This window comes from Motacilla alba, chromosome 23 (assembly GCF_015832195.1).
Source record: "Motacilla alba alba isolate MOTALB_02 chromosome 23, Motacilla_alba_V1.0_pri, whole genome shotgun sequence".
Classification (NCBI taxonomy): Eukaryota; Metazoa; Chordata; class Aves; order Passeriformes; family Motacillidae; genus Motacilla; species Motacilla alba.
In genome coordinates, this window is record NC_052038.1 from 1,708,440 (window position 1) to 1,779,475 (window position 71,036).

Here is a 71,036-nt window from a genome sequence, read left to right on the forward strand (position 1 = left end):
GAGTCAAGTCTGGCTGAGCTGCCATCCCATCCCATCCCATCCCATCCCATCCCATCCCATCCCATCCCATCCCATCCCATCCCATCCCATCCCATCCAGAGGCTCAGGGTCATGGAGAGGGGGCAGAGCTGCCCTCTCCCAGTGGGATCTTTGCCATCCTGAAGCCCACCCAGGGGTTTGCAGCAGAGCCTGAGCTCAGCCTTGCTAAGCCTGGCCAGGTGCCAGCAGAGCCAGCCCTGCCAGTCAGGGCTGAGCAGGACCCACACTCACCAGCATCTTCCACGGGCTGGGAAGTGGGAAAGGAAGGATGTGCAGGGGCTTTCCAATTTTTCAGGCTTGGGTGGAATCTGCTTTTCCAGCTCATGAATTCAGATCTGATAACGCCTGGGGGGGGCAGACACTGCAGGTTCCCGGGGTCAGGGCTTTGGGAGGCAGTGGTGCAATGCATCCAGCTGCCCCACACACTGAGGCTGGAGCGTGTCCATCCCTGCCCAGGGATGCAAGCCCTGTGCTCATGCCTGGTACACACAGCCCAGAAGGAGCATTCTCTCTGCCAGCCTATCAACCCTTTGGAAAAAAAGCCAATTCCAACAATAGCCCCGTGTTTTCTTTGGAGCTCCCAGCCCCAGCACAGTCAGCAGCACAGCCCCGGCTGGCAGCGAGCGCTGCCCGCTCAGCTCACCCTGCTGTCCCTCCCCAGCCCCAGCCTGAGTCATGGCTGCGGCCACAGACAGTGACACAAGGCCATTGTCATCCCAGGAATGCAGCGCTTTCCTGCTCTGCACAAATATTTTGTACAGTGCATTTTCCGTGCTCGTTCCTGCTGGAAGTGCCCCCAGGAGCGCTGCTGACTAACGCTGCCCTCCCTCCCCTGCTCCCCACGGTCCAGGCTCATCCTGCTCTCCACAAAGGGCACAAAGTCGAGGCCGGAGGGGTGCATTTCCTCCAGCAGCACATGCACTGGAGGCAGTCGTGGGTTTAACCCCTCCAGGTACGGCTCCCTGGGCTCCCATCACCGGGGCCAGCTCGTGCTTCGGGGCTGGCCTGGAGGAGCAGCTCTGGACGTGGAGAGGCGCTGGCAGAGCAGGGTCACAGCTTGTCCCCAGCTCCAGACATGGCCACGGGTCACTGGAGATGCCTCTCTTGGCACTGCCTCCCAAGGGAAGATGACGCTGTTGAGTCAGGGATGGAATGAAAGACTCCAGTTTTCGTGTGGATCAGAAGGTAAAAGCGTTCAATGAATGTAGCGGGTGTTTTTGTAATCTGACTCGCTAAGGTGAGACTTGATTGGTCTCAAAGTAAAAACCTCTCACACTATTGGTAAACTATGAATAGTACACTCTAGAGAACTATATCTATAAACAACAATTAGAGAAAAAGAGACAATAATTGTTTTAATTCTTTCTTCTAAGATTCCCAGGCTCGGCCTGGGAGAAATTATCTCTGTTCTTTCTTCAACTGAACTGAGAGTATCCACAGGAAGGGGATGGGAGCTCAGACAGGAGCTGAGCTCGCAAAGGCCTCTTTTAATCCTGTCCTCAGGGCACTGCAGCTCCTGCCCTCTGCTGACCTGTCTGCTCCACTCTGCTTGGAGATGAAATCCCAATTACTTCCCTCACTTGAAGCCCTCCTGCCTGCTCACACTGCCCAGCAGAGAGCCAAGGACAGAACTTGTGTCTTCTACCTCTGCCAGGTTGTTGTCGAGGTGATTTAAAATCCAATTTCTGGGAATATATGGGATAAATGAATTTAAAAGCAAATCTGAGGATGTGGCAAAGACCCCATTCCCCCAAAATATCTCCATTTTAGAGAGCTGAAGGACAGATGATGATGCTGCATACAGGGTGAGCTCAGCTGTGGTGAGCTCCTCAGTGAACACCAAGGGCTGGTGTGGTGCTGGTGAGGGTGTCACACATTCCACAGGGGACAAGGATGTCCTCATTGTGACAGCACAGGACTGGCTGGAACAGGGCTGTGCACTGGGATCTTGGAATCACAGAATCTGGAATGGTTTGGGTTGGGAGGGACCCTAAAGCTCATTCCGTTTCACCCCTGCCATGGCAGGGACACCTTCCACTTTTCCAGGTTGCTCCAAGCCCCATCCAGCCTGGCTGTGAGCACTCCCGGGGATCCAGGAGCGCCACAGCTGCTCTGGGATGTAGCACAGCCATGGTGCTTCACAGCATTTTGGGATGCAGCAGTTCTGGAGCGATGGATGTGCCCAGTGGGATGCGTCAGGCACGCTCTGAAACACGGCCACGTGCTCTGAGTTTGTGCCCACACAGGACAGGTGACAGTGGCCATCCCATGGTGGTCACAGCCTTTGCTCCACTTTAAGTAGATGTGAACTGACTCTCTGTGGGAAAAAAATTAATTTGAAAAGTTAAGTTGTTGATTTTATAGAAATGTTTTGGCTAAATTTTGAGTCTCCCCAGCTGTGCTTAACCCAGGAGGAGCCAACACTCTTGGTATTGTGGTAACCTACCCAACAGGGATTTCCTCCCCAAATGGAATGTTTATACTCATCATTGAGAGCATGGTGGGGTCTGCCAGGAGGGACTGGGGCGGACTGGACTGGGGCAGGCTGGATTGGGGCAGGCTGGATTGGGGCAGCCAGGATGGATTGGGGCAGGCTGGATTGGGGCAGGCTGGATTGGGGCAGCCAGGATGGATTGGGGCAGGCTGGATTGGGGCAGCCAGGATGGAGTGGGGCAGCCAGGAGGGATTGGGATAGCCAGGATAGATTGGAGAAGCCAGGCTGGATTGGAGCAGGATGGGACAGGATGGATTGGGACAGGATGGATTGGGGCAGGATGGATTGGGGCAGCCAGGATGGATTGGGACAGGATGGATTGGAGAAGCCAGGATGGATTGGGACAGGATGGATTTGGGCAGGATGGATTGGAGAAGCCAGGCTGGATTGGAGCAGGATGGACTGGGACAGCCAGGATGGATGGGGGCAGTCAGGAGGGGTAGGGGCAGGATGGATTGAGGCAGCCAGGATGGATCAGAGCAGCCAGACTGGATTGGGACAGGATGGATTGGGGCAGGATGGATTGGAGAAGCCAGGATGGATTGGGGCAGGATGGATTGGAGAAGCCAGGATGGATTGGGACAGCCAGGATGGATTGGAGAAGCCAGGACGGATTGGGGCAGCCAGGAGGGATTGGGGCAGCCAGGAGGGATTGGGACAGCCAGGCTGGCCAAAGCGCCTGGTGGCTGCAGCTGAGCTGGAGGCTGCAGTGAAAGCCCTGCCCTTGCCCAGAGCAGTTGTGCAATAGCGGATGTTTGGGAGCAAATAGGTGATGCAGAAGACTTCCTTCCTCAGCTCGCAAGGCAAATAATTTGTATCCTGATTACAAATTATGAGGGTTTGGAGATTGCAAGGTCAGGAGGGACCAGTGTAATTATGTCATCTGACCTTCCCAAGGAGTGCAGCCTCGTAATGGCACTTGGTGATTCCCACGCTGAGGCCACCAGTCCTGGCTGTCCCACAGGGAGCCTTTTCCTACAGCCTGAGGCACAGGGGGTCTGTCCCTGACCCTGTGACCTGTCGGGTTACCTCAGCACACAGAACACACAGCTCACTGCCAGGTTTGACTTCTCCTGCAAGACTTAGGTCTAGGGAGATCGTAGAAGAGAATGGGATAGGGTGGGATGGGATGGGATGGGATGGGATGGGATGGGATGGGATGGGATGGGATGGGATGGGGTGGGATGGGATGGGATGGGATGGGATGGGATGGGATGGGATGGGATGGGATGGGGTGGGATGGATTTTAATGGAATGGAATGGAATGGAATGGAATGGAATGGAATGGAATGGAATGGAATGGAATGGAATGGAATCTTCAGAGCTCCATGAAGGGAAGCACAAAGATCATCCAAGTCCAGCTCCTGGCCCTGCACAGGATAACCCCAAGAATCCCACCCTGATTCGTGTCAGATTTAGGATCACCCACCCTGTCCAGCAAGAACAGCAGGATTGTCCCCCTGTTTCCAGACCTCCTCTTCCCACCTCACAGAACAACCTGGACTGCAGGAAGGAGGGGACAGTTTGGGAAGATTTGTGGTGTCCCATTCCTGCCAGGGCTGTGCAGGTGGCACAGGGAAGGTCAACTAAGAGCCCACACCTGAGGCTTTGACCTCTGTGGGATGTGAACACATTTGAATTTCCAAGTATTCAGATTTCTTCACTGTTTAAACCCTGGAGCTCTCAGGAGGCTCAGAGCACAGAGATCTGTATCAGCACAGAAACACCAGCCCTGGTCCCTCTGGTGCATCCTGCCCTGCCTGCACCCACCCAGCTTTGGCAGCCACAGCTCTGGTTAATGCAGATAGCCCAGAACTGGTTTTACATGAACACAGCCATTCACACCCCCATTATGATCATCATTAATGAGGCTGTTTCTCACCGATATTGTGGTAGGACCCAGAGACCCCTGCACAAGGCTGGGGCCTCACTGCACAGTCATGGCTCAAATGCCATCACTCCCCAAAGTCCCCAAAGTCAAAAATGAGCAGAGACCAAAGAGGTTCAGGGTGACAGCAGAACTAATCCTCACTGGTTTGCTCCTCTGGAAGATGGAGCACACCGTGGCAAGTTTGTGGCCAGATGTTTGTGCTGAATAGAGCCCCAAGACTGTGATCCCAAGGGCAGGGACACTTCAGCCTTGTCCCCGTGTCCCTGCTCACCCCTTCCACCGCTCAGGCTGCACAGGTGTGGGGTTTTGCTGCAAAAGATGCACAGGCTGTGCTGGGAAAAATGCACTGACCCAGCACTTAGGGCACCTGCAGAGTCCTCAAGGCTTTGCCCTGCCTTAGGAGGAGGCTTTTAGCCCATCGTCAGTCCCTTCCCTGCCACTGTGACCCAGGTGGCACTGAGCAGGGACAGGTCCTGGATTCTGGGGATGCTGTCTGTGGGCTGCCACTGACTGACCACCAGAGCTCAGTGCAGCTTCTCAGCCCTGCAGCCTCAGCCCTGCTGCCTCGGGGATATTTTCACACCCGGCCAGTCCTGAGAGGAAGGAAGCAAAGCGAGCTGGCCATTCCCAGGCTGAGCTAGCCAGGAGTGGCAAGGGGAGAGCGACAGGCCAGGGGCAGGTGAGTCAGGCCACACGGGGAGGAGCACAAGGAGCTGCTCCCTGGCTCTGTCCCTCTCCCACTCACCCTGTGCCGGCAGCTCTTTTACACCTTTTATCTCCATGGGCGCTTCCACCCTGGATTTTGGAGCATCCTCCTTGTCCTCCCTCACGGGACCAGCCCAGCAGGTGCCCCCTGGGCTGGGCAGTGGGGGCACAGCCTGGCCAGCAGCAGCCCTGGCACCTGTTCAGCAGGGGACACAATGAGGATTAATCACCATCTGTCCGAGACGCTGCCTTGTTTTTCCTCCATCCTTATTTGCGTGCTAGCGCCTGGAAAACAGGATGGCGATGTTTTCCTGCCGCGCATTCCCCAAGACTAAACAAAGGAGCTTGGATTTCCAGCCCCCGCTGATCTCTGATAAATGTGGGGCTTTCAGGAATTGCTTGGGGAGCGCGGGAGTGGGGGAGTTCATGGATCTGCCTCTCGGGCTGGTCCCACTGCTCAGAGCTGAAAACCTCCGACCTCTGGAATGAGGGGGAAGGTCTTCTGTCTCACTTTTAGGGAAAAAGTTTTTCAGGGAAAGAGTGATAAAGTTCTGGAATGTTTTGCCCGGGGAGGTGGTGCAGTCACCATCCCTGGGTGTGTTTTAAACAAGCCTGGATGTGGCACTGGGTGCCAGGGTTGAGTTGAGGTGTTGGGGCTGGGTTGGACTCGATGAGCTTGAAGGTCTCTTCCAACCGAGGGATTCTGGGAATTCTGGGAATTCTGTGAAAACGCTGCCTAAAGAAAGTTCTTGTGTGCACAGCCTGCACTGGTGGGCTCTTATTAAGGTTTACTACTCATAATTTGTTAAGGTCTCGTTTGTTTGAGGTCTGACTGTGGGAGGTGCTTTACAGTGAAGTACAAAGGAAAAACCAGGCTCCCTAAAGAAGGAGGAATGTTTGTTTTTAAGAGTATGACCACCAACATCACCCTGGCAGGAGTTAGATGAGGGCTCCTTGAGCCAACTTCTGAAACGGAAGCTCAGCTGGGAACGAATCAGAGAACCAGAGAATATTGGAAAGTTATGGGTCGGAAGGGCCCTTAAAGATCATTTCCTTCCCTGGGCAGGGAAGGGACTGGAAACTTTGCTGTCACCTGCTTGGAAAGCCCAGGGCTTTTCCCTGCCTGTTGCACTGCCTTTCCCTCATCCCAGTTCCTGGGATGCTCTGGTGCATCCCCCCCTTACCTGATGTTTTTATGGGTTTAAAGAGCTGCTCTGTCCAAACTCAGATGAACTTTGCAGAGCAAGCAATAATTGGTGCTTCTGCAGCTTCTGGGGAACTTCTGGAGGCTCTAAAGATGCCCCCTGAGTTGAGAAAATGAATAGTGGGAGTCCCAATTCTGAACTGATGTGGGGAATTGGACCCCAGGTGTACAATATTCAGGTTTTGTGACTCTGCTCCCATGACCAGAAGCATCAAAATCAGCCAGAGCCAGGTCTTGGGATAGATGTACCAGGGAAAAAGTAAAGAGCTGAAAAATCTGTGTTAGAAGCCTTGGAGAGAGGCTGTGGAGGTTCTCCATGGAAACACCTCAATTTCCGCTCAGCCTTGATGGGAAACACCTTTCACCTACAGATAATCCTTCCCATCTAATCCTGTATATGGGAACAGTTCTGTAACCAGGAACTTTTGATGATTTGGAGGACAAAGGTTCAACACCTTTCCTGGCATTAAAGGCGGAAAAACCACCCGGATTTGTCCAATTCCAGTGATCCCGGTGTGGGGGGATTCCCATTTTTCAGCTGTACTTTCTGTGGCCCCAGAGCTGAGATGTTTCAATCACAGAATCCCAGGATCACAAAGGTTGGGAAAGACCTCCAAGATCTTCCAGTCTTTGACTGAATCCCACTGTGCCACTGAACCTTATCACAAAGTGCCACATCATGAGTTTTGAACACTTCCAGGGACAGCGGCCCCATCACTGCCCTGGGCAGCTGTGCCAGGGCTGAACCACTCTCTCAATGAAGAAATTTTCCCTAAAATCCAACCTAAACCTCTCTTAACAAAACTTGGGCCCAACCCCCATCTGCCTCCCTTAAAAATCCCAAATTTTCTGTGAAAACTCAGTTTTAGGAAGTAGAATTGTGAGATATATATAGATTTTTTTTTTTAATCACTGTTTGGGGAAACTGCTTTTTCCCTCTGGTGACTCATGAAAAATATTGACCAAATGCACTTCAGCTCTGATTTGTGGTGTCCTCCAGTTGTGTCTCTGGGTTTGGCCCTGGATGTTCTGTCCCCGAGGCACCAAAAACCCCAAGAACCGCCCCTCCCCAAAGTAATCTCGATGGATTAATTCCTGAAACCTCATTACAGTTCTCAAGATAAGAGCTCATTAAACAGCGTGACAGTAACCTTGGAAAAGGGGATTTCAATATCTGCCCTGAGAGGTCTGAACATGAGGAATTGGTTGATATTCCCGGGTGATGTTTATCTCTGTTATCCTCAGGAATTGTCACCTGGGAATCTCGCTGCACCAGGGACCTGCTGCTACCAGGAAAAATGGGAAGGGCTGGCAGGAAGTTGTTTGCATATCTCTTCTTCTGGGTGGGTGACTCAGGCAAGAAATAAAGTGTAATATCTGTTAAAAATATCTGCAAGATCCTGAGGCAGGGGTGGTACCTCGGCAGCACTTTTTGTGTCCAAAAAATACCCCAAAACCACGGATCCTCCTGGACACTGGCACAGTACAAACCACAGGTCTGGGCTGCAACAGAGCAGGAGCATCCAGAAAGTCAGAAGGGAGAGGGAGAAATCTCACCTGGAAACAGCAGCAACAACAGAAATCACAAACTTGCTTCCCCTTCTGCCCTCCCGCCCTATTTCTCAACGAAACTTTTCAAGTTACAGATTTTAAACCTGCTCTGAATGGATAAAAGCCTGCACCAGTGCCTGGGGAATGGCAGGAAGGCACGTGCTGTCATGATTGGAGCAGGGAGAATGTGCTAATTACATAACAGCCCAGGAATTTGGCAGCGCTGATGCAGAAATAGGGCAAATAATCCTCTTTCCCCATCATCTCCTTCCCCAGCCCTGTCTGCTTCACTTTTTCAGGATGGAAATTTAATTTTCAAACCCTTCCACACAGACTTTTAACCTGGCAAAAGTGGGAAAAACAACTTTCCCAGAAGCGTTACCATACCTCAAGTCCAATTTTTTTCCCCTTAAAAAAAATCTACTAAAGAGCCATATTTTGCTTTGGTGCTCAAAAAGTGATTCCAAATCATGCCATAAACTGGCGATAGTTTTGCTTGGCCCCACTTTGCCTGTGGGCAAAGCTTTGGCCTGGAATAATTTCACATTCCTGCCACTGCCATAATTCAGCACTGCAGGGACACGAGGACATCGGTGCTTTGTCACTGAGGCTGAGCAGGGAAGCAATTTTCCTGCTTGATGAAGGAAAAATGGGGACAGAATCACTGGCAGTGATTCTGGAGACACTCAAAGAGTGACTGACTCAGAGCTGCATCTCACCAATGGATGCTGAGACAGGAATTCCCCTCACACTCTGGAATAAACACCTTCAGGAGTATTGAAAGGCTCTGGAGGCTGCAGCAGGTCACCAAAGGACAGTTTTGGAATCCTTCAGGCCTGCTCCAGTCCAAACCCATAAAATCAGCATCAGGTGCTCCCTGCTCTGGCATTCCCAGCTGTGGAAAACGGAAGAAGCAGCCTTCAGACACAGCCAGTGCAGAGCAGTGATCCCAGAGTCACAGAATCACAGAATTCCAGAACCCCTGAGGTGGAAAACCCTCCCCGCCCATGGAGTCCCAGCTGTGCCCAATGCTCACCTTGTCCCCACTCAGTGCCACCTCCAGCCCTTCCCTGGACACCCCCAGGGATGGGGACTCCAAACCCCCTGGGCAGCCCCTGCCAAGGCCTGAGCACCCTTTCAGTGATGGCAGTGGGACCTCCCGAGCTCCTGGAGTGCCCGTGGGCATCTGCACCCACATCCTCCTTCCCTCTGGGTGGGCAGCAAGGCAGCTCCCGTGTCCAGCACCGAGTGCACAGAATCCCACACTGCGTTGGGTTGGGTTGGGTTGGGCTGGAAGGACCTGAAATCCCATCCAGGGCCACCCCTGCCATGGCAGGGACACCTCCCCCTGTCCCAGGTGCTCCCAGCCCCAGTGTCCAGCCTGGCCTTGGGCACTGCCAGGGATGCAGGGGCAGCCCCAGCTGCTCTGGCAATTCCAGCCCAGCCCCTGCCCACCCTGCCAGGGAACAATTCCTCATTGCCAAGATCCCATCCAGCCCTGCCCTCTGGCACTGGGAGCCATTCCCTGTGTGCTGTCCCTGCAGGCCTTGTCCCCAGTCCCTCTGCAGCTCTCCTGGAGCCCCTTCAGGCCCTGCAAGGGCTCTGAGCTCTCCCTGCTCAGATGAAAAGGACTGGGCTTCCCAGAAAGCTGTGGGGATTTGTGCTGGGTTTTGGTGGGAGCTCAGGTGTCACTCTTGTTCTTGGTGGAGCCATCAGAACAATTACTGTGTAAATTCCTGGGCTCAGAAACAAGCTTCCTTCCTTTCTCCACCTGGAAAGGGGATCCAGATTCCCCTGGAAAGCTGCTCCTGGGCTCAGAGGGGTCACTCTGTGTGTGGCACATCAGGCACAGGGAGTCAGGACACTGAGGATGCTGCCCCACAATAAACCCAGCCACAAGGGCTGCTCACCATGTCCCTCTGTGTGACCTCATCTCCTGGTGTCCCCTGAGCCTCAGCCTGTCCCCAGGTGTGACCTTGGTCAAACACAGCCACCTCCAAGGCCATTATGGCAAAGCCACCCCTGATGTTTGGGCAGATTTGGAGCCACATCTTTGAGTGATACAGGATGCTCCAGCACAGAGCAGGAGTGAAGCTCCATCCTGCAGCACAGAGAGATTCAGAGGGTTTTTATCTCCCAGGCAGACAGCACAGGGTGTGTGGAGCTCGTGGAGGACCCTGGAATGCCTGGGAATTCAAGGAATGCCAACCTCTTCTTCAGTGGGCTTTGGTTCAAGCTCCTGCATCATCCCCAAGTGAGAGCCAAGCAAAGCAGACCCGGCCCGTGGTGCTTTTTGCTGCAGTCAGCACCAAAGTGCCAGCTGGTGACAGCACTGAGGATCTCCAGGAGGGGCTGAACCTGCCCTCAGACTACCAAAAACACCTGGGCATGCTTGGCATCCGCGTGTAGAAATATCCAGTGTTCTAAATGCGTGAGCTCAGGGCCCCAGGAATATTTGGGCTCTGCAAGGCAGGAGTTCTGGCATCCAGGCCAGCCATCTGACAGCCAGGCCATGCAGAGCTGAAAATGGATCAGGAGCCAGGTTTTGTCCAAAAGCAGCGCTGAGCCAGGCTCAGCCACCCCAGGAACAGGCACAGATCAGCTGCAGCCCAAGCCCAGGTGCTCAGTGCACACTGTGCTGGATTCCCCAGGGATTTTCATCAGGATCCTGCTCCTGTTCTCTCTGCCCATCACCAGCATCAGCCACTCCTGCAGGGACTGCAATGCCTGCATGGACTGCCACACCTGCATGGTCTGCAACACCTGCAGGGACTGCAACACCTGCATGGACTGCAACACCTGCAGGGACTGCAATGCCTGCATGGACTGCAACACCTGCATGGACTGCAACACCTGCAGGGACTGCCACACCTGCATGGACTGCCACACCTGCATGGACTGCAACACCTGCAGGGACTGCAACACCTGCAAGGACTGCCACACCTGCAGGGACTGCAATGCCTGCAGGGACTGTAACACCTGCATGGACTGCAACACCTGCAAGGACTGCCACACCTGCATGGACTGCAACACCTGCATGGACTGCAACACCTGCAGGGACTGCCACACCTGCAAGGACTGCAATGCCTGCAGGGACTGCCATGCCTGCAGGGACTACAACACCTGCAGGGACTGCAGCACCTACATGGACTGTAACGCCTGCAGGGACTGCAACTCTGCAGGGACTGCCGCACCTGCAGGGATTGCCACTCCTGCCTGCTCAGTGGGGAGCTGCAAGAAGTGAAAATTGCAGCTCATTTTCGGCTCACATGGCTGTCCTGGCAGTCAGACCCATGTTGTCCTGGGGATCTAGAGGATGGATCATCAGGAGAAGAACTGGTTTCCAAAAATCCTCTCTGCCATTTGTAAGTCTGCTGCTGCAGGAGGAGGAGGAGAAGGAGAAGGAGAAGGAGAAGGAGAAGGAGAAGGAGAAGGAGAAGGAGAAGGAGAAGGAGAAGGAGGAGAAAAAGAGAAAGAGAAGAAGAAAAGGAGGAGAAAGAGAAGGAGAAGAGGAGGAGAAAGAGGGAGAGAAAGGCTGAACTCCTTCAAACCCAAAGCCCTTTGCACTAGTTGTGCTCAGGAGCAGGAGAGCAGCCCTGGATCCTGGGAGAGGCTGCAATCGCTCCCTGGGCACGCTCCGCCCGTGGGGGCATCTGGAGACAGATCCCACAGGAGGCTCCCTGGCCAAGTGCAGGATTCTGCAGCTACTTGCAGCCAGCCATTGTCGGAGCAGGGAGCGCTCCGGCTCCTGGCTGGTACCTGAGCTGATAATTGCTCAGAAAAATTAAGGGTTGGGTAATTCCTGCCGAAATTAATTGCCTCGCTGAGCTGCCGCAGGGCACACGCCACGAGAGGGTTTGAAGATGATACAACCACTTCCCTCTTCAGGATTAAACCAGGTGGCAAAAGCCCACCTTTGTCACAAAGAGCTTTTGGCTTTGGGGATTCCTTTTCTCTGAATTGTTTTTTGGCTTTTCTGCTGTTTCTGAAATGGCTTTGAGGGTCCTGAGGAGCTGCAGGAATTTATGGGCAGCGCTTTTGTCAGCCTCACCTGATGCTGGCAGCCCAGTCCTCTGCAGCAGCTTGCTTTGCTCATTTTAACGCTTCTTTTATAAGCAGCCACTGCTCCTCACAGAATGTTTATAAACAGAGGCAGGAAATAAGAAGAGACTCAGGATATTCACAGTTGATCTAAAGTCAGCCTTTCTTCCCCTTCCAATGGGCTGCTCTCAGTTTCCTCCTCTCCTCACACTGTGCAGCTGACTTGGGGTGAAATCTTTATTTCCCCAGCAGGTCTTGATTTTGGGGAAAATTTTGCATTCTCCCTTCTCATCTCTTGGCTCCCTGGAGGAAGATTCCTCTGGGAAATGGATGATCTGCCTGTGCTGCCTCCTTCCTTCACCTCCTCATGGGAAGAATATCCTTTCTCAGGAAAAGAAGCCACAGACACATGGATTCCTAATAAATGGAGCTGGCACTCCCTGCCCAAGGCAGACCAACTTTATTTGTGTCTCTGCCCTTCTTAAACACTCCCAATGAAGAAGCTTTCACCACCCTCCAGAGAAAATATTCCCATACACCACTTTTTCACCCCTGGAAATGTTCCCTTCGCTTTACCTTTGTTACCAGCCCAAATCATAGAGGCTTTTTTACTCAGTTCACATCTTCCAGACATGGGGATGATCTCCAAGTGCTCCAGAGCTCTCCTGGCGTGTCCTGGTCTTTACAAAAGGTACTGCAGGTCCTTGCAGCTCCTCTTCCATTTGTGAGAGCCCAAACAGGACATTTGCCTTTACCAAACCTGCCCTGGGGACCTGCTGCAGCCTCCAGAGCCTTTCAATATTCCTGAAGTGTTTCTTGCAGAGTGTGAGTGCAATTCCTGTCTCCACATCCATTGGTGAGAGGCAGCTCTGGGTCAGTCACTCTTTGGGTGTCTCCAGTCACTTGGGAGATAAAAACATGTCAAGATAACAGTTCATGTGCTCCAGGAGAGGTGTCTAAAAGCAAATCCCCCTCTGGAGACACTTTCCCCTGTAGAAGAGGTTTTGGGTGGGTGGGTTTTGTTGTTGTCCTTAGCTGGTGGGGTTTTTTTCCCCAAACATTTCTTGAGTATTTTGATTTTTGCTTAAATCTTCCAAGGTGTTTTCAGTCCCCTCTCAAATTCTTGTCATCTTTAGGTTTATGTGCTCCCTCCCTTTGCTGAGGACAGGAGAAAACACTGAGCTGAGCCCTGCAAGCATGGTTTGCTAAATCCTGCTATTTGCTGGTCAGCCTTGGGCGTGTAAGGACACAGAGCCAGGAGGAGAGTGCAGAGTCAGCTGGGCTGAGGTTTGGATGTTTCTTACAAGGTTTGCAATTTGGGTCAATTTGGACCTCAGATGGGAACTCTGGGGGGGATCTCAAGGATTTTGTGCTCCAAATGCACAGGTATGGACAGGCACTGGAACAAAAGACAGGCTGGAGAGCTGGGGGTGCTGCCCTGCAGAGGAGAAGGCTCCAGGGAGAGCTCAGAGCCCTTGCAGGGCCTGAAGGGGCTCCAGGAGAGCTGCAGAGGGACTGGGGACAAGGCCTGCAGGGCCAGGAGCCAGGGAATGGCTCCCAGTGCCAGAGGGCAGGGCTGGATGGGATCTTGGCAATGAGGAATTGTTCCCTGGCAGGGTGGGCAGGGGCTGGGCTGGAATTGCCAGAGCAGCTGGGGCTGCCCCTGCATCCCTGGCAGTGCCCAAGGCCAGGCTGGACACTGGGGCTGGGAGCACCTGGGACAGGGGGAGGTGTCCCTGCCATGGCAGGGGTGGCCCTGGATGGGATTTCAGGTCCCTCCCAACCCAAACCCTTTGAATTCCACGTTTCAAAGGAAATACGCAAAGCACACCAGAGGAACCTGCCCCCTGCCTGTCTGATTCTGCTCCTCCTCTTCCTCATCACTTATTTCAGGAAAAGGGAAGCCTTCCTAAGCCAGAGGAGCCCAGGTTGTGCTTCCGTGCTGAGCTCAGGGCAGCCGGCGCCAGCTCAATCGCGGTGATGCCCTGCAGGCACCTGCTCCTTCCCTGCAAACCCCGAGCTCCTCCAGCATCCTGGCCCTGAGCTGAGCTCCAGGGAGGGCTGGAAACCCAGCACCACCAAACCTCCAGCGGGGCACCAGTGCCAGCCCTTGCCAGGGCTGTCCTTGTTTTTGTGGCTCCTGTTTTGCTCCAAGCTGGGGTTAATCACCGACGGTTCCAAATTCCACTCCTGGAGAGGGGAAAGGGAAATGAGCAGGAGGGCTCGGGCTCAGCCTCTGCCTTGAGCCTCTTGCCTCTGCCCTCCCTTTCTGCTTCACTTGCTGCTTTTCCAGGCTGCTCATGGCCAAGGCCAGGAGCAGTGCCCCCACTCGAAGCTCTCAAACTCACTTTGCGTTGTTCTCCTTTCCCCTCCTCTGAATAATAAAAGCTGCTTGACAGCACCAGGGCTGCAACTATTTCAAGCCTCAAAGTTTTTCAGCTCAAGCCCTTAAATCTGTTTAACCCTTCTGTGTCCATCTGGCTGTCAGGAGGATGTAGAGTAATCAAACTGCAGAATCTGTAAGGTTGGAAAGGACCTTCAAGATCATCAACTCCAACAACCAACCAGTGCCAGTGCCACCAGCATAATCACCACTGAAGTGTGTCCTCAAGTGCCACATCACATCCATGGTTTTTGAACACCTCTGGGGTGGTGACTCCAGCCCCTTTGTAAACCTTTCAGTGAAGAAATTTTCCCAATATCCACCCTGAGCCTGCCCTGGCCCAGCCTGAGGCCGTTCCCTCTGCTCCTGTCCCTGTTCCCTGGAGCACAGCCCGACCCCCCCGGCTGTTCCCTCCTGGCAGGAGCTGTGCAGAGCCACAAGGTCCCCCCTGAGCCTCCTTTTCTCCAGGCTGAGCCCCTTTCCAGCTCCCTCAGCCTCTCCCTTCCCCAGCTCTGTTCCCTTTCCTGGCTCCAGCCCCTTTCTTGTCCTGAGATGCCCAAAATGAGCCCCAGCCCTGTGAGCCTTTCCCCAGCATAGCAGAGGGATGCAGTGCCCCAGGAGCCTCTCCAGGATTCCTCCCTGGGGTCTCTCCCAGCTGCACAGGCGCTGTGCCCTGCAGTGACTGTCCCAAAGCTCAAACAGGAGCCTGTCAGAGCCCCTGGATGTTCCCTCAGCTCCTCTCTGCCATCCCATGCTGCCCCAAGCTGGGTGAAGAGGTCGGGTGTGCCCCAGGCACTGCCCAGGCTGTGCCCCATAACAGACCAGCCCAGAGCTGAGCAGTTTCAAATCACTTTGGGGTGGAAAAATTCCACTCTAATTGGGAAACATCCCACAAATCAGACAGGTTCCTGTTGTGGACAGTCAAGCTGTTCCCTTCTTCTACCACCTTCTGGGTTTCAAGTAATTTGATTTTAATCATTGCAGGGTAATTTTGAGCTGAGATTTTGATCCAAGTTGTCTGGGAGATGGGAGTTTTGGGGGCAGGTGAACCAGGGGGGGCTTTGTAGGGCATTCCCTGATAAAATGGGAATTGCTGAGGCACGACAGGTGCAGGTCCATATAAATCCCAGGGTAATGGATTGGGAAATGCAGAGTCCTGGCCAGGGAAGTGCCAGATCTCCCTCTTCAGGCTGCTGCTCTTGCCTCTGGAAGGTCACAGTTTATCTGACAAATGTCATTCACCCCAAACAACAATGCCTTGAGGAAGGAGAGAAACATTATTTGATAAAAACCATTCACTGAGTGAAGCTGCCCTGGGACTTTGGAAGTCTGTCCCGGAGAAGGTTTGCTGGACAAAGTGCAGAAAAGAGAAAAGAGGGAGATAAATGCGTTTTATCACCCAGGAATTATGTAATGAACAGGTGTATTGCCACCTTTGGCTCCTCTGCACCCTGCCCCTGTTTCTTTTCCTAGGATTTACACTTTCCCACTGTTTTGCAACTCCAGAAAGCAGCTGGGTTTGCAAAGCAGCTGGAGCCCCACGTGTTTCCTTGCCTTGCTCTGCACAGGATTTACCCAGAACGCCCAGCCCACAGTCCCACGCAGGCAGGGGTGCTCTAAAACCCATTTCTCACTGCCTGGCTCTGCAAACCCAGGAGCTGTGCAGCTCCCTGGGAGGCTGCGTGGGCACTGTCTCCTCTCCCACCTTTGGGGCTTTCTGAACTGTTTGTTCCAGCAGCGGCTGAGCAGCCCTGGGCTGGGACAGTCCCCAAGAGCTGGGACAGTGCCCAGGAGCTGGGACAGCTCTGTCACCCTGCAGAGGAGCTGCAGCTGGAACTGCCCTGGGGCAGGAACTCCCCCAGCCGTGAAGGATTTTTAATAGGGAATGTTCCATATCATGGTTCATGCCTCAAAATGTGTCCTGCTGGTTAATATGAATAAAAATAATAATAAAATTATGTTAATAAAAATACAGAAACCTGGAATGTCTTGAGATGACACCCAGCAAGATGGTCAAGGAGGGGAAGGGAATTCCTGAGCAGAATGTTATGGAGACAGGACCTTCCCAATGGGGCCTGGCGGTGACACAGCTCAGTGATGGGGACAGGTCCCTCCTGCTGGGGCCTGGGGGTGACACAGCTCAGTGATGGGGACAGGACCCTCCCAATGGGGCCTGGGGGTGACACAGCTCAGTGATGGGGACAGGACCCTCCTGCTGGGACCTGGGGGTGACACAGCTCAGTGATGGGGACAGGACCCTCCCAATGGGGCCTGGGGGGGACACAGCTCAGTGATGGGGACAGGACCCTCCTGCTGGGACCTGGGGGTGACGCAGCTCAGTGATGGGGACAGGACCCTCCCAATGGGGCCTGGGGGTGACGCAGCTCAGTGATGGGGACAGGACCCTCCCAATGGGGCCTGGGGGTGATGCAGCTCAGTGATGGGGACAGACCCTCCTTCCTTTTCCTGAACAGTGCCAGCTCTGTGTGCCCAGCTCGAGAGCTGCCCTGTTGTGGCCCACAAGCCATATCCATCCTGACTGAGATAAATCAGGACTTATGCAGCGGAAACCTTGATAAATGTTTCCTGTCTCCACATCCATCGGTGAGCTCTGAGTCAGTAACTCTTTGATGTCTCCAGTCATCAAATCACATGGGAGATAAAACCATTTCAAGATAACAGTTCATGTCCTCCAGGAGAGGTGTCTGAAGGCAAATCCCCCTCTGGAGACACTTTCCCCTGTAGAACAGCTTTTGGGGTGGTTTGTGTTGTTGTCCTTAGCTGCTGGGGTACATTTCATTATCCTAGAAATGTTTTATTGTCTCCTGCAGCCACCAGGTCTCACCCAGAGCTCATCACCCAGCTGGAGGAGTAACTCAGGGAGACCTTGGATCAGCCAGGGGGCTGAAGGCTGTGACAAAGACCCTGCAGAAGAAGTCAGTGACTGGGAGGAACCAAGGGATTCCCCTTGCCATCGTCTGTCTCCTTCAGGGCACTGGGATTGCAGCCTGGGCTGTCGAATGCAGGGAGCCCCCGACACAGGCAATGATTGGCATCTGACTCCATAGTTCAGGAGGCTGAACAATTGCTTTATTAATATATAATTAGGATTGCTTTAATAATCGATCTATTACACTAATACTATATTAAAACTATACTAAAGAGATCCTATCCTATCCTATCCTATCCTATCCTATCCTATCCTATCCTATCCTATCCTCTACAAAAGGTACTAAAAAAACCCCCCGACTGTCTGAGACAGCCAGGACACAGCTTAGACCCAACTGGCCAAGGAAACAAAACAATCCTCAGCAGAATCCAATTGACAAATGCCTCCAGTAAACAATCTCCATAACACATTCCACATGTGCCAAACAACAGGAGCAGCAGGTAGAAATGAGAATTGTTTTCTCTCCTTCTCTCTGTGCTTCTCCAGGAAGAATCCCGGGAGAGGGAATTGTGTCTCTCTCTGTTCAGGGAATGTGAATGTCACAACTGGCCAGTTCCATTCCTGGAGGCTCTCCCTGCTTCTCGTGGCAGTTTGCAGGAGCAGCACACGAGGAGCACTCACGGCTGGCGTGCCAAAGGGGAGGGAGCTGCTCTCCCACAAACGGCTCAGTCAAGGTGCCCTGGCAGGGGCAGGCCTCTGGGAATGCTCTGAGCAGCAATTCTAATTAGCAGCTGACTGTTAAAGGTGGGGGAATCGGTGTGTCAGTCTGGGACTTCAGTTCACTGCAATTTGGGAAACTTCAAGCAGGATAAGGGAAAAATCAGATGTTTTGCTGTCTGGGAGCCAGGCAGGTGGGGAAGGAGGCAGCGGGATCCTTCACAGCTCCCAGCATGGGGAATGAAACGGCAAATCATCCTCTTGGAACCCAGGGCAGGAAGGAGAAGCCCCAGACTGAGCAGACACAGAATCACACAATCAAAAAAAAGCCACCTGAAGCCTTTCCTCAACCTCCTGCACACAATGGTGTGTGTGCTGGAAAGGTGATTTTTAAAAAAATAAAACATAAAAGGACTATCACCTCTAAATCCCTAAAAGAAAATAACTTAGAAAAAATTAGTGGAAGAAAATTTAGATAGATTGGACTGGATAAGATAGATTTGGATTGGATAAGATAGATTTGGATTGGATTGGTTAAAATAGATGTGGATTGGATAAGATAGATGTAGATTGGGTAACAGGGAGGAATTCTGCCCTGGGAGGGTGGGCAGGCCCTGGAACAGATTCCCAGAGCAGCTGGGGCTGCCCCTGGATCCCTGGCAGTGCCCAAGGCCAGGCTGGATGGGGTTTGGAGCACTGGGGACAGTGGAGGTGTCCCTGCCATGGCAGAGGGTAGAATGGGACAATCTTTGAGGTCCCTTCCAACCCAAACCAGCCTGGAATTCTCTGATTCTATGAAAAGACTAACAGAAATATTTGCTACAAGCGCTGACCCTGAGATCCTGTGGCAGAAAACCTGTTTGTGGTGACAAGGAAAGGTGTGACCAGGGTCCCGGTGTCAGTGACAGAGCTGTGCTCTGCAGGAACACACACATCTCCTCCCATGGTTTGAGTTTGCAGCCTCCAATTCCCTTTGACAGCCTGGAAATTGTGCCCCGGAAAATGCAGAATTTCCATCCAGCCCTGCTGGGCTCTGATCTGCCTGGGGAGGAGGAGGAGAGAAGAAGAATCAGCTCAGCTGGGCAGAGCTGTGAGCAGTGGTTTAGGATTTACAGATCTTTGCTGAGTGAGGGTAGCTGGGTGTGAGGAGCCTCAGATGAATTCTCTTTATTTCTCTGCAGTTCTGACTTGGACTGACATATTTTAGTGCAGCTTCATCAGAAACAGCTCAAGGGATGGCAAGAGCTGCAAGATTTCATTATTGCGCAATTCAAGGATGAAAGCAAAACCATTCTTGTGATCTGAACTTCAGCCTTGTACGTATCATGTACAATGGGGAAGTTGTCAATCAGAAATTCCTTTCAAACTTTTTTTCTGTGCTCAGAGCTTCCCAGTTTTTTCACAGCCCTCCTGAAGGGACTTGGTGGTCTCTAATTTGGAATTTAAGGGTGGGAAAACAGAAGTGTGATTGAAAGTTGAAGTGGTGGCACACTGGAGACGTGATTTGGGAAGTGCCAGCATTGTTGTCCAGAGAAGAACGTTCAGGTTGATTCTATCAGAGTGCCAGGAAAATAGAAATAAACAGAGGAGGAAGAGCTGGACAAGGCAGGGCTGCAGAAAGGGGAAGGGTTTGGGCAGTGGGAGTGGAAGCAACTGCTCTGGGCTGGGCTGGGCAGCCTCAGAGCGAATATTGTGAGCAATTTGGGCACCACAGTGTAAGAAAGACATGAAATTATTAGAGAGCATCCAAAGGAAGACAGCAAAGATGTTGATTGGCCTTGAGGGGAAGCTGCATGAGGAGCAGCTGAGGCCACGTGGAATGTTCATCCCGGAGAGGAGGAGACTGAGAGGAGAACTCCTCACAGTTACCAGCTCCTCAGGAGGGGGAGAGAAGGGACAGCTCCCATCCCTGCTCTGGGACAGGGACAGCAGCCAGGACACGGCTGGAGCTGGGCCAGGGCAGCTCAGGCTGGAGAGCAGGGCAAGGTTCTTCCCCCAGAGGGTGCTGGCACTGCCCAGGCTCCCCAGGGGATGGGCACGGCCCCGAGGCTGCCAGAGCTGCAGGGATGGCCAGGGTGGGGTTGGTGGGGGTCTGGGCAGGGCCAGGGGCTGAGCTGGATGATCCTTGGGGTCCCTTCCAGCTCAGGAGATTCCATGGTACCCTGTGATGGTGAAGGTGTCTTCCCAGGCAATATCCCCTGCCCAGGAATGTCCCGTGCCCTGGGAACAGCCCACCCCTGCAGCAGTGGCACACACAGATCCCTTCCCATGGCCACCCGTGGCCTTTGGGTCCCTCTGTGGCCCTGGCCAGCCCCTGCCATGTGGTGCTGGCCCAGACAGAGCTCTGGGCTGTGTTTGGCTCCAAGCTGCACTCTGAGGACAGCACAGAAGGGGCAGTTTGCCCCTGCCCCAGCACATTAATTAACAAGCAGAGGTTGGAAATCCACCCATGGTACCTCATGAGGATGCCCTGAGCTGGTGGGGCTGCAGAGGTTTAATGCAGCTCTAAAATCAGTCCAGGCTTGATGGACTCTGCTGCCAGGCAGGGGGAGCACGGTGGAGACTTCCTCCCTTCTTGTCCCAACCTGTGGGGACCCAAAACCAGGCAGCCCAGGCAGACCTGGGCCACTCCCTGCTGTGGCAATTCCCACCTGGCAGCGCCCAGCTGGGCAGGGCTGGCATTGCCTGCAGTCACTGAGGGTCACACAACTGGCACAACCAACCTGAAACTCCCACTGGTGGGCTGGTAGTAAACAAAGGGTTAAACATGAAGTGTTTGGGGTGGGGGAGGCGGTTTTGAGCCTGTGTGTGATACCTCAGCTCTTCTCTGAACTGCTGAAATATTCAAGAGATGGCAGGAGAGCCCACAGGGGTTGGAAAGGCTGTGCCTCCCAAATCCTCAGACCTTCCTGGGTCAGGGACACCAGAGGGAAGGTTTGGAATGGGAATTACCCTGAGATAGGCTCAGGACGAGCTGTTCTTGGGGCCAATTTCCTGTACAAGCCCTGCAGGGAAGGTGCCAGGTGTGCCCAGGAAGGATCCAGGTGCTGGAAGTGCAGCATGGATTGACCGGGGATCTGGCCAGGAAGTTCCTGGCAAGAAGTGGCAGAGGAGGAAGCACAGCCAGTGCAGGGCTGCTCTTCGACAAAAGTTTTTACAATTCAATTCCCAAGGGTGGTGTTGGTTCAGAAGCTCTCCAGGCCCAATCCAAGCTGGAATAACACACCCAGAGTCACCCCACGGGTGCTCACAGCCCAAGCGTGAGGGGCTGCTGCTCAGACAAAGCTCTGCAGCTGTAAAATTCACATTTTCACTGCATCCAGGCCAGCAGGATGGAATAACGGAGGAGTTCTGCCAGCATTCCTGGCTGTACTCAGCCTCACCTGAGTGCTGTTTTACACCTTCTCCTGGTGGAATTGAACTTCTGCTCTCAGAAATCCTGCTCTGCATTTTCTCCCCACTCAGCTGTAGTCATGTCCTGGAATATCCAAAATCCAGAGCTGTGGAGATATCCTGGTGTGCAGAGGGGCAAGGCTGAGCCTGGATTATGGCTGCAGGACAGGAGATTTTTGAGAAGATGCCCAAACCAATCAGGTCCCACTGTTTTGCCTGTTCCATCTAATTCAGTTAAGAATGAATTTCAGGGGAAATGAGACACAGCTGTTCCTGGGTAGAAAGGCCTCCAGTTATTGACCCATCCTCCCATCCTTCCCCTGGTGACTCAGCTGCTCCCTGAGCTTCATGCAAATGCACATTTCTGAGTGCTTACCTGTCTGATCCTGATACTGCCCTGATTTATCAATAAATATCTTCCTCTTATCTTCACTCTACTGTTTCTTCTAAGGCTTTGTAATAAATATTTTCATTTCTGCTCCATTCAGAAAAGCTGAAACTCTCATCACACCATGATGAAACCTTGTGGGACTTTTGATACAATTGCAAAATGGCAAACCCCGTTTTATGGCTCCTTCCCAGCAGCAGGTGAGTGATTTATTGGCTTCTTCCTGAAACCCAAAGCTCTACATCATTTTTTGTCATCAGGACTGCAAGAGAGGAGGTCAGAGAGCCTGGTGAGAGCTGTTTGTGCAATCACAGAAAGCGTGGGGGCTGCAGCATCAATTTCACCCAAAAAGCCATCTGAGCATCTCCTGCTCAAATGGGACTGAGAGTGGGAGAGGAAGTTCTTGGTCCACAGATCTGCTGGAGAGGGGGGACTCGGACCTGGGGAGATTGAGATGCACCAGCAAAGCATCCTTGGAAGTGTCCCAGGCCTGGCTGGACAGGGCTTGGAGCACCCTGGGACAGCGGAAGGTGTCCCTGCCATGGCAGGGGTGGGATGAGCTGAGCTTTAACTGAGCTGAGCTTTAAGGTCCCTTCCAATCCAAACCATTCTGAGACTCTCTGCAGGGTGATAAATGGAAATTTACAGGCATTAGCAGGTCCTTGCAGACTATCAGGTGCATTAGCTTATTTATCACTAAATAAATACCTCGGTATCAGCAGATCTGGGCTCCTTCTGGTATCACAGTGCCCTACTTTGCCTGGCCCGACCCACGGGTCAGCGGGCTGGGCTGGGCTCTGCTGGGCTGGGCTCCGCTGGGCTGGGAACAGGGCTTGCTCTGTGCTCACCTGGCTATCAGATCCTGCAGCTTTGCTCAGGCCCTGGGGTGCCGTGGGAGGGCCTCACCTCGAGATAACCGGGCTGGAAAGGGCTGAGCAGGGATGGAGAGCAAACAGCAGGCAGCACTGGGAGCTGGGCTGCCTCTGGGGCAAGCTTTGCCCTGGTGAGTGTGGGGAGCCCAGCTCCAGCCCTGGGCTGTGTGTGGCACCATCAGTCTGTGCTGGGGGCAGGCAGGGATGGACACTCAGGAGGAATTCCAGGCTTTTCCCCCTGAGGATGGCAGCGGGGTGATCCCCACCTTGAGGAGCCCAAAGCTCCATCTCCATGGGACACGCTGGGCCTGCTGCTCCCGAGGGGACACCCAGCTGGGCCTGGACTGCTGGAGGTGGAATCCCAGAATCTTGGAATTCCAGAGCACCAGAACGAGAGAACAGAATCATACAATCCCAGAATCCCAGAACAGAATCACAGAATCCCAGAATGAGCGGGGCTGGAAAAGACCTTTGAAATCATCAAGTCCAACCTGTGACCTGACACCACCTTGTCACTCAGACCAAGGCACTAAGTGCCACATCCAGGCTTTTCTCAAACACCTCCAGGGATGGGCACTCCAAGCCTCCCTGGGCAGCCCCTGCCAAGGCCTAAGCTCCCTTTCCATGGGGAAATTCCTGCTGTGCCCACCCTGAGCCTGCCCTGGCCCAGACTGAGGCCGTTCCCTCTGCTCCTGTCCCTGTTCCCTGGAGCACAGCCCGACCCCCCCGGCTGTCCCCTCCTGGCAGGAGCTGTGCAGAGCCACAAGGTCCCCCCTGAGCCTCCTTTGCTCCAGGCTGAGCCTCTTCCCAGCTCCCTCAGCCCCTCCTGGGGCTCCAGCCCCTTCCCAGCTCCGTTCCCTGCCCTGGATGTGCTCCAGCATCCCAAACCAACGCTTCCTGCTGCAGAAGTGCCAAGGCCAGTGAAGATTCTCTTCTGAGAGGAGCTGAAGTGTCCAACTGTGTCCCTGTCCTGCAGGTGCCTGGAGCCAGCCTGGGTTTGGAGCCTGGCTGATTTCTGCACATGAAACACCAGTAGAGGCACAGAACCAAGGGCATCACTTCTGGAGTCACCCCAAGGAGGTCAAGAATAGGAAAAGAATGAATGGTGGGGAGGAGGAAGCTGCCCAGGACTTGGCAGAGAGTGTTGGGCCATTGGAATGTGGGAATGGAACTGATTTGGTTTGGTCTGGAAATGACGTGGGAATGGTTTGTGCTCAGGCTCTGCCTCCAGGCGTGGGCTGGAAGCCTCTGAGGGGTGATGGGCTCAGCCCTGGGGATGTCCTGGCACATGGCCGTGCTGGGACTGAGCCTGGGCCAGTCTGAACCCCCGGGGCCAGCGGGAGCTGTGCCTGGCATGGGTGAGCCGAGGAACCAAACCTGGCACTGGACACCCACAGAGGTCATTTCAGGAGAGACCTGGGGTCATACAATGCCCCAGGGCAGGAGATTTTACATTTGAGTCTCCAGTTTTACATTTGAGTCTCAAATTTTACATTTCAGTATCCAATTTTACATTTCAGTCTCCAACTTTACTTTGAGTCCCCAACTTTACATTTCAGTGTCCAATTCTACATTTCAGTGTCCAATTTTACATTTCAGTGTCCAATTCTACATTTCAGTCTCCAACTTTGAGTCCCCAACTTTACATTTCAGTATCCAATTTTACATTTGAGTCTCCAATTTTACATTTCAGTATCCTGTTTTACATTTGAACCTCCAATTTTATATTTCAGCATCCAATTTTACATTTCAGTCTCCAATTTTACATTTCAATGTCCCCCATCTTGTTGGCTGCATTCTTGTCACGGCTTGGAGTGAGACATCTACACCAAAAAAACAGACATTGAAGTGAAGTCTGGTTATTTAGCACCACAAGCAAACAAAAAAGTGTGGAATAGATCAAGTTTGATTAATTAATGTGTGCAAACTGCATCACTCATGAGACACACAACAGGAGCTGGGACAGTCAGAGTTTCCATTGCTGCTGTCACCAGGAAGAGTTTCATCCCAGGGCTAAAACCTCTCTGTGGTGGAGTTTTAACGAAGCCCAGGAGCAGATTCCAGGTGAGGCCGAGGGCAGGAGCAGCTCTGTCACCAAAGGAGCTCCTCTCTCCCTGTCACATCTCTGGGACAGGCTCTGTCACACCCAACAAGCAGATACTCCTCATTCCTTATCTGCACTTGGAATTAATTTGCTGCCTGTGCTTTTGGGAAGTCCTGGTTTATTTTCCCGCTCCTCTGACACATCTGACATTTTCCCTGCTCTCCTGTTTTCTGCTCGTGCCACTTTAGCCCAATTTGAGTCAAGGTGCAGCCCACGCTGCTGGCACAGGGAACTGCTCTGCTTTTCAGCATCTGTCCTACACATTTCATTTACATTTAACCCTCCCTGCTCCAGGGTTTAAAGTGGAAAGGTCACAGTCATTACCTGCAGAAAGCCAATTTATGGGTGCTGTGAACACTGAGGTGTTTATGCCTCAGGCTGTCCTGTCCCAGGGAGAGCAGCTCTGAGCTGCTGAGTGAGGAGGAGGAGGAGGAGGAAGGGGTCATGCCTTATATATGTTATTGCCTTACATATATTACTATATTATTATAATTGCCTGTTATTATAATTATATTATTATTATTGCCTTATATATATTTTGCCTTATACATAGCACTATATTATTTTTATTGCCTATTATTATAAATGTATTATTATTACTTTATATATACTACTGCCTTATATATATTACTATATCATATTATTATTATTGCCATCATTATAATTATATTATTATTGCCTTATACATATTATTGCCATATATATTAATATATATTATTATTATTACCTATTATTATATATCACTGTTATTAATATTGCCTTATATATATTACTGTATTCTAAACACCTAAACTCTAAGTTTCCCACCCTGTGATGTCACACACTTCTATCCAAACTCCACACCCACAATCCCAGCTCTATCATTCCATTCTGGAAGCTTCTCCGCGGCCTCAGGTCAATGCAGTGTTCTCCTGGGGGTCAGTGCCTGCCAGCACTGAAGGTCTCAAATTCTCAGCAGCCAGAACTCCAGCACTGGAGGTTTTAGGGTGGAGGCTGGTTCTTCTTCACCTTCTCCATGGGTTTTGTGTAATTGGATAAAAAAGTCCCCATTGAGGGCCACAGGTGGTTGGTTATTGGGTTAAAAGTAAAAATAATTTAGGTGTCTATTGATGCAGGGCGCCCCCGATGCGGGGAGTGATGTGCTCTGACTCCATGATGCAGGAGGCTGACAATGCTTTATTAAGCTATGTTATATCACACTAATACTGTATTATATTAAAGAGATGCTATACTAAAGAGATACCGCACTAAAAAGATACTACAGAAAAACCCGTGACTGTCTGGGACAGTCACGACACAGCTTTGACCCAATGGCCAATCAATCCAAACAACCATCAGCAGAATCCAATTAAAAATCACTTCTGGTAAACAATCTCCATAACACATTCCGCATGTGCAAAAACAACAGCAGCAGCAAGTAGAGATAAGAATTGTTTTTTCTTCTCTGAGCTTCTCTCTGCCTTCCCCAGGAAAATCCTGGGAGAGAGAATTGATGTCTCTCTCTCTCTCTGTTCAGAGAATGTGAATGCCACAGGTGTCATTTCTTAACTGGACAGTTTATCCTTAAAAGGCCTTGTAGAGAGAGACACGGCTCCATTTTCTATCTGTTAGAGTGAAGTGCTGTAGAACTCAGGGTTTGTGAGACTGCGACAGAGATAAGAACTAACAAACATCTGAGTCCCAACAAGAAACACCATCTCACACGTTTAGTCCTGACCCTGGCAAAAAGAAAGCAAAGACTCCACAGGAGGTGTCCTGGAAGACTCCGGCTGCCTGTCCCTGCCTCCAAAATCAGGCTCTGGGATTCAGCTGGGCTCAGAGGAAACCATAGGAAATTCCTCAGACACAGAAAATGAGCCCAGCCCAGAGAAACCACAGCTCAACTCTGCTCCCAGGAGAGGGACATCTCATTCCAGGATGTCTGGAGAGCTCCTTCATCCCACACCAGCCTCTTGTCCTTCCCATGGGAACTGGAGATGTGGAGCTGCAGCCCATGGATGTTGTGGGGGTCCCAGTTGTGGGTTTCTCTGGGTCTGGATTGAAGGCATTTGAGATGGTAGTTCATGTTCAGACTCAGGTGTTTATTATTTCTTCTCAGTTAAACAGTCTCACTGCTGTGAGTTCTGCAGCTCTTCATTAGAAGGCACAATGTGGCCAACAATTTCTGCTTACAAGGTCTTTTAAGACTAAACTATCCAATTAAGAACTGACACCTGGATTATTTTCCCTTTTAACCCAATAACTGATCCCACAGAGCCCGCAATGCAGACTGTTCTGCCCAATTCCAAAATGCCACCCAAACCCATGGAGAAGAAACCCAGGATGACAACCTGTGCCCTCCATGTTGCTTCCATCCACAACATACTAAAAATCCCAAAACCTCAATTTCTCACCAAGTGATTCACCCACACTACTCTCTATAACCTCTTTCACACTTCTGTGGATTCCAGTCTATCTTGAAGTCTAGGAAACTTTCTCCATGAATGAGGGTCACAGTCAGTGCTCCTCTGGAGGTCAGGGCACCCCAGAGCAGACAGAGAAATATTCCCGGTGCCCTGGGCTTCCACACATGTCACTGAGTGCTTGGAATCTTCTGTAGTTATTGATTTGGTTCCTTTTGATGTGCCCCTGGGTATGGAAGCTCCAGGGCACAGTTCCTTGCCCACATGGCTTAAAACACATTCCAGGTGAGCGCTGAGAAATAGAGTTGAGGAAGATGAAATTATTTCATTCCTTATGAATAGTTGAAAGTGGAATCTGGAAAACATATGGACTCTGACAAGATCTCATTTCTCCAAGTCTATTTTAGCTTAAAAAATCTGTTAATAATGATGTCCAAGATTTCTTTTTTTTTCAATAAAAGTACATAATTTTGGAAAAACTTACTTTATTAAAATTTCTGTGTTGAAGTAATAGAGTAAAATCTGATTTTACACTCAATGATTTTCTCTAAGTGGAAATTTTTTTGCTTTAAACTTGTGTTTTGAAGGAAAAACTGAAGTGAGCTCATGGACTTCTTGCAGTGGTAGGATAACAACAATTCCCTGGTGGTCTGGGGACTGGATCCGTAACTCCCCCTGGCTCTCTCATTTCAGCAGGGTCTCAAAGTGGTGTTGATGGTTTGATCCTTCTCTTCTCCTGCCACACCTCCCTGAGGAGAGCTCTGGCTTCTCATTTTTTTATGGCACATTTTCCCTGGTTTTGAAGGCTGGGGAGTCCCCACTGTCCCGAGGGGACCCCCCGGTGACCCACCCTGGGTCTCTGCTCTGTCCTTCCTCTCCTGCTGAGCCTCCTGTGACCCCTGACAATGTTGGGCTCCCACCTAATTCTCCATAAACTCTTGGAAGGGTTTAGCAGATGTTTGCGAATTTTATTCCTTAGTTCTGGTGTTAACCTGGCCAGAGGTTGTCTGGACTGATCTGAGCTTGTGGCATAAAGTCCCAGAATCTCTGAGGTTGGAAAGGGCCTTGAAGATCATTGAGTGCAGCCATCCCTCAGCACTGCCAATGTCCCAGGTGCCACATCCTTTAAGGGCTTTAAAATCCCTCCAGGAATGGTGATTCCAGCACTGCCGAGGCCTGAGCACCCTTCCCATGAGGAAAATGACCCTGAGATCCAATCTAAACCTGCCCTGGCCCAGCCTGAGGCCGTTCCCTTTGCTCCTGTCCCTGTTCCCTGGAGCAGAGCCCGACCCCCCCGCTGTCCCCTCCTGGCAGGAGCTGTGCAGAGCCACAAGGGCCCCCCTGAGCCTCCTTCTCTCCAGGCTGAGCCCCTTCCCAGCTCCCTCAGCCTCTCCTGGGGCTCCAGCCCCTTCCCAGCCCCGTTCCCTTCCCTGGACTCGCCCCAGCCTCTCCATGTCCCTCTTGTCATGAGGGGCCCAGAACTGACCCCAGAACTGGAGGTCTGGTCTCCCCAGGGCTCCCAGGGCTCCTGACACCAAACAGAACCTGCCCCTTTGCTGCTGCTCCTTTGCTGAAGGTGACACCTGAACTCCCCAGGGCTGAACAGCAAACCTGGCCTTGAGCTCCTGCCTGGGGCCAGGATACAAAAACCAAGGGGGAAGCAGCCCCTTCCATTCCCTCTCCTGAGCACCGGCCAGGCCTGGGGAGGAGGTGAAGCAGCAGCCCCTGCAGGGCAGTGGGGTGTGGAGGCTCCAGTTTGGGGCTGGTTCAGTGCAAGGAGGAGCAGTTGTGTTCTGACAGGGAGGATTTCCCCTGCCTGCTCTCCACCCTTCCATATTTTTTCAATTTTTCTCAGGTCGTTGGAGAGCACATCCCAGACACCCCCACTCTAGGAGCAGTGACCAGGTGATGCAGCTGCCCTCAGCAGAGAGAAAATGCAGCAAAGGTGGCTTTCTTCTTTCTTATCATCTCTTCCTGGGGCTCTGCAGTTCAGACAGGCCCACAGCACAGCCTGGGAGGTGTCTGCAGTCACAGCTCAGCTCTTGATCTACATTTCCCACCCCTGTGGCCTTTCCACCCCTGTTTTAAAGCATCACCAGGCTTGCAGAGCTGCAGTGACAGAGCTCTGTGCCCCTGCAGGAGCCCCAGCCCGCAGTGTGACCTCTTGGAGCAGCCTCCCCTGAGCGGGGCAGTGCCCGTGGCACGGGGCAGCGAGCAGCGACGGCTGGGCACGGCTCTGCCAGCCCCCAGCTCCTCTCTCCTGCCAGACAGGCTGGCTGGGGACAGTGACACAGTGACCAGGGGCACCGCAGCTCTGGCCTGCCCGTGGCACCTGCCCAAAAGAATTAATCAGAGTGACTCGGCAGCTGCCTTGGAGGAGCCACGGCTGCTCCCTGCCAGCGTGGGGGGACTGCAGACAAAGGGGGCTGCAGACAAAGGGAACGCTGTCTGGGGGATTTGTTGATGCCAAATGTGTTCATTATCTGTCTCTCAGTATCAGAGGAGCATCTGGAAGGGCTGGTCAGCAGCCACGGGGATGGTGCTTGCTGGCAGTGTCCGTGTCCTGACAAGGGCAGAGGAGCCCTGGGGAGCTCAGTGAGGAGAGGAGACACTTGGAGAGCAAAGCCAAGCCGAGCTGGGATTGCTGTATTCCCATCCCACAGCCACTGAGCCTTCCTTCCCTCTGCTGCCTGGCAGCAGGGATCCCCACGAGTGGGATGTGTCCTGTTCCAACCTCTGTACTCAGCTCCCTGCCCAGAACCGCTGCGAGAAAAGCACCTTGGAACAAGGAAACACCTTGGGAGCAAGAGAAGCCCCTTGGGAGCAAGGAAAGCACCTTGGGAGCAAGGAAAGCACCTTGGGAGCACTGCCTGGATGCTCTGGCTCCAAAGCCTTACCCAACACTTCTGGAAAGAGTGCGGGAGCTGAACTGACAAGAAGTTGCCATTCTGGAAAGTGGAACTGGTGCTGATATTCTGTTCTTTGTAGAGGAAATGGATAACAGGGCTCACCTGGAGGAAAATCAGCCAAAGGGACCTGATAGATCCAACCACTGAAAATGGTGATGTTTTTAAAAAATTCAGGAGTTTCCCTCCTGAAATCCTGAAACGGGAGTTCTCATCCTGAACCAGGATGTGTCACAGCCTCAGTCACTGTGCCCAGCCCTCACCTCAAGCAAGAACCTGAGCTAGGCCTGGGCTGTGTCCTCAAAGCAGCACATTCCTGTCTGAATTTCACAGAGTCTGCTCCACTGCCTGGTGGAGGAAGTGAATTCCACAGCTGCTGTGCCTGTGGAAAAGGGCTCTTCTCCAGCCACCCACATCTGCAGCCAAGCTCTCCAGCCACGAGGTGCCTGGGATGCATTATTTCTGGGAAGTGCTCCTCAGCTGCCTGTGGGAAACTTGTTTGCTGTGAAAAATCTCAGGTTAGGCAACCAAAAATGGACCTTCCAGTCTTGCATGGAAATTTTGGCCAAAGCCTGGGTGTTGTTACCCAAGATGTTCTCAGCTGATGTGCAAGCCCAAAATTAGCTCAGCTCCCATCCTGACATCAGGACTTTGATGATGCTTATGGATCCCTTCCAGCTCAGGATGTTCTGTGACCCTGATTCTGCCACAGGGGAAGTTTAGTACCCTTTCCTTTGAAACAAAGTGCTTCCAAAGAAAATCATCCCCCAGCCCTGTCCTGAACACAAATCCCCAGGTGCTCTTTGAGTGCTGGCAAACCCAGGGCAGCTGCCACGCTTGGTGCTCAGTGCTGCTGCAGGTTTGTTCATGAGAACAGCATTCCCTGGGACTGTAAGAGGAGTCACTTGACTGATGTTAATAAACTGACAGATTGGAAATGGGAGCAAACGAGGGGCTGAGCCTGAAAACGCTCACCAGGCTGCAGGAGCTCTGCACATTGTGTCAATCCACTCCATTAACTGCAAGGAAGAATCCAATTTATTCCGAGGCCCAGCATGATGAATAACTCATTTCCCAGGATGGGAGCGAGGGGGACTCCTCAGAACACACTGGACAATTCAAAGAGAGCCTCTTGGCATTGAATAATACGTGTAGAGAGAAAAAAAAGAAGGGGAAAAAAATAAAGGTTTCATTTTGAGAGGGATTTTCTTCTCTCTGTTGAGCAATTTCATTTTATCTTTACACTGTAAGTCATGATCTGGTTTGTTGGTTTTTTTTTTTTTCCTTCTCCATGAAGAAAGGTGTCTGTGCTGACAGGAATTGTCTTGGATCCCTCTGTGCAGTGTGGGGGGCTGTGCTCCCTACCACAGGCACTTCTACCAATGTTCTGTGAGCAGTGCCTCCCACAGGCACGGGGGGATCCAAGGCAGAGAATTTCTGTGCTCAGTCCTCACAGGCTGAGCCCTTGGCTTGATAACATTTCATACTTTTAACCCTCATTCCTTGTTCCCACCAAACAGGCAGAAGGGAAAAGGTTCCTGCAGACTTTAAACACCACTGGGTGTCTGTCAGAGCTCTGTGGCTGCTCAGGAGGGCTTTGATCCACTGTGGGGTCCTGCCTTCTCTGGGATCCTGCCTTTACATGGGATCCTGATTTCAGCGGGATCCTGCTCTTCAGAGGAATCCTGATTTCAGTGGGATCCTGCCTTTCCAGAGGGATCCTGCCTTTCCAGTGGGATCCTGCATTTCCAGTGGGATCCTGATTTCAGTGGGATCCTCCCTTCCAGAGGATCCTTCCTTCCAGCGGGATCCTCTCTTTTCACTGGGATCCTGATTTCAGTGGGATCCTGCCTTTCAGTGAGATTCTGCCTTTCAGTGGGATTCTTTCTGCCTTTCTGTGGGAACCTGATGTCAGTGGGATCCTGCCTTTTAGAGGGATTCTGCATTTCAGTGGGATCTTTGCTTTCAGTGGAACCCTGCATTTCCAGTGGGATCCTGATTTCAGTGGGATCCTGCCTTTCCAGAGGGATCCCACCTTTCCAGTGGGATCCTGCTTTTACATGGGATCCTGCATTTCCAATGGGATCCTGCATTTCCAGTGGGATCCTGATTTCAGTGGGATCCTGCCTTTCCAGAGGGATCCCACCTTTCCAGTGGGATCCTGCTTTTACATGGGATCCTGCATTTCCAATGGGATCCTGCTCTTCAGTGGGATCCTGATTTCAATGGGATCCTGCCTATCCCATGACAAACAGTGACCTGTTCAAACAGAGCCCTGTGTCCAACACCAGGTGCTGGCCCAGAGTGTGAACAAACACCTCCCCATGCCCCCGAGCAGCATGTGGCTTTTGTCACCCCCCCTGTCCCCGTGAGGGGCTGGCAGTCTCTGTCTGCTCTCCATCTTCCCTGGCAGGGTGGGCAGGCCCTGGCACAGGGTGCCCAGAGCAGCTGTGGCTGCCCCTGGATCCCTGGCAGTGCCCAAGGCCAGGTTTGGGTCACCCGGGCACAGTGGGAGGTGTCCCTGCCACGGCTGAGCTTTGAGGTCCCTTCCAACCCAAACCATTCTGGGATTCGCTGATTCCATGATTCTATGATCTTGGGTTGGAGACAAAGGGAAAAGGGCTGTCCCAAATGTCCAAACGTACTTAAATCTGGGGAATTTTGTTTTGGCTGCAGTGACCCTACACCTGAGGGTTGGGGCAGTCACTGGGTCAGGGTCAGTTTATCCAAAACTTAATGGCAAAAAGCTCCAGTAACTCCTGGGGCCAAAGCTTGGGAGCAGAGACAAATCTGCTGGAGAATCTTATGAAGAAACACATGGAGAAGTACAACTAACCCTGACCCATTCAAAAAAATCCCAAAATCCCAGAATCATGGAATGGTTTTGGTTGAAAGTGACCTTAAAGATCATCTCATTCCAACCCAAACCATGAGCAGGGACACCTTCCACTGTCCCAGGCTGCTCCCAGCCCTGTCCAACCTGGCCTTGGGCACTTCCAGGGATCCAGGGGCAGCCACTGCAACCTCTGCCAGGGCCTCACTGCCCTCAAGAGGATTTCTTCATGTCAGAAGTGGACGTCGGGATTCTGAATGGGGCTAAAGCAGATCCTGCCTTCCCCAGCCCCTGCCCCATTGCCCTGCACAGCCCAGGGCAGTCCCACGGGGCTGAGCTGCCTGTGCAGGGTGGCTGTCACCTGGGGAGTCCCTTTTCCAGCAGGCTCCATGCCCAGGAACACTCTATGCCACCCCAGCAGAGGCAGCTGCACGTGCACAGCACTTCAGAGGTGATGTGAGCAACTTTTGCGTCACAGGAATTTTCCCAGCCAGCTTTTTAATGTGATTATTGCTGCTCCTGGGACTGGGATTGCAACAGCAAGCAGAAATGCAGAGGGGAGCAGGGTGTGCATGAACCAGGGCAGAGCCTCTGCTCAACCCCACGTGGGGAAGGAGGCTGAGCTCCCATCTCGGCCCAGCCGCACTTTCAGCCTGCTCACACCCAGGAAAAAGGGAATATTTAGGAGTACCCGGGCCAAACCTGCACAGGGTGCACATTCCCCGATGACAGCCTTCCTGCCCTCCTGCACCCCTCAGAGCTGGAGCTGGGAGTGAAGAGCAGCCCCAGCCCTGGCAGCCTCCGAGGGCACAGACAAGTTCCCTCACGCACACTCCTGGGTGTTTTCACCAGATCCACCCTTAAAAGGACATTTTCTCCCAAATGGCTGGGGCACAACAAGCTGTAGCTCTGCTCCCTGTGGCTGTACAGCAGCAGGAAGAGCTGGTTTGATGTGCAAAACTCATCCCCCTGTCCCCTTTATCGTCCTTCACACGCACCAGTGTTCAATTCATTGATGGATTACATAATGCCACTGCAGCTTCAGGCATGCTTTGTCCCCATACTATTTTTAACAGCCAGCCTCTCTCTGTCCATTATTCCCTGAGCCAAAGGCCCAGGCCTCTCTGCTGCCCGAGCTGGGTGGGTTTGCAATCTCCACTTGGAATTCAAAGCCATTAACCCAGAGTGCTGGTGGTTCCCAGATGAACACAGAGGAGCTGTGGGCACTGCATCCCTCTGGTCTCACAGCACTGACCTCCCTTTTCCCCACACCACAGCTCAACATTTCCATGCAGCACATTTACACGAAGCATTTCCATGCAGTACATCAGCTGGTGACAGGTCCCAGCAGGATTCAAGAGAGGCAGGAATATTTTTAAGCAATCCTTTGGGATGAGCCAGGGTTTCCTGCACAAATGTAGGATGCTACAGGCACGGGGCAGATTTCACTCCAAAGGGATGAGTGGTGGTGGAGGTCTGATGGAACTGGTTGTGAAATATCACCGGTTTTCAGAACAATGTATGATAATGTGCTAATGCAAAAGAGATTGCTGGAACCCTGGTCACTGAGAATGTGAGACTTTCTGTGCTGCCAGGCACTGACCCCCAGGAGAACACTGCACTGACCTGAGGCCGTGGAGAAGCTTCCAGAATGGAATGACAGAACTGGGATTGTGGGTGTGGAGTTTGGATAGAAGTGTGTGACATCACAGGGTGGGGAACAGAGTTTGGGGTTTTAGAATACAGTAATATACGTAAAGCAAGATGGAGGTTTTGGGGTGGAGGCTGGTCCTTCTCCTCCTTCTCCTCCTCCTTCTCCTTCTCCTTCTCCTTCTCCTTCTCCTTCTCCTTCTCCTTCTCCTTCTCCTTCTCCTTCTCCTTCTCCTTCTCCTTCTCCTTCTCCTTCTCCTTCTCCTTCTCCTTCTCCTTCTCCTTCTCCTCCTTCTCCTTCTCCTCCTTCTCCTCCTCCTTCTCCTTCTCCATGGGTTTGGGTGGTCTTGTGTAACTGGATAAAAAAGTCCACATTGCAGGGCACGGGTGGTGGTTATTTTGTTAAAAATGAAAATAATTTAGGTGTCATTTCTTAATTGGACAGTTTAGCCTTGTAGAGAGACAGACACGGCTCCATTTTCCATGTGTTAGAGTGAAGCGCTGCAGAACTCAGGGTTTGTGAGACTGTGACAGAGATAAGAACTAACAAACATCTGAGTCCCAACAAGAAACACCATCTCACACATTTAATCCTGACCCTGGCAAAAAGAAGATAAAACCCAACATTTAGTGGTGCCCTGTGGGAGGAGGCCACCTGTCAGGGTCGGGACCTCCCTGAAGAAACAGAGATAATGGAAAAGCAGCTGGAACCTGAAAAATCCCCAGGGAAGAAAGAGATCATTGGCAAGGATCTGTAGCACAGCCCTGGATGCCATTGGAGGGATAAAGGATTGATCACCAGCTGGCCATTGATGAGGGGCCAGTGACAGTTTGTAAATTCACACTGGGGACACTGGTTGGGGTTTTTTTGGGTTTTTTTTGAGTGCTGTATGCCAGAGTGTGGGCTGACCCTTCCCAGAGCTGTGGGGGTACCCTGAGGAACAAGTCAGTGACCCAAAAAATGCTCCCTCTAAAATCCTACAACCACAGGGTGGTTCGGGCTGGAAGGGACCTTAAACACCACCCAGTGCCACCCCTGCCATGGCAGGGACACCTCCCCCTGTCCCAGGTGCTCCCAGCCCCAGTGTCCAGCCTGGCCTTGGGCACTGCCAGGGATCCAGGGGCAGTCCCAGCTGCTCTGGGCAGCCTGTGCCAGTTGTCCCTTGGCAAATAATTTCTTCCTAATATCTGATCTAAATCTTCCTTCCTTCAGCTTAAAGCCATCCCTCCTTGTCCTGTCCCTGCAGGCCTTGTCCCCAGTCCCTCTGCAGCTCTCCTGGAGCCCCTTCAGGCCCTGCAAGGGCTCTGAGCTCTCCCTGGAGCCTTCTCCTCTGCAGGGGAGCACCCCCAGCTCTCCCAGCCTGGCTCCAGAGGGGCTCCAGCCCTGCAGCAGCTCCATGGGCTCCTCTGGGCTCTCTGCAGCAGCTCCAGGTGCTGCTGGTGTTGGAATTCCCGGGGCTGGAGCAGCTCTGCAGGTGGGGAATCACCTGAGAGGGGCAGAGGGGCAGAATCCCCCCTGACCTGCTGGTCACAGCTCCCTTGATGCAGCCCAGGATGATCAGTGGGGGGATGGACTGGAAAGGGTGAATGGATACAGGAAACTGGGAATGAAATCTGGAACTCCTCTGCAAGAGAAGTCCACTGAAACCACTGAACCTCAAAGCTTCTCAACCAAGGAAGATGGTTTTTTTCAGAAACAGTCATTGGTGAAGTCTGCAATCAGAGGTAAATAATATAATAATGAGGAATAAAGGAGAAATAGCAATGAATGTCTATGGCATGATGTATCTATTTTAAAAAATAATGCCAAAGGAAGGTAAAAGCAATAGGAGAAAAAGTAATGTTTGAGTCAAAAGCCAGAAATGTGTTCAGGTTTTGAAAGCATCTCCAGAATAAAAGAAAGGAAAAGATTTGCATCATTTCATAGGGAAAAAAAAACCAATTGGAATCACACCTTTTTTTCTTCCTGATAATACATGAAAGTTTTCAGGAGCAATTTTTAGCTTAGCAAGCCAAGAGATGCTCTGGGAAGGTTCTTTTCCGGGAAACAGCAAGTGCAAATAAAGGTAACCTGCTTACTGAGACACTTCAAGAGAAAATAATGCGTGTGGGGTGGGGGACAGGGAGGACTGGGAAAAGCAAATTCCTGAGGGCAGCTGGGCAGGGCCATTGCTGGGGACACCTCCCAGCCAGGCTCAGGTTGTGCCCTCCCAGAGCATCAGCAAACCCTGAAGGGAGGGCAGGGAAGGTGGACCCCGTGGGGCTGAATCAGCCTCACCGCCTCTCCTTGCATTTCATTAATCCTTTGAATTTCCATGGGATTTCTCACAGAATCATGGAATGGTTTGGCTTGGAGGGACCTTAACACCTCGTGCCATGGCAGGGACATCTTCCACTCTCCCAGGCTGCTCCAAGCCCCAGTGTCCAGCCTGGCCTTGGAAAATTCTGCTTTTTATCTAATAATTGTTGTGAGGGTGTGGGGGCTTCTGTGTGATTCATATGGGGAGGAAAACTCAGTCCAATAATAGGAAATTTCTTATTTTGGGAGGTGGGTGGGGAAATAGATTTATTTCCAGTAAGGAGCAGTGTTTATTTCTGCCATTACAGGAATATTTACAGGGAGAACTCGCAGGAGAGGGGCCCTTCAGAGCTCTTGCATGGTGTTCACGCTCCCATTGTCACCCTGCACTGATCTGAACCAAACAAAGAGAAACTAAATGGAAACAAGCAAAAAAAACCTGAAGCAAACCCCAAAAAACCAAACCAAGGCAGAATTGCTCAATGTTTAGGAACGGCACTGCCACAAACAGGCCTCCAGCTCAGCATTTTGGAAACACCAGCTACAATTATTAATCAACTGCATCATTTTATCCCTTGTCTCCCCACTATTCCATAAAAATCAGGGCAAAACTCCTCCTGAGTGAGTCCCTGTGGGCCCATTCAGCCAAGGGACACCCTGGCTCACACTGCCCAGTGACAAACTGGGAGAACTGGGAGAGAATTTGGGCAAACCCTCCCCGTGTCCAGCATCACTGTCCAAGCAAAGGATGTTCAGGCCAGAGCAGCAGTGCACGAAAAGAGAAGATGGTTTGTTATCAGGATGATAACAAAGAGGATAATTTGTTATCGGGATGATAACGATGATAACAGTGATGATAATTTGTTATCAGGACTATTCCCTTTCCCTGCAAGCTGTCCTTATTTCCCAGCCATATTTACAGCTGAGGAATGTGTTTTTTCACGCTGTGGATTTTGTGACAATGTTGTGTACATCGAAAATATCAACAGGCTTGGGGGAGGAGGAGGTGGGGATGGGTGCAGGGGTGGGTTTAGGAGAGGCAGACAGAGAGTCACAGAATTACTGAGGCTGGAAAAGACCTCCAAGATCATCAAGTCCAACCTTCAACAAACAGCCCAGTGTCACTAAACCGAGTGCCACATCTGTTCACTTTTTGAACACTTCACAGAATTCACAGAATTCAGAGAATTCCCAGGGTCACTGGGTTGGAAGAGACCTTCAAGCTCATCGAGTCCAACCCAGCCCCAACACCTCAACCCAACCCTGGCACCCAGTGCCACATCCAGGCTTTGTTAAACACACCCAGGGATGGTGACTCCACCACCTCCCCGGGCAGAACGTTCCAGAACTTCATCACTCTTTCTGTAGAAAACCTTTTCCTAACATTCAACCTGTATTTCCCTTGGGGCAGCTCGAGGCTGTGTCCCCTGGTTCTGACATTTGTTGCCTTCCACGGCTGGTAACTCCACGACTGCCTGTTCCCATTCTTAAGCACCCTTTGAGTGAATAAATTTTCCCAAATTTCCCACCTGACCCTCCCCTGGTGTGCCCTAAGGAGGCCAACACACTGGGTGAACAGGAGAACGTTCTCATTCTCACTTCCCTGAGCATAGTTTTCTTTCAATTATTAAAACCTCCTATTAAAATGAATTAATAATAATTTAAATTAATAAATCCCCTCCTGTTAAAGCTTTCTTGATCCTATTTGCAGACCAGACTCTCATGCTGGAGGATTCCTCTCTCTCCTGGGCAAGCACACATGTGGCAGAGCCTGGTTCCAGCCTCCCCCCTGCAGCTGGAGCAGGATGGACCCTGGCACTCCCACCAGGGCAGGCTGGACCTCTGCCAGGCTGGACTGACTCCTTCAGCACCTCTTACTGAGCTGCCAAGGAAAATTTTGGTGGGACAGAGGCAGCTGATTCAGGAGGGAGCCTCGCCTGCAAGCAGAGCTCCTCGGGAGCAAGGTTTGGGATCTCTTAGAGGGGAAAACGCCTGCAGAGAGCAGGCAGAGGCACCTCCCTGCACAGGGGCAGCTCTGAGCACACACGTGTTACCCCAGTAGCACCCAGTGGTTCCTCTCAGCACCCTGAGAGGGGTGGCTGTGCCAGGAGGCTGCTGGAATGGGCGTTAGGGCCCAGGAATGCTGGCTGGGGTAGCCAGGAGGGAAGGTGCAGCAGCATGAGTTCACAGGGAAGGTATGATGAAGTCACCCAGCTTTATGAGAGATGAGCAGGGCCCTGAGCTCTGAGTCATGGCTGCAAACGCACCTGAGAGGAGGGAGAGACCCAGGTATAGCCCTGGGCCTCCAATTTTTGCACAGAATTGCCCCAGAGAAAGGGAAACTGAACCTTGAGAGGCAGCTGAGCTGGAGGGACATGAGGATGAGGAAGGGTCTGGAGCAGCTGAGGGCTCTTGGTGTGTGCAGCTGGAGCAGGGCACACCGAGGGCAGAGCTCAGGGATCTGCAGCTCCTCCCGAGGGGCAGCTCCCATCCCTGCTCTGGGACAGGGACAGCAGCCAGGGCACGGCTGGAGCTGGGCCAGGGCAGCTCAGGCTGGAGAGCAGGGCAAGGTTCTTCCCCCAGAGGGTGCTGGCACTGCCCAGGCTCCCCAGGGAATGGGCACGGCCCCGAGGCTGCCAGAGCTGCAGGGATGCCCAGGGTGGGGTTGTTGGGGGGGTCTGGGCAGGGACAGGGACAGGGACTGGATGATTCTTTGGGTCCTTCCAGCTCAGGAGATTCCATGGCTCCAAGATCCCAAGCCCAGATCCCAAGGGAAAGCCCAGCTACAAGAGATCAAATGCTTTGAGGAACTCAGCACCAGTGTTCACAGGAACTCCAGATTCACTGCTGGCTCCCTTTAGCAAATGTAGAAAAGTGTTTCAGAGTCCCTCAGTTACAGCTGTCAAGGGTGGCTCCACAATGACCCCATGCCCTAGGCAGTCCTTGTTCTCTGTCCTGGAGGTAAATCCCACTTCCCCACGAGCTCATGGCACTGCTGGCTGTGTGGCTGTGGCTGTAACCATCCCCCAGCCAGCTGTGGACCCTTTCCATCCTTTCCTGCAAAAATCTCACCCTCCTCCAGCCCTCAGCTTGACATGCAGGGCAGGTAATGTGCTGTGGGCCCGGCTGTGTTTGGGGTTTGCTGCCAATGTGGAGTTTGGCTGCTGGCAAATTCAGTGTGCTCCTCATCCTGTGGTTACGATCCATCCATGTGTGACAGTGGAGGATCCTGTGGGCAGCACTGGGACAACGATCATTTAATGTGAAACCAGGATTAGGAGGTGTTTCCACAAAATAGTCCTGCTCAGCCAGGAGAGGTGGGAGCACCTGGGACAGTGCGTGCTGCTGTGTTTGAGTGTTAAAGCGAGGGATTTCTGGCAGTGGTTGATCAGTCTCACTGTTCACTCCCTTCCAGTGTTTCCTAACTTGGATTTTAAGCTCCAGCCACTGGAAATTTTAATTACACACTCATCTGCTCTGATGCATCACCAACCACCCCAATCAACCTTAAAACCCCCAAGATTTGGGGGTTGCTGGAAGCTGAACCTCCTTAGATAGGAGATGCCACTGGAAAGTGCCTCAGAGTTACTTGAAAAATAAATCTTTCAAAGACCTACCCCAGCAGTGTTGATTGGAAACAACTGACGCTGACTGCAGTTCCAGAGACCCAGGACACAAGATCTCCATAGCCTTGGGATCCCTCCAGCATTGCTGGTGACTGGTTCAGCAGAATCATTGAAAAACTTGTGTGTGGTGATGTGGGAGAACCTTGGCACGAGAAACCAACCCCTGGCCAGGCTCAGCCTTGGCAGAGGCAGCTCCCAACAGGGCTCTGGAGCAGAGCAAAGATCCCGTGGGAAAGACTCTCCAAATACCTGGAGGTCAAGGGAAATTGTGGAGCACAGTGTGTGTAATAGGTGAAAAAAGATCTTTAGAGAGGCAACAGGAAAAATAAAAAAGGAGGGGGGCAGCCCACTGAAAACAGGCTTGGTAGCACTGCACAATCTGGGGTTGTTGATATTATTTTTCCTGGAGTGATCTCGGAGCTGTGGGACAAATCCAAGCCTCCCTGCTGGGGGGTGACCCTGGGCTGCCCCTCCCTGCCCTCCTCCTGGGGAGGATTTGCCATCAGCACCGGTGCCTGGAGCTGCTGGAAACAGAGAGGCCAATAAAGTTATAGACCCACAGATGGATGGATGGATGGAGGGATGGATGGATGATGGATGGATGGATGGATGGAGGGATGATGGATGGATGATGTATGATGGATGGATGGATGGATGGATGATGGATGGATGATGGATGGATGGATGGATGGATGGATGGATGGATGGATGGATGATGGATGGATGATGGATGGATGATGGATGGATGGATGGATGGATGGATGGATGATGAATGATGGATGGATGATGGATGGATGGATGATGGATGGATGGATGGATGGATGGATGGATGGATGGATGGATGATGGATGGATAATGGATGGATGGATGGATGATGGATGGATGATGGATGATGGATGGATGGATGGATGGATGGATGGATGGATGGATGGGTGATGGATGGATGGATGGATGGATGGATGATGGATGGATGGATGGATGATGGATGGATGGATGGATGGATGGATGGGTGATGGCTTATGGAGGATGGATGGATGGACGGATGGATGGATGGATGGATGGACAGATGGATGGGATGGATGGATGGATGATGGCTGATGGAGGATGGAGGATGGATGGATGGATGGATGGATGGATGGATGGATGGATGATGGGTGGATGGATGGATGATGGATGGATGGATGGGCGGGCCGTGGTCAGCAGGGGATTCTAGGGACATCTCCAAAGGCATCCCAGCCCCATAGGTTTGATTCCAGGCTGGGAGATGTAATGGGAATCTCTGTGGGCTCAGGGATGGCACCGGCCCCTCCTGTGCCACTTTCCCCCAGGACTCAGGGCTCTTTTTAAGGTGTGAGATGATAAAAAACGTTATTTTTGTCAGACAGGGAACTTGAGGCATCAGCTGAAGTCACCTGTGACACAGCAGGGGCTGGGAAGGTCTCTGAAATTGTGGGGCCACAGCAGGGGCAGCAGAGATGTCCCTGTGTCCCTCTTGTGGCTGTTGATGGCTCAGGGGACAGTGTCTGTGGCTCCCCCTTTGCTCTGCCATGAGCAGGGAGGGAGGAGGAAGGAGGGAGGTCCCTTCTCCCACAGGAGATGGTATCTCCCCTTTCCAGAGAGAGGTGGCAGGATAGAGCAAAACCCTCTTTTTTGCACATTCAGAGCAAAGATGAAGCCAGGAGGGACAGAATCCTTTCCTCTCCTTCATCTGGGATCTTCTCTCACCGAAGTGGGATGGCATGTGGTTTCTTCAGCCACAAGGAATAGGTCCTGGGGCTTCTTTAGCGACAGGGACGCGTCCTGGGGCTTCTTGGTGGAGGAGACAAAGCAGAGAAACCTAGGATGAGCCCCAGCTGTGCTGGGGGGCAGATGCTGCTTCTCAAGGAACAGCTTCTGGAGTTGTGGCTCATCTATAAAGTGGACAGTGTTTGTGGGAGAGATGCTGTGGGAAGCCTTGTGACCCTCCTTTGGAGCTCCACAGAGAGAGAAGGCCAGCTGGGGTGCTCTTTTCTGTCTCAGAGGCAAGACTCCTCAGATTTTCCTTGGCAGCTCCAGCTCCCAGCAGCTGGCGGATGGAGGTGGGATGATGTCCCAGGAACCCCAGTGAGATTTAGAAAAGCAGAGTGAGCAGAAGGTCCCCTCCAATCCATCTCTGGCAGCACAAAGCTCAGGCACCTTGGAGACAGGGAGAATTTCCAAAGAGAAGCCAGAGTCCTTCAGAACGCACTCTGGACAAAAGCATTCATGGAATTTCATGGATAGTCACTTCCTTTCTTTACCTTCCTTTCTTCCCCAGTGTTCCAAAGAAATTTCCAGCTCCATTCCAGACTTTAAAAAAGAAAAGGAGAGAGGATCTCATCTGTAAATTCTGGATGTCTGCAGTCTCCACGAGCAGGACTGAACCCATCCTTATCCAAATTTCTGGGACGTTTCCCCCTCCGCAGGTTCCAGGGACTCTTTGCTTTCATCCCACACTGCCCTCTCATGGAACAGCTCGGCTCTGCCGTGCCCGAGTTCCCCTAGGGAGGGCAGTGGGGATGGGGGGATTCACCCTCTGGGGCTGTGGGGAGGGGGTTTTGGGGTGGAGGGTCCTTGAGCAGATGCCACCGAGGGAGGTGGCCCCAGCAGTTGTGTTTCCATGCCTTTGCCACGGTTCCTTCAGCTGCGTTTTGTCCTGGGAACAAGGACACCAGGACATGGATGGGACAGTCCACGGGGACTGCCAAGGGCTGATACCAGGTGAGAATCACCTGAAAGATGGAAAAAATTGAGAAGGAAGGGCCATATCCTGGAGAACAGAGGGGAAGGCTACCAGAGTAGCCAGGCTGGAAGTTCCTGGGCACTGCAAACATCTTGGCTTCCCTTTTCAAACAGAGATATTCCTGTGCCAGGAGTTCCCTGAGCACAGAGGTGGCCAGAGACAGGAGGGAAGAGGGTGGGATGTGACACCTGAGCAGGACACGGGGCTGGAGACACCCTGAGGCCCCTTCCCACCCAAATTATCCCCCATTCCCATGAACTGTGCACACAGTCCCTGCCCTGCAAGCCTGGCATCGCGTCAGCCTCACAGAGTTGGTGGTGTGACAACTTTCTGGGGGCTGAAACTATTTTGTGATGTTTGGGAAAGTTTGAGGCTCTGCTGGGAACAAGGACAGGGGCCAGGTGGACACATGGACACTCGAGGGACAGCAAGGAACAGTGAGTGAAAGAATCTGGTTTGCAGGTTCCAGTTGATGAAGAATTCACTCTTGTGCAGGCTCCTTCCTGTTGCTAAGGCAGGACAGAGGAGACCTGGCAGAAAAAGCTGTAAAGGCAAACGGACTTACTTGAGAAAATGTGACGTTTTCTATTCCTGCAATCATTAAATGAAATCACACCTGAAGAATCCATATCATCTTTGATTCCCGTGCTTTGGAAAGCAAAATAAATTCCTTCATAAATGTTAGTTCATTTTAAAAAAATTAACACTTTTACTGTTTAGAACGCTTAGTTTCTCTACACATGGACAAAAGTTGAATATATGAGAATATTCCTGCAATAAAGCAAGTCACAAGGGAAACAAAGGAATAAATTATAAATATATGTATAAATTAGAAATATAAATTACATGGCAGAAGAAAGGGGAGAAATGAAAGGCTCTTCACACAGAGTGGGTCAGGAGTTTTTCTTTCAATGGGAAGTGTTCAAGAAGCTCTGGGAACTCGTGGAGCTGAGGGCAGAGCAGCCCCTGCTCTCCCAGACAAGGGCTCCAAGGGCTGCCGGCTCTCAGCTGGGCTGGGAGTAGGAGAGGAATTTCAGCTGCTCCGAGGACAGGATGGATTCCAGGCACTCTCCCACTGGGGTCAGAGTTTTCATTGATGTAATGGGAAAACTTTTCCCCTTTTTAATGCCTCCTGTCTCATTCCATCACAGAGGCACAGAAATGAGGGATGGAAAGCACCTCTCGGGGTCAGGAGGCTCTGCCTGTGTGAATCAAGACCACAGAGCAAGGCAGATCCAGGACATTCCTGTCGTGTTTCAGGCACTGGCCACGAGTCCCGAGCCTGCAGTCAAACAAAATCATTCCTTCAGGCACTACCCAAAGTGTCTTCATTTCCAGAGAATTATTAACATTTCTATCATGAAGAGCCGTTTCCCTTTTCTAATTTCAGAGCATCTGGTGCCGAGCTCTGTGGACTGCCAGGTGCTGTCCCTGCCCTGTCCCTGTCACCCCTGCCACTGTCCCAAGCATTCCCCCTTCTGCCCAGAGGCCAGGTGGGGTTGGAGCTGTTCACACTCTGCCCACACCTCGTTCTGCCATTCCTGGACATGCCTGTTCCAGCTCTGCTGGCCCACAAATGTCTCTCCTGTGGTATTTTCTGGGGTCCCCTGTGGCAGGAAGGAAATGATGAATCTGACTCCATGTTCTTAGAAGGAGAAGGCTTAACAAGATACTAATGAATCTTGTGACTCTCTCTCCAGAGTCCGACACAGCCTGACCATGACTGGTCATTAAGTCAAAAACAATTCACCTGTTGGATAAACAATCTCCAACCACATTCCAAAGCAGCAAAACACAGCAGAAGCAAATCAGTTAATATTGTTTTCCTTTTTCTCTGAGGCTTCTCAGTTTCCCAGGAGAAGAAAATCCTGGTGAAGGGGTTTTGTCAGAAAATTTGATGGTGACACTCTCCCTCAGAGAAATCCTCCCTCGTGCCTTGTTCTCCAGCACAGATTGTGTTTGGGCAGATTATTTATTCTCATCAATGCTCTACAAACCTCTCTGCCTGGCCTGAGCCCCATCCCTGCCCCTTTTCCCTCCAGCCCCCTGTGCCAGGGCCAATGTGGTGAGTCTGGCACCAGCCAATGACCTCGGAGTGAGCAAAATCTCCCTTTGGGTTTGGACTCACCCCGGGCCTCTGCAGAAACGAATCCCAGCTGGGGTTTGGCAGGAGCCAGCCTGGGGAACAGCTGAGTGGCTCAATGAGGGAATTCCACCCGGGAGCTCAAAGGTGAGGCCATAAAGGAAACCTTTGGCCGAACCCAGAGGACCCAAGAGCCAAATCCTCCAGGATCACAGAGAGACAGGAGCTGCTCAGTGCAGCTGTAAACTCTTCTGGAAAGGACGTTCAAAGAAAGCATCTGGAAGATCAAAGCTGGAGCCATAAAGGCTGAACTCTGTCCCCTGTCCCAGCCTTGGCCGGGTGCAGACAGAGGGAACGCTTGGGGTGAGAGATGTCAAGGACAGAATAAATTAATTAATATTTATTCACCATCTGCACTCCCTGTGCCCCCAGAGGAGCCCTGTCTGTCAGAGGAAAGCTCTGCGCACACTCAGGGATGTCCTGGATTCCTGGTGTGTCCTGCACAGGGAGCTTCACCTGCCCACCCTGTCCTGTCCCTGCTCCAAGCTTGTTCCCTCTGCTTGATTCTAGGGGGGAATTTCCCTTGATTTCCCTTGATTCTAGGGGGGAATTTCCCTTGATTTCCCTTGATTCTTGGAAGGAATCTGGGATTCTGCTGCTGGCCTGTCCCACCCTGTGCTGCCCAGCCGTGAGGAGCAGACACAGGACCAGGTGTCCCACTGAGCACCTCCAGTGATGCAACACTCACCCGGGCAGGACTGTGCCCCTGTGCTCCTCAGAGAATGCTCTGAGCAGCTCCCAGCACCATTTTGGATGCCACACGTGTGAGTGAGGGACTAAAAATACTCAACTATTCAAATGTGAGATCATGTCAGATGGCACCTCCAACTGGTATCCGAAAAGCCAAAGCCAGCAGTGCTGAAGGAGATGGATTTGCCATCAGGAGAGAAGGGACTGAAGTCTGCTGCCTCAACTCCCACAGAGCCCGGGGAAAGCAAAAAACACTTGAAAATACCTTTCCAAAGAGAGCCCTGCCTGTAGATGCAGCTCCTTGTTTTCCAAGGCTTCTCCTGAAGCACAGACACGCTGAGTGTTGTTTTTGAGATGCAAATTGCATTTAGCTTCCAGAGTAATTTAAATACATAGATACTGCTGAAGAAAACATACAAAATGTTGTTTTTAAGGATGTCACAAATAAGCATTTTCACCACCTGGACGTGAGGTTGAACACAAATGAACATGGAACTTTCACACAAGCAGGGGCTGGTGCTCCCTGGGATAGGGACAGCAGCCAGGGCACGGCTGGAGCTGGGCCAGGGCAGCTCAGGCTGGAGAGCAGGGCAAAGTTCTTCCCCCAGAGGGTGCTGGCACTGCCCAGGCTCCCCAGGGAATGGGCACGGCCCCGAGGCTGCCAGAGCTGCAGGGATGCCCAGGGTGGGGTTGTTGGGGGGTCTGGGCAGGGCCAGGGCTGAGCTGGATGATCCTTGGGGTCCCTTCCAGCTCAGGAGATTCTGTGATTCCACAATCCCTGGGCCCTGGCTGCATGCACCTCCCAGTGTGAGGTGCCCTCTGCACTGAAATGCAGGATCCTTCTGGAAAGGCAGGATCCTTCTGGAAAGGCAGGATCCCACACTGGAAAGGCAGGATCCCGCTGAAATCAGGATCCCATGTAAAAGCAGGATCCCACTGAAGGCAGGACCCCACAGTGGATCAAAGCCCTCCTGAGCAGCCACAGAGCTCTGACAGACACCCAGTGGTGTTTAAAGTCTGCAGGAACCTTTTCCCTTCTGCCTGTTTGGTGGGAACAAGGAATGAGGGTTAAAAGTATGAAATGTTATCAAGCCAAGGGCTCAGCCTGTGAGGATTGAGCAGAGAAATTCTCTGCCTTGGATCCCCCCGTGCCTGTGGGAGGCACTGCTCACAGAACATTGGTAGAAGTGCCTGTGGTAGGGAGCACAGCCCCCCACACTGCACAGAGGGATCCAAGACAATTCCTGACCCAGGGACTTGTGCTTGGCAACAACTTTGTCACCTGCTCCATTTGCTGGGACAAAGCTTTCCACATGCCAGGGTGTCTTCCTGTGAGTGCCCCCAGTGATGGCAGGGACAGTGCTGGACATGCCACCAGGACCTGCCCCAGGGTGACACCTGCAGAGTCCAGCACGTCCTTGTGTAGGAACACCTGGAACAACCCCCAGTGATGGGAACCTGCAGCTCCTGTGGATTCCTGACTCCCCATGGGTGGCACAGGGCATTCGGGTGCCTCAGAACTGTGTCCAGGCACCTGCTCTGAAGATGCCCAGACCTCACATTTGGGGACATTTGAGATGTCGGCAATGAAGGTGTCGCCATCCCGAGGGACAGGGACAGCCTGCCCTGGGGTTTCTGTGTGCCCTGCACACACCCACGGTGAGGAAGAGGAGCAGGAATGTGGGGAACACCCCGTGGGGTGGCTTCACCCAGCAGGAGAGGCTGAGATCCCGTTCCTCAGCAGATAAGATTGTGCTCCTTGGCACCACGGCGGTGGCTGCTCTGCCCGGCGTTCCCACCCTGATAACAGCCCGTGCCCTTTGGCTCTCTCCTTCCCTTCATTTTCAGTGGAAAAAGGCGTTGTTGTTGTTGTTCTTTCCTCACTCAGGAGGGTGCTGAGGGCTCTGCTTCCTGAGCCCCAGTGCCCCGAGCTCTGCTGGTGCCCAGATTAGACTGAGATCTCCCTCTGTGTCCCCTGATGGGCTCCCAGTCCCAGGGGCTCTGCTTGTTCCACCCTTTCCTCACCTTCAGGGAGAAGTGGAGCTCAGTTCTGTGTCCATAAAATGGCATTGGAGATGAAACATTGAATTATTTCACTGGGAAATACTGCACAAAGTATTTCAATTAATTCAAGTCTGCTGGACCAGGCTGGGTGCACCAGCACAAATCCATGGAATCCCAGAATCCCTGACTGGTTTGGGTTGGAAGGGACCTTAAAAATCATTGAATCCCACCCCTGCCGTGGCAGGGACACCTCCCACTGCCCCAGGCTGATCCAAGCCCTGTCCAGCCTGGCCTTGGGCACTGCCAGGGATGCAGGGGCAGCCCCAGCTGCTCTGGGTCCCCCTGCTCTGTTCCCTGCAGATCCAACGTGTTCCACCCTTCCTGGAGAGAAATATCTCAGCCACTGATGGACAAGGCGCATTTCTGAAACCCCAGCAGCATTCAGAAACCAACAGAAGGCAAAATTCCCTTTGAGGCTTTAGGGCCAGGGATATCTGAAAACACCTTGGAGGTCGCTGTGTTTGCTGCCACTGAGGCCTCCCAGCTGTGGACTTGGTACAAGAGCCAGTGGCTCATCTCCAACGTTTGAAATTATCCTGCAAAGGAACCCACAGCCTGACAGTGCCCCAAATGTGCTGCGCTTTCTCTTCAGAGGGTTCTGTGAAACACCGGTGAGCTCTTGTGGATGTGAGGATGACCCCTGGATCCCTGGCAGTGTCCTGGGCCAGGCTGGACACTGGGGCTGGGAGCACCTGGGACAGTGGGATGTGTCCCTGCCATGGCTGGGCTGGCACTGGATGGGTTTTGAGATCCCTTCCAGCCCAAACCAGCCTGGGATCTGTGATCCCAAGGAAAGCTCTCATTGCCATTAAACCACATCCTGTATCCAGAACTTTCCATGGCCATGCCAAGGCCTGGCTGGGGCTGATGGGAACAGACCCATTCCCTACTGGTCATGACCTGGGCATGGGGAGCTGTGGTGAGCCTCCTTTGTTTCCACTGGGCTCTCAGATAAGTAATCTCTCCTGAGACATGATAAATATGATTTAAAATGAGGGAAGGAGTTGAAAATCTTTTCTCTCACTGCAAAGTTCAAAGGCTTTGTGTGGGACCTCAAAGGTGCTGCTCAGTTTGCTTTGAACCCAGAATAGGAACCAAGAATGATCCCATGTTGATTATCTTGAGACTTTGTGTCTCCATCCACTGGCTCTGAGTGCCTGGAGTACTGGACTGACTTTAATTGAGCAAATTGAGGTTGTAGGAGCAACATTCTTCAAGAATTTGGGGCTGGAGGTCTCTTTCTTCTGCACCATGGTTTGATGCACTGACCCACACTGCCAGGACTATGGAATATCCCCAGAGGAAAAAAGTCATTCTAAAATGAAACCTCAAAATATATCACTGACAAAAAAATGGGCAAATGGGCAAAATTCCACCCAGAGCAGCTGGGGCTGCCCCTGCATCCCTGGCAGTGCCCAAGGCCAGGCTGGACACTGGGGCTGGGAGCACCTGGGACAGGGGGAGGTGTCCCTGCCATGGCAGGGGTGGCGCTGGGTGGGATTAAAGGTCCCTTCCCACCCAAACCATTCCATGAGTCTATGAATAGACCCTGACTTTCCAGGAATTATTTCCTCTGAGATATCTTTGCCTCCCCTAGAAACATTTGCAACCTTAAATATAAATTTAAAAGTATATATTTTCATGGATTTACTGGGTTATTTTCCCACTCAGGAGTGGAGAGGGGGAATAGGGGAATATGATTCTTGAAGAAAAATGCTTGAAGATTCGTTTTCACACCTTCCTGTGCTGAGAAGAAGAGGTGACACTGTTCATGTCCCCCAAAACAGATCTGTCCTTGTGGCTCAGATCAGGGGCCCGGGCTCTGTCTCTCAGTCCAGACTGAAGGAAGACCTTCCCCAGTCCTCCAAAGGCAGCTTTTCCATCCTCTCCAGTATTCCCTCCACCTTCCTCTGCCTCAGAGTCAACCTCTCTGGGCTCAGCCTGCTGCCCTTAGGGGACAGTGTCCTGCCAGGCCAATTCCTCCCATTCTGGCAGCATTTCTGCTCTTTTTGGGAACTCCAGGCATCAGAGGCCATCACAGTCTCACAAACCCTGAGTTCTGCAGCACTTCCCTCTAACACACTGAAAATGGAGCCCCATCTCTCTCTACAAGGCCTTTTAGGGATAAACTGTCCAGTTCAGAAATGACACCTAAATTATTTTCACTTTTAACCCAATAACCAACCACCCGTGGCCCTCAATGGGGACTTTTTATCCAATTACACAAAACCACCCAAACCCGTGGAGGAGAAGGAGAAGGAGAAGGAGAAGGAGAAGGAGAAGGAGAAGGAGGAGAAGGATCAGCCTCCACCCCAAACCTCCATCTTGCTTTACATATATTACTATATTCTAAAACCCCAAACTCTTAAGTTTCCCACCCTGTGACATCACACACTTGTATCCAAACTCCACACCCACAATCCCAGCTCTGTCATTCCATTCTGGAAGCTTCTCCACGGCCTCAGGTCAGTGCAGTGTTCTCCTGGGGGTCAGTGCCTGGCAGCACAGAAAGTCTCACATTCTCAGTGACCAGGGTTCCAGCAACTTTTGGCCACCCACACCCAGGGGTTCAGCCCAACCCAGCCCTGCGTGGCCATGGGGGACTCTTGTGGGTCACCTTTGGCCATCCCCACTCGAGGGCTCAGCCCAGCCCAGCCCCAGGTGGCCATGAGTGACCTCTCAGGTCACTTTTGGGCATTCTGGCAGTGCTGGGCTCAGCCAGGACAGGATCAGCCCATCCCAACCCATAAACAGCTCTGGTATCTCCTGCTCCATCCTCTTTTGTTGTCAATTAGGCAGATTTGCTTAAAAAAACCCACACTGCATTTAAAAACTAAAAAACATTCTGAGGAGGCAGAAAAACTGTTTTTCTGGCCTCATCTGTCTCATGTTATTTTGAATCTAATGAGGTTTACAGATGGATCTTCCTGTGACAGATGAAACTAAAGTGACTGAGAAAGCAGGGCCAAAACACACAAGGAGCAAATTTTGTCAGGCATTTCCAAAACCATGTCTGTGTTTTCCTTGGGTACCTGTCATCTGTGCTTAGGACAGGGGACAAATGATAAGATTTGCAAGGGGCACTTTGACAGTGTCCCCCAACAAAATCTGGAGTCAGGAGAGAGGTTTTTTTTAAGCTCTTTAGGACTGGATTTTGCTGTTTCTCTATTTATAAACCCAACACAGAGCTGCCCCCACTCCCACTGAGGATTTGCTGGGTTCTTTTGCTCCCCCCAGGGTTTGTTGGTTCCTGTCAGCACTCAGATATAACCCTGAGGACATCCCACCTGGAAGAGAAGGGTGCATCTGCTGCAGCTGCAGGGGAGCAGAAACATCAACCCCAGAATTGCTCAGGCTGGAAAAGACCTTAAAGGTCACCAAATCCAACCACCCCCACCGTGGGCACCATGTCCTCAAGTGCCACATCCACAGGTTTTTTGAACACTCCCAGGGATGGGGACTCCACACTGCCCTGGAAAGCCTATTCCAATATTTTACAGGCCTTTTCCATGAAGAAATTGTTCATAGTATCCAAACTGAGCCTCCCATGGCACAACGTTTCCTCCATCTGTGACTAAACAACAATTCTTCACCCAGCCCAGAGCTCTGAGTGCCACATCCAGGAATTCCTTGGACACCTGCAGGGATGGGCACTCCAAACCTCCCTGGACAGCCCCTGCCATGGCCTGAGCACCCTTTCCATGGGGAGATTTTCCCCCAATATCCAAAAAAGGGATTTTAAGGACATTCAGGGCTCCTTTTCTGTTGTTGGTGTGAGGGCTTTGGAGCTGTGGGGGAACAGGAAATGTTCCCTGCCAGAGGGGCTGGGGTAGGGACACCTCTGCTGTGGGGGTTGGATTGGATGGGTATTCCCTTCTGGGAAAAGCCTGTGGGATTCTGGTGTTCAGGATCCCAGAAATGAGGTGGGAAAAGAGCTCCAAGGACATCGAGTCCGAGCTGATCCCCACCTTGTCCCCAGCCCAGAGCTCTGAGTCCCACATCCAGGAATTCCTGGGACACCTGCAGGGATGGGCACTCCAACCCTCCCTGGGCAGCCCCTGCCAAGGCCTGAGCTCCCTTTCCATGCGGAAATTCCTGCTGTGCCCACCCTGAGCCTGCCCTGGCCCAGCCTGAGGCCGTTCCCTCTGCTCCTGTCCCTGTTCCCTGGAGCACAGCCCGACCCCCCCGGCTGTCCCCTCCTGGCAGGAGCTGTGCAGAGCCACAAGGTCCCCCCTGAGCCTCCTTCTCTCCAGGCTGATCCTTGCAGAGCTCAGCTCAGGGCTGGAGCTGCTGGCAGAGCAGGAGTTGGAGGGAACAATCTGTTCCATCTGCATCTGTCGGAGTGGAGCACTTTGATCATCACTCGTGGTTATTGGGAACTGGCCTGGCTGTTCCTTCTGAGCTCTGCAGCCAAATAATTCACCCTGCTGCAATATTGACTGGCACCCACTCCTCCGTCCTGATTTCTAGGAAATCATTTGTTATTCATAACGACTTGATGATTATTGGGAGTGAGATGATGTTCTCTGGAGAAAGGTGCCAGATTTCAACACTGCCAGAAATGTTCTCCTTCCTGCTGGGATTTGGATGTCAAACTGTCAGAAATCCTGCTCCACTCCAAGGTATGAGAGGCAGATCTCCTTACCCACATGTTCAGAGGGACCCATGTCCCAGTAACTGGATCACGCCTGAGCTCTGCTCCGCAGCAGTCAAACACCCAGATGAAAGCTGGAGTAATTTTAGCACCAGAGATTTGGCTTTGACGTTGATAAAAGCTAAAGGTTGCTGTTAAGCAAAGTTATCTGACTCAGAAAGCAGCAAGGAACCCACACTGTGGATGTGGAACAAGTCTGCCTTGTTCCTCTCTGCCTTAATCCCCTTTTAATGGGAATTAAACCAAAAAAAGCAAGATTTTTTTTTTCCTTTTTGGGGAGGGGGTGATATCTTTCCTGTGATAAATGAGCAGAAAAAAACTTGTCAGCTCTTGGACACCCAGGCTTCTTTCACGTCTGCTTCCGTGTCTGAAAGTTTGTCTGAATTTTCTCCTGCTGCTTTTGGTCTAATTGAAGATTTTATCTGTCCTGACAAACCTCGCCTATCTTGTACTCTTTCGCCTCCTTATCTGTAGAACAACTTGCATTTAACAAGAACAAGAAACACGGGCATCCATACCTGGCATTCCTAGGAATAATAATGGCGCTTTCTAGACAAATACGTTTTTGGATAAAGGGCTTTGCTTGGCCAAAGTCTGGTTCTCTAGACAGGACCAGCAAACCTTCTGTGGTGGCTTTGTGAAAACACCATTAATCAGCAGAGATTAGCAGTCAGCAAATTCCTTGTTCAGATAGAAGCTCTGGGCTGTGAATGTGCCCATTCAGGGCTGGGGGCTCAGCTCGTGGCAGGGCTGTGCCTCAGCACCTCCTCCTGCATCTTTCTAGAGCTCAGCAGCTGCTCAGAACCAGGATTTAAACCCCAATTAGAGCCCGTGTAAAATCCCCCTTATTTAACTCCATCATGTGTAATAGGCTCAGCTGGGATTGCTTTGTTCGTCTGGGCTCTTTTTTCAAATATCATCCTCTTTTAAATCCATTTAAATCCATTTCCAGCAAAGCCCCTCTGTCTGAGGAGGTGCTGGGGGACAGGGCAGGGCCCTGCTCACCTCCTGGAGCCAGGTGAGGTCTCAGGGGTGTCCCAGGCAGGATGGGTTTGGGACCGTGCTGGGTTCATCCCCAGCAGCGTGGAGGGGACCTGGCTTTGGTCAGCCTGGTTTGGGTGGCACAGACGAGCTCTGCCAGCCTGGGAGCTGCCCTGGGAGCTGGCCAGGGACCCTCACAGCTGCATTCTCATTTCTTCATGGAAAGGGCTGTCAAGCATTGGAACAGGCTGTCAGGGCAGAGGGCAGTCCCCAGCCCTGGAGGGGCTTAAAAACAGGCGGATGTGGCACCTGGGGACGTGGGTCAGTGATGGCACCTGGGGACATAGGTCAGTGATGGCACATGCAGTTGTGGGTCACTGGTGGCACCTGGGGACACAGGTCAGTGGTGACACTTGGGGACATGGATCAGTGGTGGCACTAGGGGATGTGGGTCAGTGGTGGCACCTGGGCACTTGAGTCAGCGCTGGCCTTGGCAGTGCTGGGGAACAGCTGGACTGGACGATCCTAAAGGTCCTTTCTAGGATTCTGGGATTGTCGTCTCCAGAAGGGGAACCCAAAATCCTGACTCATTCAGCAGAACAAAGACCCAAATCTTGTGTAAATAAACCAGGGAGTAGAAGATCAGGAAGGTTTGCAAAGGGATTAAACTTGAGGGCTGCAGTGATGCAAGATGAGCACAAATTCCTTGGAAATTCCAAGGTTTCCTTCCCTCGGGTGGGGCAGGAGGTGAGGGACCCACCTCAGCCAGAGCTCAACTGGTTCCTGCAAAGGATCCTGGAAGGAAAGGCCCCAGAAGGGCTGAGCAGGTCCCGGAGCCTGGAGACCTCACGAGAGAGGGGACAATGTCCATGTGGAATGGTGATTTGCTGTGGTGGTGTCTCTGTGCAAATCAGGGTGGTGAGAAATGGGGCACTGAAAGGGTCAGGACTGGCACAGGCTGCCAGGGTACTGCTGGGGTCACCAGCCCTGGAAGTGTTCAAAAAACCACGTGGAGGTGGCACTTGGTGGTCTGATTCAGCTGGGATTCAGTCAAACACTGGATCTTGGAGGATCCTGGAGTTCTTTTCCAATCTTTCAGTCCCTGCAATTTTTTGAAAGCCAAATTATTTGGATATCCCTGCTTTCCCTTCTTGTCTTTTTAACTCCCCCCATGCAGATTTATAACATGGAAACAGCAGAGCTCAGCTCTCCACACCCCCACAGGTGAGAACTGAAATGCAGAAGAACAGAAACTCCTTACAAGAAATTTTTCTCTTTTCCAGCCCACTGAAACAGGGATTTAATTCAGCAAAACCACCACAGGTGAGAACTGAAATGCAGAAGTTCCTCACAAGATATTTATCCCTTTTCCAGCCCACTGAAACAGGGATTTAACCCAGAACACTCCTACAGGTAGCAGAGCACCTGCAGTGGAGGTGGAGAAACCTCCCCAGTGCCTCTCAGAGCCGTGAGCTGGCTCAGAGATTTCCTTCTCACGGCACCCAGTCCAGGCAGGAGTGGGAATGTCTCAGGGCCCCAGACTGATGGCAGGAAAAAGGGGTTTTTAGGGAAATTAAATGCTAAATCAATTACACAGGCTTAGCTGCTTTCCTAGGGCTAAACATGGAAAGAGAAAAAACAAAGTGGTCTTAATGACTTAACTGAGCAAACATAACAAGAAAGTGATGAAATGTGAGGAAGATAAGACAAAATAAATAAAGAGAGTGAACAGGAGCTTGCTGTGCACGAGCAGCTCTGCACCAGGGAGGAACCTATTACTCATCCTGTCACAGGTACAGCAGGTCTGGGGGCCCATCACGGAACACTGAGGGGTTTGTTCTGCCACTCGTGGAGAAGAAAGCAAAAAAACCCTGCACAATCCTGAATAAAAATGTCGGAAAGAAAGTGAACGGGGTCCTCCTCTCCTTGCTGTAAAAATAGCGTTGGGTTTGGTGTTCAAACGAGTTCTCTAGCTTCACAAAGAGTGATAAAATCATAAAAAAAGACCCTCTCAGTAATGTTTTCTGGGGTCCACTGACAGCAGAGCAGTCCATGGAGGAGGAGAAGAGGAGGTTTTTACTTGGAAACCCAGATGGGCAGCGGGGGTCAAGGTCTGACACTGGGAATTCCTGGTTTTCAGCTCACTGTCACAGGGGTGCACCCCCTCAGCAGGGACACAGAGATGATGACAGCTTTATTCTCTTTATTGCCCATCACAGGAGGATGGAGAAGCCAGGCCGGAGCACAGGGCTGTGCCTCAGGCCCTGCTCCAGAGCCCAGGGGATTCCAACCCCCTTCCAGGGCTCTTGTTTACAGCTGCTGAGGGACTTGGGGTGTTCACAGCTCTCCAGCAGAAAATCACCTCACTCAGCTCCTGGCAATTCCTGATTGGAAGTGTCTGAGGCACAGGCACATTCCTGCAGGAACTGAGCTCTAAATTGAATATTCCTGCTTGTGTGGGTGAGGTAAACCAGCTAGGGCTCTCCACCTATTTCTGCCTTTTGAACAGTCCTTGGACATTTTGCTGGTTCCTATCCAAGATGAAACTTCAAATAAGGCAGAGAAAAGCACAGGGCAAAAAGGAGGAGCTTCTTCAGCTCTTCATCCACAACAGGGAATGACACAGATTCACCAGAGCTCTGCTCTCTCCGTGCCGTGGGGGAGAATTTCAGCATGACAGGAGTTCTGGAAAGGTCACTGTGGAGAAGGAAACCAGGTGAAATTCATGTTGAGGAAAACCAGTTCTGCCTCTCCTTGAAGAGTGGACAGCAGGCACAGGTGTCCTTTGGGGAAGGGAGATTTCCCTCAAAAAGACAAAGACAATCAGAACTGCACTGTTCAATTTTTACCCTTTCAAATCTTTAAATGAGAGAAAGGGAAGGGAAGGGAAAGGAAAGGAAAGGAAAGGAAAGGAAAGGAAAGGAAAGGAAAGGAAAGGAAAGGAAAGGAAAGGAAAGGAAAGGAAAGGAAAGGAAAGGAAAGGAAAGGAAAGGAAAGGAAAGGAAAGGAAAGGAAAGGAAAGGAAAGGAGGAAGGAATCACTCAGCAGAGGAAGAAAGGAAAGCTCTAAAACCAAAGAAATCTAAAAACATCTAAAAAACCAAAACCATCTGAAACCCTGTGGGGATTCAGATGAGAAATGGGAAGAGAGAAGGGAATGAGGAAGGGGACATGGACAAGTCATGGGAACTTCAGGAACTTTACAACCACTTCCTTAAAGGCTTTTACCCACTGAGTGAAGCCCAGGGACTGTGGCTGATGGAAGGAAACTGCCCAGTGGGGGATGTTGCTCCCAAGGGATCACTGCAATGGCATTTGCAGTGCCCAGAGTAGGGGGCTGTTGATAACAAAGGTTCTGATATGGCCTGAAGATCTTATTGAGACCCCCCTACAGACAAAACTTTCTTCACAGCCTCAGTCCCTGCTGCCAGGCAAGGGAGTCTGGTCTTAAAAAATGCATTTCAAAGCTGCTAAACATTTGTGTGTGTGTCCTTCCCACAGGCTGATAAAGAAACTCTTCCCCTGAGGTGAGGCCTGCTTTCTGATGCTTCTGTTGTAGAGACAGGAACGTTAAAACCAACTCTGTGATGGACCCAGGGCCAAACCACAGCCAGCCATGAAGAGCTCCTTGGGAACATGTTGGGAGCAATCCTGGGAAGCAGAGATGTGCTAAGCCTGGCTTAGGAGCACTGCAAACAACCCAAGGGATGGCTGATCCAAAGTGAGCCCTGTGACAGGGGAAATGAGCTCACATCTGGGCAGATGCTCCTTATTCAACCAGCCTGGCTTCTCGAAGCACTCAGGAACTGCAGCAGGGCTTGGAGGGATGGAGGGACTGAATATTCCAGATTTCCTACAGGTCTTCAGTAGCCCTGTAGAAGTGCTGGATAACCCAGGCTGAAGGAGGAAGACCCCTCAAGGTGTGTGAATTACTATGAGACAAAAGGAAGAGAAAAAAATCCTGATTCCTTTTTACCCCAGAGGTCCTGAGGGACCTCGGGTTTTGTGTCAGACACCCAAACTGTCTCACAGAGAAGTCCTTGCTGAAATGCAGAACAGAAATTCCTTTCAAGAGATTTCTCTCTTCTCCTGCCCACTGAAACAGATTTAATTCAGCAAAACCACCACAGGTGAGAGCTGAAACTCAGAAAAACAGAAGTTCTGATTCCATTTACAGTCCTGGTTCTGCTGGGACTCCTGGGCCACCTCTGCTCCCTTCCTCCCCACAGGGGAAAAGGCAGGTCAGGAGTTTAGGAGAGTTTTAACCAACATCATCAGAGGCTCAAGTTTGCAAACCTTTCCATGATTTCCTTCAGTGGAGTTATTTATGTTTACAAAATGGGTCAGCCTGCTGGCCCAGCTCGCCCAGGGCTCTGTCTCTGCAGCAGCAGTGGCGTTGCTATTTCAGGAGAGCACAGAGCTGCTTTCTGCTGCCCACTCCCCTCTGTCCACCCTTCAACTGCTGCAGCAGAAACCCCTGACAGACATCCCTGCCCTGTCCCTTTAAATATGTGTTCAGGGACTTGCAGCCCAGGAGTAAATCTAATAAATAAATCTAATTCTTTTCTGAGCCTGCTGACAGCGGCTCCTGCACAGCCTGGAGTGGCTGTGACACCAATTTGATCCCCAGCAGGACAAGAATTGCTGTCTGAGTGAACACCAATCCTCTGCCACTTCCACACCTCTTCTCCTGGAGGGTTTGGTCAACAACCCACATCAAATGTTGCTGTGAATCTTCACAGAACTGAGCCCAGGACTGGAAACCTAAAAAACCCATCTCTTCACCTGTGTTTGTGCAGCACCCCGCAACAGGATGCTCTGGCCTTCCAAAAGGCTGGGAGTTGTTGGTTTTCACAGCTTTTACAGAGAATGGGTAAGTGGGAAGTGTTTTAAAAGGTTTCATTCCATTATCAGGCTTGATGAATAGTGAGACGCAAGAGATGTAAAGCTCAACTCCATTCCATCAGAGGCTACATGGATTTTAGCTTTCTGTAATTCTTGTACAATTCTTTACAAATCCATTCCCCACAGGGAGTGATGCCATGGGGGATGTTTTTGGGGAAGGAATGCACTTTTCCATGCATTCATTGGAAATGGTGTTGTTGCGTGGCTGCAATTTGAGATCTGGCTTTCTCTGCTGGCATTGATGTCTCACAGTGAGCATCTGTATCTGCCTGGATAGAGGCAGAGATCTCCCAGGAAATACAGCTCAGGGAAGCACAGCACTGCTCCTCAAAAGGTGATTTTGTCACTAATCAGAGCCAGCAGGGTGCCACACCTGAGTCCTTGTGAGTGACAGCACAGGAGCAGCAGGGAACAGCCAGGGCTAAGCCTGGCCTAGGGCTTCTGCTCTGGTGATGCCTTGAGTGGCTCCCTAGAACAGAGGCTGGACAAGATTAAGGGAATAAATTATTGGGAATTTATTACTGGGAATAAATTAGTGGGTTTTTATTAAAGGCCTTCAACAGATACACCTTGGGCAGCCAAAGCCTCCCAGAGGCTGCACCCACGATGGACAATGGTCACCAGTTTATCAGACAATTATAAGTTTGGTCCATTTACATACCAGGGGTTAATTCTCCAGTTACAGCTCCAGGTAATGAAGTCATTTACCCCCAGTTTGCTCCCCCCAATTCACTTTGGTTTGTACTTTTTGGGGTCTGAGGCAGAGGGTGTCCCTGGTTCTCAGGCCTGGAGGGATTGTTTTATCTGACCAACGTGTGAGGACAGCAACTGACACTGTGTGTGGAGTTTGGAGTTAGGCACTAATGCAGTGCAGGATCTGAAAAATATAAAGCCTAAACCCATAAGGCATCCCTGGGACATCCCAAATCAGCCCCTCTGCTCCTGGGACAGCCCCTCTGCTCCTGCCAGCCCCATCAGTCTCTGCAGGTTGGTGATGTCACCCTGGCCCAAGCCCAGCAGCTCGAGGCAGGCTGATGCTGTCATTAGGGTGAGCTGGTTATTTCCTGTGAAAATCCCAAATCTTGGCTGTATTTACCGAAGGAGGGTTTGAAGGCCCTGCCCCAGGAAGAGCCCAGCAGGTCTGGATCACAAGATGTCTCCTGCCATCAGGGACAGAGCTGGTGTGTCTGGGACCCTCCTTGGGTATTGTGGGATGGAGGAGCTAAGGAGAATCCTTAGCCTTGACCTGGCATCAAAGTCCTGCTGAACCTGTGACTCCAAATAAATCAAAGTACTCTTCTGTAGAGAAATAACCTTTCCACCTCCCAGGGCTGGGACCCAACCCCACTCCCACTGAGGTTTTAAAAGAGCCAGTCCCCATGGTGAGAAACGATCCTCACTTCCAAAAATGTAAAAGGTTTATTAAAACCTTACTAAAAACACAACAGAAGACTGAATAGAGAAAATATCACAGCACCAGGAGCAGAGGATTTTCCCACCATGTGCTCACCCACACCATGGAGGTTTCCCCTTTTAACCCTTTAACCCTCCCAAGGTTCTGTCCATCGACTCCTCCTTCCCTGCCCAGCGGGGGAGATCAGGGCCTGACACCTTGATTGGGGGTCAGCTGCTGCCATGGGAACGAGTGACCCTCCCAAATGTCCCAAACCCAGGGCACCCCTGATGACAACACAAGGGGGCAAAACACAGCTATAAATCTATAAAACTTCTCCTGACACATTTACAGGATATTTTCCTTTTAATTGTGAGAGTCAGCCATGGCATCGCTCATCCATCACACAGAGGATTTCTTTAGGGTGAGCCCTCAGTGAGGCTCCTGCAGGCCATGAGTCACTGCTGCCACACTGCCATTATTATTATTAATTATTATTATTATCATTATCCTATTTTTATCACTTCTAGGAATCCACCAGCAAGTCATGAGGTGGAACTCCCAGTGAGGAATGAGCCTCTGATCCCTGAGCAAGGCTGGGTTCGTCAGCTGTGCTTCCCTTTGGCTGTGTGAGTTCATGGAGAGCTGCCTGGCTCCTGAGGGAGACAAGAACAGGCCGTGTCTCCAGCCCAGCGCTGGTCATGCTATCCAATTACCCGGTAATTCATCTGGGAATTACTCGGTAATTGGGAAGATAATTACCAGGTAACCTGCACCGACCTGCCCCAGATTCTGCCGGGGCAGTGTTTGCATGACATTGGCTGGGTAATTACAGAGCAGGTCGGGCTGGGGGAGCTCCGGGAAATAAAGGGATGCCTGAAGTGTGACTAAGAGGAATGCAGAGTTAAAGCTCCGAGGAATATTGGATGTGTCATCTGCCTTGACTCCTGGCCAAATCCAAACCATCCGGCTCTGCCCTCTGAACCTGCTTGACTGAAACCCACATTTCTTTCACCTGCACTTGAGAGAAGCAGGATTTCTCTGTGGGGCTGTTGGTGGAGGGAATCACCCAGCCCTCATCACCAGAGGGACCTGCCTGCAGCTCCCAACCCCAGACACAAACCCCACAGCTCCTGTCAGGGCCTCAGCTGCAGCCCTTGCGCTGGTCTGAAAAGCCCCTCACGGCCTCTCACCTCCCCCTGCTCAGCAGCTGTGGGTCAGCAGAATCCCAAATCACCGAGGCTGGAAAAGAGCTCCACGAGCACCAAGTCCAGCCTTGGACCGAATCCCCTGGTGCCCACTAAGCCATGGCATGGGGTGCCACCTCTGCTGGGTCTCTGAACCTCTCCAGGGCTGGTGACTCCAGCACTGCCCTGGGCAGCTCCTCCCAGTGCCCGACCACCCTTCCAGTGAAGATCTCCTGCTGCTTGCTGGCACCTCCAGCAGAGACTTGTGTGAGGGGCCCAACCACTGCCCTCCCCAAACCTCCTGAGAATCACAGAATCCCAGAATGGTTTGGGCTGGAAGGAACCTTAAATCCCACCCAGTGGCACCCCTGCCATGACAGGGACACCTCCCCCTGTCCCAGGTGCTCCCAGCCCCAGTGTCCAGCCTGGCCTCGGGCACTGCCAGGGATCCAGGGGCAGCCCCAGCTGCTCTGGCAATGCTGGTAAAACCTGCTCAGATTTGGTGTCGAAATCAAGCAACACAGGCAGCAGCTGAACTGACTCCTGCCCCCCCCTGTGCTCTTTGCCAGCCCAGATTTGTCTGTGGCCTTTTCTGGGTCAGCTTTGACTAATCTGAGGCAAGGACCAGCACAGGGAGGTCCTTGCTCATGCAAAAGCTTATCTGACCATAATAAACTCAATTTAATGCACAGAAACACATGATCTAAATTTAACAGCCCCAACCACAAAGACTTATGGACTTTTCATTTTATGAAAGGGAGATTATAAAAATTATTTGCCACAAATAAATGCAGTCAGGCCTTATCTGGGTGCTGATTCAGAAAGGCTGCTGTAGTCACGATGACTTTGAGAAACAGCTTGGATGGGATCATTTTCCTGAGTCAGCCTCTGCTCTGGATCCACACACAATCAGCACCATTTTTTGAGTGAATTTCGGGAGAAAGCTCTGCCCAGGTTAGCTGGTGTGACCCCAGCTCTGGCCCAGGAATGGCTCAGGGATGGTTCCTTCAGTCCCAAAGGAGCAGCTGGAGCTGCTGCACTTGGGGGACGTTCAGATCCTCACAGAGCCAGGGTGACAGCAGGGACCTGGGGGATGTGCTCCAAGGAGTTTGGGATCCCTTTGGAAGGGCAGGGACAGCAGGATGCTTCCCAGCCCAGGGAACATGCTCCAAGGAGTTTGGGATCCCTTTGGAAGGGCAGGGACCGCCACTGAGGCACCTGGGGGGCACCAGTGTGGCCAGGGACAGTTGGGTGACAGAGACAGGCCACTGCCCTCTCCACCTCCTGCATCTCCAGCAGGGAGCAGGGTGCTCCCAGGTAGTCCCAGCAGTGTCCAGCACAAGCAGGTGGGAGCTGGGAGCTCCAGGCTTGGCCGTGACAGGAAAAACACAGCAGAGGAGCCAGAAAGAGGCCAAGGAAGGGCACTGCAGCAGCAAAGCCCTGAGGTTTTCAAGCCTTGCTTTACTCTGTGGGTGTTTGTTTGTGTCTCTTCATTTAATTAACAAAAATTAATTTTAAAAAATTTATTAAAAATATAATTTTATAGTTTACAGTCATAGATAAAGTCCTCAAGATCTCTAGTGGTCAGTAGCACTCACCACATGCTGTTTCCACTGCCCCCCAAACCACCAAAGCTGCAAATGTCACAGTGCCAAACCTTTCCTCAGTGGCCCCACAGCCCTCAGAGCTCAGTACTGAGCTCTGCACTACTAAAGGTTTGTTATTAAAAGATTGTACTACAGTACAAACTTCTAATAACAAATTAAAGATTCATTCAGTGACATTTGAGTAAGCTTATAAACCAAGTACTTCCCTGGGGGCCATTGATCAACTTCCTTTTATCCCAGATTTTTTGTGTGTTTTATTCCTGGATGTTTTTGTGTGTTTTCTGTTTTCCTCATTCTCATTAGGAATTTTTTTTCTCCCTTGGAATCCCACCCTTTGAATAATCCTAGAAGTCCTGAGCAAAAGGTATGAGTGGAAACAGAAATAAACCCCAAACACCCTAATTGTTCAACTGACTCAGTTTTCATGCAGTGGACAGGGGGAAAATCATGGTTATGACTTTTGGATGTGAAGTATGAATATGTGCAGGGGGGGATGAATTCTGAAAGCAGAGCAGGCCACAACGAGGAATTTTCCACCACTTATTTTGCATGAATGATTTTTTTGTATTGTTTTGTTTTGTTTTGTTGGAAATCTGTCATGGAATTCTTCATCCAGTGCCCTGAATCGGAGATTTTCCTGTTATTGTCCCTTATCTCAATCCCAGAAGTATGAAAAGAAATAAAAATATCTGAAACAGACAGGGCTTGGCTTTTTTTTCTTTTTTTCATTCTTTACCTTGAAAACGTTTCAGCTTGGCATTTCAGGGAGGCCAGGGGGTTTTCCTGGCAGTGCCAAAGGCATCCTGTGAGGCTCCAGGCTGGCAGGAGGGGGTTCAGTGTACCTGGATAAAGCACATTTGCTCAGCCCTTTAAAGCCATGTGGCACCCCAAGCCCTCCCCTTCCCCTCTGCTTTGTCCTTCCCTTTTCTCTGATTTCCCAGGACACATTTACTAAATCTTGGGAGGGCTGTTCTGGGGAGAATTTGCTGATTCTGGGAACATGCACAAGAGCAGAAACCACTTGATTTGAGGCAGCAAAGTGAGAGCAGACTTCAGGGACACAAGGACTTTGTCCTCTGGGGACAGCCCTGGGAGGTGGGAGAGACTCTGAGCCTCCCCCTCCAAAAGCTTTGGGTTGTGCTTTAGGATGGGCCCAATCGGCCCTAAATCAGAATCATGGAATGGTTTGGGATGGAAGGGACCTTAAAACTCATTTTATTCCAACCTAAACCATGAGCAGGGACACCTCCCACTGTCCCAGGCTGGTCCAAGCCCTGTCCAGCCTGGCCTTGGGCACTGCCAGGGATCCAGCGGCAGCCACAGCTGCTCTGGGAATCTGTGCCAGGGCCTCACTGCCCTCACAGCAAAGAACTTCCTCCTTCTTAATTCTAATCTAATCTAATCTAATCTCTAATCTTCCTCCTCACATCTAATTTTATTATTTTATCTACTTTATTTCAGTAAAGTTTTTACTCCATTCCCAGTTGTCCTGTCAAACCCATCTCACTCAGCAGAAGCTGTCCAGTGTTAATCACCACAACGCCCTTGCCCTCAGGGTGTGGCCAACTCACTTCTGGTACTGATTTATTGGCATTTGAGAACTGCAAATCCTTCTAAAAATCCCTCCCTGGCAGGGTGGGGAGGCCCTGGCACAGGGGCCCAGAGAAGTTGTGGGCACACCTCCCCAGTGGGAGGCGGCCCTGGGGTGGAACTGGGGGATCTTTAATGTCCTTTCCAGTGTTGTATTTTCTGAGACCCACGTCGTTAGAAGGAAATGATGAATCTGACTCCACGTTCTCAGGAGGCTCATTTATTATTTTATGAGACTATATTATATAAAAGAATACTATACTAAACTACAATAAGGAATACAGAAAGTATATTTACAGAAGGCTAAAAAGATAATAATGAAACTCGTGACTCTCTCCAGAGTCTGACACAGCTTGGCCCTGATTGGCCAAAGAGTGAAAACACCTCACAGCAGAACCCAATGGAACAATCACCTGTGGGTGAACAATCTCCAAACACATTCCAATGCAGCAAAACACAGGAGAAGCAAATGAGATCAGAATTGTTTTCCTTTTTCTCTGAGGCTTCTCAACTTCCCATGAGAAGGATCCTGGGCAAAGAGATTTTTCAGAAAATATGATGGTGACATTCCAGTCCAAACCATTCTGTGACCTTTGAGTTTTCCTGGAGCAGCTGAGCCTGCTCCAGGTCAGGATCTTCACCTGGAGCTGAGATGCTCAGTGAGACCCTGCCCCTCCTGAGAGCTGAGCCTGGGGCTTCTCTGGGGGGTGGAATTTGCTCCTGTATTTGATTCCTGCCCAGGCTGCTCTGCTGGCCCAGCAGCTCCAGACTCCCGCATGCTGAGCACTCCTTTGTACCTCTGTCCTCCTCTGGAAAGTTGTTCCTTCTTCCCACGGAGCCAGAGCCTCCTCAGGCATCCCCAGGTTGGGAATGTCGGTGCTCACCACGCTCTGAAGGGTTTTCTCAGCTCCATTCAGAGCTGAACAATGCCCAGGGCAGACATTTCGATCATCTGTGTTTGCAGATACCAGGAGACATTTTCCTGCCTGGGCTGGGGAGCCCTGGCTCCTTATCAGGCAAGCCCAGGCATAGAAAAACAATCCCATCCCTGGTGCAGTTCCCTTGCTTGGGGAAGAAGACACCTCTGCAAGGTGTGCAGCAGCTGGCAAAGAGCCCACCCTGCACCCCAGGGGCCTGTGCAGAGCTGTCCTTGTCACTGAGAGAGTGACTTTTAGAATATTTCCCAAAAAAGAAATCCCATCCCAGGCATCCTGGCATGGTGCTTCCAAGCAGGATTTGCTGATAATTGCCAGCCAAATCTTCACTCAGCTCCTCTTCATTCACATGCAGCATTTGATCAAGTGGTTTCTGCTAAAGTTAATGATACTTTTGCCTTAATTAAGACCTAAATGAGGACTTCAACTGGTCTTGTTGTGGTTAATCTCTGCATGGCACCGTGGCTCTGTGGGATGCTTGGCAGGGAAGCTGCAAAATCCTGCTGGGAGTGCATCAATTCTCTGGGAAGAGGAGGGGACAGGAGGACAAAATACAGACTGGGGGAAAGTTTTCACGTTTTTGGGAGCACCTGCATGCTAAGGTGAAGGCAAGGTGAGTCCTGAATTAGCCCTGAGGGATCCACATGGAAGGTTTAGGTGAAGCTGCTCAGAGTCCATCTGCTTTGGGATATTTCAGCCCCTCTGGAATAAGCATGGCCATGTGTTTGGGTTCCAGGCTTCCAGAAAACAGGAACCCTTCAGGCTGGGGGTGTCCATGGCTTCTCCTTCCTTGAGGAATTCCCCCATCCAGCTGGGGTTGCTGCGGGCCAGGGCTGCACCCGTGGCAGGTGCTGTGGGGCTGGAGCAGCAGGAAGAGCTGGCATGGAGCCAGGCTGTCCTTGGGGTCAGTGGGCACAGCAGGGTCCATCGAAGATTGGACTCAGTCTTGGAGGTCTTCCCCAACCTTCAGGATTCTGTGGTTCCTGAGAGAGAGGAGAGGGATGTTGTTGGTTCCTGCTCCTCTCTCTGGTCACTGAGCATGGCCCAGCCACCCCGCAGCTCTGCTGGGTGCCCAGGCCTGGCCAAACCAGCTCAGGGACTGGTACTGTGCTGAGTAACTGCTTCAAAAAATCACCTGGTGGCCCTTCCCTGGCCTGGGAAAGCCAAACCCAGCTGCTCTGAGTGCTTTTTCTCCATCCTAAATCTCCTGGGAATGAATGGTGCCTGTGAGAAGATCCAGCAGAGCTCTGGCTCGGGAGCACTGATGGTGACGAGCCTTTTGCAAGGACAGATGCAGCCCCACATTTCTCTTCACAGAGAAGAGAAGGCACAATTCTTCCCAAAAACATTCTTATCATTTTCTGTGCTTGTGTTTGTGCCACAGTAGAATGCAATATGGAGATGGTTCACCCAAAGTGATGGTGTTTTGTTTCCTTGGCCTGTCAGGGCCAGGTCTGTGTGTGTGTGTGTGTGTGTCAGGACTGTTGGGACAGTCACAAGATTCTGTGCAGAGTGTGCAGAGTGGAGTGCTTGGCAGATTCAGTTTAGATGTCTAGAATAATACAGTATAATACAGTAATTAATTAGCCTTCTGCTATCAGTGGAGTCCTCCTCATCATTCCTCCTTCGTCGGGGCCGTCCCAGCGCAGCTACGGACAGTGACAGCCGAGCTGTGATGGATGGCTGGGAGGGGGTGTGTGTGTGACCCGGGCTCTGCCAGCCCTCTCCTCTGCCACAGCAGGCTGTCCTGATCCCCGGGCTGAAATGAGGCTGGAGACTGCCCAAGGCATGCTCCACCAGTGAGGGGGGGATGTGAAATCCCAGCCTGGGGCAGGACTGCATTCCTGCTCTGTACAATGGTGACTAACCAGAGGAGCTGCTCCTGTGCTGTTACTGGGGCAAAGCACTCGGCTGAGCTCCAAATAATGATCAGCCAGAAGTGGGGAATGGAATGGAAAGTTCCCCAGAGCAGGAACATTTGTAGCTCCCAGTGCTTGGAGAGAAACAGCCCAGCTCTCTCCAGGAAATAGGAACTGTGACATGTCCTTGCCCCAGGTGACACAGCACAGGTGGGCTCCAGTCACAGGGACCAGCACCTGAACCTCCTGCATCACAGCAGGGCAGGGCTGGACGGGATCTTGGCAATGAGGAATTGTTCCCTGGCAGGGTGGGCAGGGGCTGGGCTGGAATTGCCAGAGCAGCTGGGGCTGCCCCTGGATCCCTGGCAGTGCCCAAGGCCAGGCTGGACACTGGGGCTGGGAGCACCTGGGACAGGGGGAGGTGTCCCTGGCATGGCACGGGTGGCACTGGGTGGGATTTAAGGTCCTTCCCAACCCAACCCATTCCATGGCTCTGTGATTCTCCAGATGTCAGGACTGTGCTGGAGAAGGAGAGAATGCTCTGGGCAGAGGATGGGCACACAGAGCTCAAGTGTGCAGAAGAAACATGTCCATCCCACCAAAGCCAGGCTCAGCAAGGCAGGGCCCACACTGAGCTCAGCAGGCACCCTGGGAAAGCCTGAAAAATGAAAATATGCTGTGAGTGCCCCATCCCTGCATCATCCCGTGGAGATGCCTCTGCTCCTCAGGGGATCCCACAGAACCAGAGGATCATTAAGGTTGGAAAAGAACTCCAGGATCGAGTCCCATGAACTGCCATGTCCCCATGTCCCCAACACAGACCCTTCAGCCAAGGCCAATGAACCCCCAAGGACATGTCACAAACAGGGACACGCGCATGGGGGTGCCTTAACTGGGAGCTGCCACCCATCCTCAACAGCAAAATATTTAGGGAGTGGAAAAAGCCCCTCAGTCCCCACCTGCAAGAAAGTTTAGAGCTGCTGTTATCTCATTTCCCCCATAAATTCTAATGGGGTGAAACTGCTCAAGTGAGCACAGCTCACCCCTCTGTTCCGGCCTGAAGGGATGGAGAGCAGGTACAGGGATTTCAGGAAGCCCCCGTGGCCTCTGCAGCAGAGCACCCACAGTTTTAGGACTGCAGGCACAGGGGTGAGGCTGTGGGAGGATCAGGGCTTGAAGAATGAGTGTGGCAGGTATTGGTCCTTTTAAAAATCCCATTCCATGTCTGCCAGAGCTCCAGGAGTGTTTGGACACCACTCCAGGGATGCCCAGGTGGGATTGTTGGGGTGTCTGTGCAGGGCTGGGGGTTGGACTGGATGATCCCTGTGGGTCATTCCAGCTGAGGAAATTCCCTGATTTTATGATTCTACCATGATGAGACAAACAATCACACAAATCCTTGGTGGAAACGTCCCCGTGAGTGGTGTGTCTGTGCACAACCCCTGGGAGCTCCTTTACCCTCAGCAGAGCTGTGATTGGTGGCTCAGCGTCTCCTCTGCCCCACTTGGCAGCCTCCTGGTGTGCTCCTTGCTTTCCATTCTGAAACCCTCCCTCACGTTTCCAAGTGAAATCTCTCCTAAGGAAACAATTGAGAAGCGAGGCTGCGGTGCCAGAAATCACAGAGCCCTCGGAGCTGCGGCACAGGCAGGAACGAGCGTCCTCCCTCCAGCCCTGCTTCTCGGGCATCACCTCCTGGAGGGGACCCAAAGCCTGGTCACAGCAGGCCAGAGGCAGAGAGCGAGCCCAGGGCTGCTGCAGCCATCAGCAGGGCCAGAGCAGGGCTGAGGGGAGCCGGCAGAGCAGGGATCCAGCACAGCAGCTCCACAAGCTCATCAGCCCGAGAGAAGGAAGCCAGCAGGAAACACAGGGGAAAGGCCAAAAAATACATCTGTGCTGACTGGAGGAAACTGCTTGGAGAGGAGAAATCCAGGGCTGGAGGAACGTGCCCAGTGGCCTCCATGACCCCAGAGCTGCAGCAAGCACTGCCAGGCCAAGCCCTCTGTCCCTGGAGAGCCCAACCAGGGCTCCTGTGGGAGCTCAGGGCTGGCTGGGAGCAGCTCCTGCCCTGCCCTGGGCTCTCCCCCTGCAGGGAATGGGGGTTGGCAGTGCCCAGCGCCCCGAGATCCCACACTGCTGGTGGATCAACACGCCCTGGGTGACAGCCATGGCCTGGGGACAGCTGTGGGACAGGAAAGGGACAAAACCCAGGACAACAGCACATCCCTGTACACTGCTGCTCCCCCGGCTGCTTGGGCCTCCATAGAGAGCTCCTGCCCTGGGGCAGTGCTGGTTCCATTCCTGCTCTGCACGGGGGGTGCTGGCACCCAGAGCGGGCACCCCAGCGGGGGCACAACCTCTGGGGGCTGGTGGTGACACTTCACAGGGACCAGGCTGCAAGAGCTGACCTGGAAAACACAGACAGGGAGCAGCTCTGGGGTGTGCAAGATGGGATGGGATGGGATGGGATGGGATGGGATGGGATGGGATGGGATGGGATGGGATGGGATGGGATGGGATGGGATGGGATGGGAAGGGGAGAGGAGAGGAGAGGAGAGGAGAGGAGAGGAGAATTTCACTTGGAATCATCTCTAATACCGGGTCAATGTTTGTGGACCTAACAAGCATTTGCTTTTAAATACCCTTCACTCCATCAGGCAGGAGAGAAACAGGACCCAGAGTGGGTGGAACTGGGAACAGGACCAAGCTGGAGCAGGCACAAGGCACAGCTTTATATGGAGAGAGGAACTTCATGACTTTAGCTAAAACAATTATGGACCTAGAATTTTGGAAAACCACTTTGGTTTAAGCTCAGACATTGCCCAGGGAGCAGGAAGGACCTCTGGGCAGAAGATCAGAAATTATGCCCTAGATCTTCATCCTGACCTCACCTGGAGGAGGAGAGCACACCCAGGGCCGTACCTGCAGGTCCTGGGAACACAAACATGCAGGTATTTTTCCTTTTCCAGCCCTGCTGGGACTCTGGATCCCCAGGAAAGTTCACGTCACTTACCTGGGACACACTGAGCTGCTCGTGATTTGGGAACCACTTTGGCTGGGTGAGAGAGGGAGGGAGGCAGCAGAGGCCACCCAACCCAGCATCAGCAGAGCCTGCAGAGCCCCAGCTCCCTGTCCAGGCTCCCTTGTCCCTTTTCTGAGCTGGCAGCTTCAGGAGCTTGTGCCCAACACCCCTGGAAGCATTTCCTGAGTGTGGGGACAGCACAGTCCCATTTCCCAGCACAGCAGCCAGGTCCCTGCTAACGACAGGCCCGTGTTGGGGTGGTGGCTCCCAGCCCTGCTGCTCTCCTCACCCCAGGAACTCTTGTTTGTCTCTTCTGACGCCAAGACTCTGCAGCCCATGAGCTGCTCTCAGCCCTCTCAGCTGGTCTATCAATGAGGGAGCACCAAGGTAGGCAGAGATTAATTCATGACCCTTCCCCAGCCTAGCTGCTGCTGGCAGGGCTGGGAGCAGGGGCAGGTCCCAGGGGAGGACACAGCTGGCCAAGGTTTGGGACCACGAGGAGTGTGGGACCTTGGGCAAAGCCTCTGTGTGCCCAGCTCCTCTGCCTGTGGAAAGGTGCAGGGATTTCCTGCACCAGTCCCTGCCTGGGTGGGGGAGCCAAATCTGGAGGCTTTGGATCCAAATTTCTTCTGCCAGATCTTGTGGAGAGCCTCCGCATTTCCCAAAGCACTGTCCATGAACAAGGAGCTCCACGGCCCCTCGGGTTCTTCCTCCTCTGCAAGGCATGGAACAGAATTCACTTTGTTTTCTCGCCACATTTGAGCCTCATTCCCCCTTAGCTTCCTGCTTGTTCAGACTGTTCCCTCTTTATCTCCCCAGACAATCTCCATTGCCTTTGTTTGGCTTCCAGAAAATCCCTGC

At 52.0% G+C, this 71,036-nt stretch overlaps 1 long non-coding RNA gene across 1 annotated transcript; it reads left to right on the forward strand.

The window, feature by feature from the left end:
- The first annotated feature begins 861 nt into the window (after positions 1-861).
- On the forward strand, positions 862-24,086 carry LOC119711134. Its single transcript, XR_005259670.1, has 3 exons — positions 862-1,224; positions 21,797-21,896; positions 23,545-24,086. It is a non-coding gene; the product is annotated as an uncharacterized LOC119711134 (long non-coding RNA).
- Positions 24,087-71,036: the final 46,950 nt, after the last annotated feature.